Here is a 51688-nt window from a genome sequence, read left to right on the forward strand (position 1 = left end):
GAGATGTACAAACTATGGCACAAGGGGACAACGAGTGGACTATAGGATATCGGTAATTTAGATTAAGACAATGAGAGACCTAGGATGAACGTCGTCAATATAACTATGTGTTCAGCACTTTTGAAATGTGCAGCGACAGAATTTTGAACATGGGCCATTCTTACAGTATTCTCCCTGTACACCAAGTCATAACTGCATATAAGCAGACAATGAAAGCTCTTACAATATTTGATGATTACATTTCTCTAAAACAGGCTATAGTCTACATGTGCACCACCAAGTCAGAGCAGTAGGCTAAGTTATGAGAGGGGAAAGGGACAACATTATTAGGGTGAGGCACATGGGCTACTAACAGCTTACTACACAACATACACTTAGTATTACTTTCTTATCTACAGTATACACATCTCCCTGGCATATTACATCATTTATAGAGCAGCAGTCAATACATTGTTGGACTCACCTTGTTGTGTTGTGCTCACTTGAACAGGAAGGTGTAGCGGCGGTTTGGCATCAAAGTCTGTCATTCTCTGGATTTATGGTTCTTTCAAGACAACTGGGAACTCGGAAAAAACAAGGTTGAATCATGACGTCAGAATTGGAGACAACTTACGACATCTGCCTCTGATTGAGAACCATTCCAGGCCAAACACATAAATATTTCATAGAAAAAATAACATAGACTACCCACCCCAACTCACGCCCTGACCAAACTAACACAAAGACATAATAAAGGAACTAAGGTCAGAACATGACACTCCCTGGCATATTACATCATTTATAGAGAAGCTTCCAACCACTCAGGAGTCATGCTGAATAACAGGCTAGTGATGACTGCTAGCTTGGTAGCTATGATTTTGAAAATACATTACCAACCCCTACGCTCCGTATTTCTCGCTGGCTGCCCCACCACCACAGAAAGCACTAAGCTGGGCTGAAACACCTGCATTTATGAGCTGCCTTCCTCAAGAAAGCAAAAAAGAGAAGGTATGCAGCTTTATTAACTCAATGATTTTTTTAAAAGTAGACATTGTTTGCAAACTGATATGTGACACTTATTAATGCCAAAATAACATGCAAAACAGGCAACATATATATATATATTGTTGTTAAACACATGGGGCTCAAAACGGGTGTGGCTCGCCTTTCCTGCCCAACAAAAATGGTGGCTCGCCACTTGACAACACTATAATCAAAGATGATTCTATGATGAATACATTATTATTAAAAGATGAGCTCAACGTTTTTATTGGTGGATCAAAATTGAATGATTTAATCATACAGTGTTTTACAGTGGTGAAGTTAGCTTTATATTAAAGATTCAGACTTTGCTCTTCAAACCTCTTCAACGGAACATCAAGGCTTCCCTAAAAGCAAGGTTGACAGTACCTAGTGGTTAGAGTTTGGGTCCAATCCAGCAGGTATCCTAGTGGTTGGAGTGTTGGGTCAGTAACCAGCAGGTATCCTAGTTGGTTAGAGTGTTGGGTCAGTAACCAGCAGGACTCCTAGTGGTTAGAGTGTTGGGTCAGTAACCGAAAGGTTGCTAGATAGAATCCCCGAGCTGACAAGGTAAAAATCTGTCATTCTTCCCCCTGAACACGGCAGTTAACCTACTGTTCTAGCTAGTTGATGTAAATAAGAATTTGTTCTTAACTGAATTGCCTAGTTCAATGAAGGTTAAATATAAAATATATATATATTAATGTAATATTCTAAATCAGCTGATGATAGTGAATAAGTTAAACCCCTTGTTTTTACCATTCGGTGTCATATTCACTTTTTGGAGGTGAAATGTAGCTAAAAATGTGCCATCCTCTGTTCAGAGGGTTAAGGAACCGTCTTAAAACTGCATCGAATACAATTGCCTGTAAATGAAAAATATCAATACCTTCACATGACATGTCATAGCAGATCTCAAACAAATTTGACACTGTTAAGAGACCTCTTTTCTGGAATGCAATTAGTTACATTATTTTAAACTTCTATAAAATCTACTAAAAGTAAAACAAGTTACTTTACATAAAAATACTTTTAAAAAACAATATCTTCCACCCCATTAGACTTTCATGAAAACAACCAACCAAACATACCTACCACATTGGTTCAGGGACGTCATGCCTCCAATCAACAGTAATTTGTGTTGTATTTGTTGACTTTGGATACTTTTTTACCAAACATTAATTAAATTTGCATGAATAATACTTTAAAATGTCAATAGATTCCACCCCATGTGACATTCATGAGTTAAACTAACTGTGATTGGTTCAGAGACCTCATCCCTGTAATCAATAGCAATTGCTTTTGTATTTCTAGACTTTGGTGATATTCTACCAACTTAAATTGACTTTACAGTAAAGATACTTTCTTAAAACGTCAATAGCTTCCACCCCATATTACTTTAATGAATACAAACAACTGTCATTGGTTCAGAACCACATCCCACTAATAAATATAAATAACTTTTTGTATTTTTTTAAAACTCTTTATATTTTTAATGAATTTGAATGGACTTTACCTGAAAAATGCTTCCTAAAACTTCAGTAGGTTCTTCCCTAAAACTTCAGTAGGTTCCACTTTTATGAATACAACAAACTGATATTGGTTCACAGACCTCTTCCTCCAATCCACGGTAATTACGTTTGGACTTTTGGACATTACAAATGAAGTCAAATTGAAAACATTATTGGTGTTGTTGAATTAGGTTTTCATAATAGCAAGCTAGGACTGATGGTTTGGTTATCTAAACTAGCAAGTATGTTTGTTTGGTTACCAAGGCAACTACTGTAGCTATCTAGTAAACCTAGCTACTTGAACACATTTCTACCGACAAATGTGTTAAATTATAGCCATGGTAAAAAGGGATAATCAACTCAGGGCTTTATGGTTCTCTGGAAAATAATGCAAGTCCATGGAAGGTCAGTTCCACAGTGTTCATTATTTACCATAGAACTCATAGTATTTCGTTGATTATCCCTTACATCATTTATGAGCTGGATTTGCCTTTCTTTGCAACAGTAAAGCTCATAATAATGTTTGGAATCTTTGATGTGGTTGATACCCCATCCATTGACTTCATTCCAGACATGATTATGAGTTGTCTTCCCCTCAGCAGCCTCCACTGCTTTGCAATTAGCTAGTTTGTTTTCCGTTGTTAGCATTTAGCTAACAGCATCTATGTGAATTTGCTATCAGTTTGTGCTAATTTGTTAGCATTCTGGAAATAGAGGGCAATAGGTTTTTCTTGTGTTTTTAGCACCCACTCATGTGCTATGCCAGTAATACTGTAAATCCCGGTATGAGAGAAGGATGGTATGACAATATGAACATCTGGATACCGCCCAACCCTAATCACCACAACTACCACACCTACCTACCACAACTACCACACCTACTTATCCCAACTACCACACCTACTTATCCCAACTACCACATCTACCTACCACAACTACCACCCCTATGTACTACAATCATCAAACCTACTAAAACTAACACACCTACCATCACCACAACTACAAAACCTACCATCACCACACCTACAAACCTACCCACCACAACTACCTATCTACCATCAACACACCTACAATCCACCAACACCACAACATCACATCTACTATCATCAAACTTACCACACCTACCAAACCTACCCAAACTAACACCTATAATCACCACACCTACCACCTACCTTCACCAAACCATCGATCACCACACCTATCACACCTACCATAACCACAGCTACCTCATGTACCATCACCACACCCACCAAACCTACCTACCTACCATACCATACCCACAACTACCTACCTACCATCACCCTAACACACCTACCATCACCATACCTACCACACCTACCATCACCACACCTACCATCACCACATACCATCATCACAACCATCACCACCATACCATAATTAACACACCTACCATCAGACCTACCATCATCCATCTACCATAACCACACCTACCATCACCACACCTACCATCACTACACTTACCATCATCACATCTACCATAACCACACCTACCATACCTACCTTCACAACACCTACCATCACCATACCTACAACCATCCACTTACCATTTCACCAACCATCCCCACACCTATCATACCTACCATCCCTAACATCACCACACCTACCATCCCTACCACCACCACATCTACCATTGTAAATGTGGATAGGTATGCTCCCTTCATTCAATGATGACGGTATTGTAGAAGGTAGATACAGGAGTAGCCTATAGTCCACAATAATAACGTCATTGAATGTACTATAGTATCATTTATTGAATTGATGAATGAAATTGTAAATAGGCTCCTTCATTCAGTGAAACTGGATGTCTTTCTATCTCTGGGAGTATGGTAATGAAAGCTTTTCAGCTGTTGAACTATGGCAATGTCCAACAAATGTCTAAATCTTTCTTTCTTTTAGTCAACAAGTGATGAGCCAGAGCAACCAATCAACGTCACTGCAGCTGTTCTACCCACCACCCCCACTGCTCTTCCTCCACCACCAACCTCATCCTCTTCTCCTGTTCAACTCATTTGTCGCCCCACTAGAAAGGACTGTACATACAGTTGAAGTCGGAAGTTCACATACACTTAGGTTGGAGTCATTAAAACTCATTTTTAGGAGCAATGAAGAGCTAATCTACCAGCCCTGGTTAGAGCAATGAAGAGCTAATCTACCAGCCCTGGTTAGAGTAATGAAGAGCTAATCTACCAGCCCTGTTTAGAACAATGAAGAGCTAATCTGCCAGCCCTGGTTAGAGCAATGAAGAGCTAATCTACCAGCCCTGGTTAGAGCAATGAAGAGTAATCTACCAGCCCTGGTTAGAGCAATGAAGCTAATCTACCAGCCCTGGTTAGAGCAATGAAGCTAATCTACCAGCCCTGGTTAGAGCAATGAAGAGCTAATCTACCAGCCCTGTTTAGGAGCAATGAAGAGCTAATCTACCAGCCCTGTTTAGGAGCAATGAAGAGCTAATCTACCAGCCCTGGTTAGAGCAATGAAGAGCTAATCTACCAGCCCTGGTTAGAGCAATGAAGAGCTAATCTACCAGCCCTGTTTAGGAGCAATGAAGAGCTAATCTACCAGCCCTGGTTAGGAGCAATGAAGAGCTAATCTACCAGCCCTGTTTAGAGCAATCTACCAGCCCTGGTTAGAGCAATGAAGAGCTAATCTACCAGCCAGGGATGGACCATATAACCAGACAGTAGCTAAGTGTGATAGGACCAGGGATTGACCATATAACCAGACAGTACTAAGTGTGATAGGACCAGGGATTGACCATATAAGACAGTACTCTAAGTGTGATAGGAGGGATTGACCATATAACCGGACAGTACTCTAAGTGTGATAGGACCAGGGATTGACCATATAACTGGACAGTACTCTAAGTGTGACAGGACCAGGGATTGACCATATAACTGGACAGTACTCTAAGTGTGACAGGACCAGGGATTGACCATATAACTGGACAGTACTCTAAGTGTGATAGGACCAGGGATTGACCATATAACCGGACAGTACTCTAAGTGTGACAGGACCAGGGATTGACCATATAACTGGACAGTACTCTAAGTGTGATAGGACCAGGGATTGACCATATAACCGGACAGTACTCTAAGTGTGATAGGACCAGGGATTGACCATATAACCGGACAGTACTCTAAGTGTGATAGGACCAGGGATTGACCATATAACCGGACAGTACTCTAAGTGTGATAGGACCAGGGATTGACCATATAACTGGACAGTACTCTAAGTGTGATAGGACCAGGGATTGACCATATAACTGGACAGTACTCTAAGTGTGATAGGACCAGGGATTGACCATATAACCGGACAGTACTCTAAGTGTGATAGGACCAGGGATTGACCATATAACCGGACACTGCTCAGTACATTTGTTAGCTCATTACATTCTGATGCTGCACTATACATTGTAGAATAATCAGCATACATGACCACTCTTGATTTGTTCATTACTGAAGGTAAATCATGAGTAAAGATTGAGTAGAGAAGTGGTCCTCAGTGGTACTGTGGCTTCGTCGAGTTCCAGCTCTCAACAGACAGCAGGAATGCTATATAACATATATATAACATTGTAAAACACTTCCGGGTTGGAGCGAGCGGTCGCATCTGCACTCGGTCCGCAGGTAGTATTACATTTCATTACATTTCATTATAGTACAACGGTTTGATTTGTCTAATCTTAGCAATTTTTCTTCTTAGCTAGCTACATAGCCGTCTTTGTATCATAGATAATTGCGTAATTATCGTATTTCGTCGTCCTGACGCAGTCTACACCGCCCTGCAGCTAGCTAGCTAGCTAACGTCTACCGTTAGCTAGTCCACCGTCTACCGATTAGCAGCACAACTTACACTCAACTGAACGACTTGATTAGTGTAGTGTTAGCTAGCTACATAGTTGTCTTTGCTGTCTTCGTATCCAAGATAATTGTGTAGTTTAGAGTGTGTAGTTTTAGAGTGATTATCTTAATTTACCGAGGTTAGCTAGCCAGCTATTCGTCGTCCTTAACGTAACAGAACTTCCGCACTCAACAATCCGGTCGCATTTCGCTTCGCTCCACAGGTAGTATCACATTTTTCATTTCATTACAGTACAACGGCTTGATTTGTTTGATCGTAGCTAGCTACATAGCTAGCTACATAGCCGTCTTTGTATCAAAGATAATTGTGTAGTCTTGAGCGATTTCCTAGGTTAGCTAGCCAGCTATTGTCGTTCTTTTAACGCAACGTAACGTAAATCAACACTGCTAGCTAGCCAGCTAGCCCCGAATAGCAGCACAGTAGCACAGTAGAAACCATTACACTCAACGGAACGACTTGATTAGTGTAGTGTCAACAACGCAGACACTGCCAGCTAGCCTACATAGTCAACAACGCAGCCTCTGCCAGCTAGCCTACTTCAGCAGTACTGTATCATTTTAATCATTTTAGTCAATAAGATTCTTGCTACGTAAGCTTAACTTTCTGAACACTCGAGACGTGTAGTCCACTTGTCATTCAATCTCCTTTGCATTAGCGTAGCCTCTTGTGTAGCCTGTCAACTATGTGTCTGTCTATCCCTGTTCTCTCCTCTCTGCACAGACCATACAAACGCTCCACACCGCGTGGCCGCGGCCACCTAATCTGGTGGTCCCAGCGCGCACGACCCACGTGGAGTTCCAGGTCTCCGGTAGCCTCTGGAACTGCCGATCTGCGGCCAACAAGGCAGAGTTCATCTCAGCCTATGCCTCCCTCCAGTCCCTCGACTTCTTGGCACTGACGGAAACATGGGTCACCACAGACAACACTGCTACTCCTACTGCTCTCTCTTCGTCTGCCCACGTGTTCTCGCACACCCCGAGAGCTTCTGGTCAGCGGGGTGGTGGCACCGGGATCCTCATCTCTCCCAAGTGGTCATTCTCTCTTTCTCCCCTTACCCATCTGTCTATCGCCTCCTTTGAATTCCATGCTGTCACAGTTACCAGCCCTTTCAAGCTTAACATCCTTATCATTTATCGCCCTCCAGGTTCCCTCGGAGAGTTCATCAATGAGCTTGATGCCTTGATAAGCTCCTTTCCTGAGGACGGCTCACCTCTCACAGTTCTGGGCGACTTTAACCTCCCCACGTCTACCTTTGACTCATTCCTCTCTGCCTCCTTCTTTCCACTCCTCTCCTCTTTTGACCTCACCCTCTCACCTTCCCCCTACTCACAAGGCAGGAAATACGCTCGACCTCATCTTTACTAGATGCTGTTCTTCCACTAACCTCATTGCAACTCCCCTCCAAGTCTCCGACCACTACCTTGTATCCTTCTCCCTCTCGCTCTCATCCAACACTTCCCACACTGCCCCTACTCGGATGGTATCGCGCCGTCCCAACCTTCGCTCTCTCTCCCCGCTACTCTCTCCTCTTCCATCCTATCATCTCTTCCCTCTGCTCAAACCTTCTCCAACCTATCTCCTGATTCTGCCTCCTCAACCCTCCTCTCCTCCCTTTCTGCATCCTTTGACTCTCTATGTCCCCTATCCTCCAGGCCGGCTCGGTCCTCCCCTCCCGCTCCGTGGCTTAACGACTCATTGCGAGCTCACAGAACAGGGCTCCGGGCAGCCGAGCGGAAATGGAGGAAAACTCCGCCTCCCTGCGGACCTGACATCCTTTCACTCCCTCCTCTCTACATTTTCCTCTTCTCTCTCTGCTGCTAAAGCCACTTTCTACCACTCTAAATTCCAAGCATCTGCCTCTAACCCTAGGAAGCTCTTTGCAACCTTCTCCTCCCTCCTGAATCCTCCCCCCCCCCCCCCCCCCTCCTCCCTCTCTGCAGATGACTTCGTCAACCATTTTGAAAAGAAGGTCGACGACATCCGATCCTCACACTGCCCTACCCTGTGCTCTGACCTCTTTCTCCCCCCCTCTCTCCAGATGAAATCTCGCGTCTTGTGACGGCCGGCCGCCCAACAACCTGCCCGCTTGACCCTATCCCCTCCTCTCTTCTCCAGACCATTTCCGGAGACCTTCTCCCCTACCTCACCTCGCTCATCAACTCATCCCTGACCGCTGGCTACGTCCCTTCCGTCTTCAAGAGAGCGAGAGTTGCACCCCTTCTGAAAAAACCTACACTCGATCCCTCCGATGTCAACAACTACAGACCAGTATCCCTTCTTTCTTTTCTCTCCAAAACTCTTGAACGTGCCGTCCTTGGCCAGCTCTCCCGCTATCTCTCTCAGAATGACCTTCTTGATCCAAATCAGTCAGGTTTCAAGACTAGTCATTCAACTGAGACTGCTCTTCTCTGTATCACGGAGGCGCTCCGCACTGCTAAAGCTAACTCTCTCTCCTCTGCTCTCATCCTTCTAGACCTATCGGCTGCCTTCGATACTGTGAACCATCAGATCCTCCTCTCCACCCTCTCCGAGTTGGGCATCTCCGGCGCGGCCCACGCTTGGATTGCGTCCTACCTGACAGGTCGCTCCTACCAGGTGGCGTGGCGAGAATCCGTCTCCACACCACGTGCTCTCACCACTGGTGTCCCCCAGGGCTCTGTTCTAGGCCCTCTCCTATTCTCGCTATACACCAAGTCACTTGGCTCTGTCATAACCTCACATGGTCTCTCCTATCATTGCTATGCAGACGACACACAATTAATCTTCTCCTTTCCCCCTTCTGATGATCAGGTGGCGAATCGCATCTCTGCATGTCTGGCAGACATATCAGTGTGGATGACGGATCACCACCTCAAGCTGAACCTCGGCAAGACGGAGCTGCTCTTCCTCCCGGGGAAGGACTGCCCGTTCCATGATCTCGCCATCACGGTTGACAACTCCATTGTGTCCTCCTCCCAGAGCGCTAAGAACCTTGGCGTGATCCTGGACAACACCCTGTCGTTCTCAACTAACATCAAGGCGGTGGCCCGTTCCTGTAGGTTCATGCTCTACAACATCCGCAGAGTACGACCCTGCCTCACACAGGAAGCGGCGCAGGTCCTAATCCAAGCACTCGTCATCTCCCGTCTGGATTACTGCAACTCGCTGTTGGCTGGGCTCCCTGCCTGTGCCATTAAACCCCTACAACTCATCCAGAACGCCGCAGCCCGTCTGGTGTTCAACCTTCCCAAGTTCTCTCACGTCACCCCGCTCCTCCGCTCTCTCCACTGGCTTCCAGTTGAAGCTCGCATCCGCTACAAGACCATGGTGCTTGCCTACGGAGCTGTGAGGGGAACGGCACCTCAGTACCTCCAGGCTCTGATCAGGCCCTACACCCAAACAAGGGCACTGCGTTCATCCACCTCTGGCCTGCTCGCCTCCCTACCACTGAGGAAGTACAGTTCCCGCTCAGCCCAGTCAAAACTGTTCGCTGCTCTGGCCCCCCAATGGTGGAACAAACTCCCTCACGACGCCAGGACAGCGGAGTCAATCACCACCTTCCGGAGACACCTGAAACCCCACCTCTTTAAGGAATACCTAGGATAGGATAAAGTAATCCCTCTCACCCCCCTTAAAAGATTTAGATGCACTACTGTTCCACTGGATGTCATAAGGTGAATGCACCAATTTGTAAGTCGCTCTGGATAAGAGCGTCTGCTAAATGACTTAAATGTAAATGTAAAAATACATTTTTAAACATTCTTTACCCCATCTTAAATCTCTTGCTTGTTTTTTTAGGTACTGTTCCTTCATCCTCTCCCTCTCCTCTTTAAGTTTCTGATGAGTCCGTTTATTAAGCAGGGACTGCTCTCTCCACTGCAATCCTCCATCTTATTCCTTCTCTCCTCTGTCTTCAGGAGCTCCTTCCTCTCTCTCTCTGCCCGGGTCATGGTTAGCCTTATGGGTCCAGGGATGACTGGAAGGGGAGAAGAAGTAGAGTTCTCATTCAACTTAGTGGATCTGGTATCAATTTAAATGTAATGGACACAGGGAATTAGGAATAGAAAACCCAGTTGGATCTCAATGATTATTTACTTTTCCCCCCCTTCTTTTTACAATTGAGCAAGACATGGAATTTGTCAATAAAGTGCAATAAGTCCCTTCCCGAATTGACCTGACCCAAAATTTAACATGAGTCTCAAATGGCACCTATTCTTTGTATAGTGCCAGGGCCGGCCCTAGGCATATGCGATAGCTTAGGGCTTCGTGGCAACTTGGGGCCCCCTGACCCCCCAAAAAACTTTTGTGGTGGAATTACAGACCTGGCACGCAAGGCACACAGGGCACGTGCCCAGGGGCCTTGACCTGCAGTGGGCTTCCATTGATCTTGTTAGTCACTCTCATTCAGATAGCATCTTAGCGTCATGGCAAAATGTGTAAAATGACACGCTACCCAAACCGGACACAATGCGTGCGCGAGCATTGCAAAATAAATGTACACATACATGTTATTCAATCATTGCATCCACACTGTTCGCATGTGCGTTTCCAAGCACGAAAATAGAAGTTGCTTCTATTTGTTACCGTGAACGCGATGCAAGTCCTGCCTCTCCCATCTCCTCATTGGTTATACCCACGTGGGTGATTGAAAGATGAACTGAAGTCGGTCGGTTGTGGTAATACACCTTATTATGAAAGTTACATGCCAATCGCCATATAAAGTCCAAAGAAGAAACGATTCAGTTGACCATTATATGTAGGGATTCATTTTCAGAGAAGAGGCCCATTTCAGGTAAAATAACAACTCAACGTTTATATCCCTGGACAAATTAGCTAGCAACTGCAAGTTAGCTAGCTAATTTGCCAAAAATGTTTAATAGTTTTCGACCTGTCCCCAAATGAATATAATTGGTTCAGTTTGTTTTGATATTTCAACCTGCGTGTCGTGATTGCGTTTGGTGTGGGTGGACAAAATCAATTTGCGCATGCGGACACGTTTCGGAATGGTGTCAGATTCAAACTGCCAACATTTTCTGTCAACCCCATGGCAAAATGTGTAGAATTGAAGGAAATTAGGTTTAAAACAGCTAATTCTTCTCTCCACCCCATGGGAAAATGTGTATAATTGAAGGAAATTAGGTTTAAAACAGATAATTCTTCTCTCCACCCCATGGGAAAATGTGTAGAATTGAAGGAAATTAGGTTTAAAACAGCTAATTCTTCTCTCCACCCCATGGGAAAATGTGTAGAATTGAAGGAAATTAGGTTTAAAACAGCTAATTCTTCTCTCCACCCCATGGGAAAATGTGTAGAATTGCAGCAAACTTGTTTAAAAACCGCAACATGTTCTCTACGCCCCGTTGCAAAGTGTAGATTTGGAGGAAATGAAGTCAAAAACCTGAACAAAATGTTTCTTAGCGCCTCAAAAGGCTATGATGCACTACTTTAGACCAGGGTCATTGAGATCCAGTTGAGGTTTTCATTCTAAATTCCCTGTGTACATTACATTTAAGTTGATACCAGATCAGCTTGACCATTTTGGACAGTAGTTTTATATTGAAACAATGATGCAACATGATGACTGGTGTGGAACTTATGTGTGTAGAGGAGACTACAGAGGATGATGTCATAAGTAGAGGGAAAACAGGTCTTACCCTATGTGGACGATCTTATAGCCCTCCTCAGCCTCTCTCTGATACGTTCTCTCTATCTTTCTGAGGTTCCTCTTCTCCCACTTCTTGTTTACCCAGCCCACAGCTCTCCTTCGGATACTTTTATCAGGTGGGAGAATGTCCTCCTTGTCATCGTCCTTCTCCTCCTCCTCTTCAGTGTCCTCTAACTCACCCCTCTTCTCTCAAGGATCTCCCTTCTTTCCTCTTCTGCCATCTCATCTCTTTTCGTTGCCTCTATTATCTTCTCTCTCTCTCTGATTGAAGCAAAATGAAATTCCCAATGCAATTTGTGTGATATTACAACAATGGTTGTCTCTGATGTTTATGCTTGTAGAAATGACTCCTACAAATGATGCTTCACTAATGCAACTATTTACAACCTGCACAGATACAGTTATCAACAACAACAACAGTAATGACGTTAATAAGGAAGTGGATATTCAACCGGCAGAAGAAAGGCATAGGGGTTGAGATAAATGAAGGTTAGGTTCAGGACCTAGGGTTGGGTTAAGGTAAAGGTTAGGTATAGTTTCAGTGAGGTTAAGGTAAGGGTTAAGGAAAGGAATAAAAGTTAACATTGGGTTAGCATACTGCTGTCAGCCACTATTCATTTTCAGCTGGGTAAATGTTATGCAGGTGAGTGAGGACCCAAAAGCGATTTAACAGAAACAGAGTCTTTTAATGTCCAAACAGGAAAACATAAATCCTCAATCTTTACAGGAGATGTCCAAACAGGAAAACATAAATCCTCTATCTTTACAGGAGAGTCCCCCTTCTAGTAGTAGAGGAGAATAGCAGGGCTAGCGGCAACAGACTGCTGGTCCCTCCGGGTAGGCACGGGCCGTAGAGGACAGAGACACCTGCTCACACGCAGCATCTGATGAAGAGGCAGATTACGACAGGACGGGACAAGGGCAAAGCAAACAAGAATCCGACAAGGACAGAAGCAGAAACAGAGAGAGAAATAGAGACTTAATCAGAGGGCAAAAGAGGAGACAGGTGTGAGAGAGTAAACGAGGTCGTTAGGAGAATGGGGAACAGCTGGGAGCAGGAACGGAACGATAGAGAGAGAGAGATAGTAACCTAATACGACCAGCAGGGGGAAACGAAGAAGAGAAAGCACAGGGACAAGACATAACATGACAGTACCCCCACTCACCGAGCGCCTCCTGGCGCACTCGAGGAGGAAACCTGGCGGCAACGGAGGAAATCATCGATCAGCGAACGGTCCAGCACGTCCCGAGATGGAACCCAACTCCTTTCCTCAGGACCGTAACCCTCCCAATCCACTAGGTACTGATGACCACGGCCCCGAGGACGCATGTCCATAATCTTCCGGACCCTGTAGATAGGTGCGCCCTCGACAAGGGGGGGGAGACGAACGGGGCGCGAAGAAAAGGCTTGACACAGGAGACATGGAAGACCGGGTGGACGCGACGAAGATGTCGCGGAAGAAGAAGTCGCACTGCGACAGGATTAACGACCTGAGAAATACGGAACGGACCAATGAACCGCGGGGTCAACTTGCGAGAAGCTGTCATAAGGGGAAGGTTACGAGTGGAGAGCCATACTCTCTGACCGCGACAATACCTAGGACTCTTAGTCCTACGCTTATTAGCGGCTCTCACAGTCTGCGCCCTATAACGGCAAAGTGCAGACCTGACCCTCTTCCAGGTGCGCTCACAACGTTGGACAAAAAGCCTGAGCGGAGGGGACGCTGGACTCGGCGAGCTGGGGAACAGAGGAGGCTGCTACTCTTCTGCCCAAGATTCTGCCCAGGGAGCTGTTCTGCCCAAGACGCAGGGGAAAGGAAAGACTGCGTAAGATGCGACCAATCGTCTGATTGGCCCGTTCTGCTTGACCGTTAGACTGGGGGTGAAAACCGGAAGAGAGACTGACGGAAGCCCCAATCAAACGGCAAAACTCCCTCCAAAATTGAGGCGTGAATTGCGGACCCCTGTCCGAAACGGCGTCTGACGGAAGGCCATGAATTCTGAAAACATTCTCAATGATGATTTGTGCCGTCTCTTTAGCAGAAGGAAGCTTAGCGAGGGGAATAAAATGAGCCGCCTTAGAGAACCTATCGACAACCGTTAGAATAACAGTCTTCCCCGCTGACGAAGGAAGACCGGTAATAAAGTCTAAGGCGATGTGAGACCACGGTCGAGAGGGAATGAAGCGGTCTGAGACGGCCAGCAGGAGGAGAGTTACCGGACTTAGTCTGCGCGCAGTCCGAACAAGCAGCCACGAAACGACGCGTGTCACGCTCCTGAGTGGGCCACCAGAAACGCTGGCGAATAGAAGCAAGCGTACCCCGAACGCCGGGATGGCCGGCTAACTTGGCAGAGTGAGCCCACTGAAGAACGGCCAGACGAATAGGAACGGGAACGAAAAGAAGGTTCCTAGGACAAGCTCGCGGCGACGGAGTGTGAGTGAGTGCTTGCTTTACCTGCCTCTCAATTCCCCAGACAGTCAACCCGACAACACGCCCCTCAGGGAGAATCCCCTCGGGGTCGGTGGAGGCTACTGAAGAACTGAAGAGACGGGACAAAGCATCAGGCTTGGTGTTCTTTGAGCCCGGACGATAAGAAATAACGAACTCGAAACGAGCGAAAAACAGCGCCCAACGAGCCTGACGCGCATTAAGTCGTTTGGCAGAACGGATGTACTCAAGGTTCTTATGGTCTGTCCAAAGCGACAAAAGGAACGGTCGCCCCCTCCAACCACTGTCGCCATTCGCCTAGGGCTAAGCGGATGGCGAGCAGTTCGCGGTTTCCCACATCATAGTTACGTTCCGACGGCGACAGGCGATGAGAAAAATACGCGCAAGGATGGACCTTATCGTCAGAATGGGAGCGCTGGGACAGAATGGCTCCCACGCCCACCTCTGACGCGTCAACCTCGACAATGAACTGTCTAGAGACGTCAGGTGTAACAAGGATAGGAGCGGATGTAAAACGCTTCTTGAGGAGATCAAAAGCTCCCTGGGCGGAAACGGACCACTTAAAGCACGTCTTGACAGAAGTAAGGGCTGTGAGAGGAGCTGCCACCTGACCGAAATTACGAATGAAACGACGATAGAAATTGCGAAACCGAGAAAGCGCTGCAGCTCGACACGTGACTTAGGGACGGGCCAATCACTGACAGCTTGGACCTTAGCGGAATCCATCTGAATGCCTTCAGCGGAAATAACAGAACCGAGAAATGTGACGGAGGAGACATGAAAAGCGCACTTCTCAGCCTTCACATAAAGACAATTCTCTAAAAGGCGCTGGAGAACACGTGCGTGCTGAACATGAATCTGGAGTGACGGTGAAAAAATCAGGATATCGTCAAGGTAAACGAAAACAAAGATGTTCAGCATGTCTCTCAGTACATCATTCACTAATGCCTGAAAGACAGCTGGAGCGTTAGCGAGACCGAACGGCAGAACCCGGTATTCAAAGTGCCCTAACGGAGTGTTAAACGCCGTTTTCCACTCGTCCCCCTCCTGATGCGCACGAGATGGTAAGCGTTACGAAGGTCCAACTTAGTGAAAAACCTGGCTCCCTGCAGGATCTCGAAGGCTGAAGACATAAGGGGAAGCGGATAACGATTCTTAACCGTTATGTCATTCAGCCCTCGATAATCCACGCAGGGGCGCAGGGTCCCGTCCTTTTTCTTAACAAAAAAAAAACCCCGCTCCGGCGGGAGAGGAGGAAGGGACTACGGTACCGGCGTCGAGAGCCTTACGTTCGGGAGCCGACAGAGAGTATAGTCTACCCCGGGGGGGAGTGGTACCCGGAAGGAGATCTATACTACAATCATACGACCGGTGAGGAGGAAGGGAGGTGGCCCTGGACCGACTGAAGACCGTGCGCAGATCATGATATTCCTCCGGCACCCCTGTCAAATCACCAGGCTCCTCCTGTGAAGAGGGGGCAGAAGAAACAGGAGGGATAGCAGACATTAAACATTTCACATGACAAGAGAAGTTCCAGGAGAGGATAGAATTACTAGACCAATTAATAGAAGGATTATGACACACTAGCCAGGGATGGCCCAAAACAACAGGTGTAAAAGGTGAACGAAAAATCAAAAAAAGAAATGGTTTCGCTATGATTACCAGAGACAGTGAGGGTTAAAGGTAGCGTTTCACGCTGAATCCTGGGGAGAGGACTACCATCCAAGGCGAACATGGCCGTGGGCTCCCTAACTGTCTGAGAGGAATGTCATGTTCCCGAGCCCAGGCTTCGTCCATAAAACAGCCCTCCGCCCCAGAGTCTATCAAGGCACTGCAGGAAGCTGCCGAACCGGTCCAGCGTAGATGGACCGACAAGGTAGTACAGGATCTTGAAGGAGAGACCTGAGTAGTAGCGCTCACCAGTAGCCCTCCGCTTACTGATGAGCTCTGGCTTTTACTGGACATGAAATGACAAAATGACCAGCGGAACCGCAATAGAGACAGAGGCGGTTGGTGATTCTCCGTTCCCTCTCCTTAGTCGAGATGCGAATACCCCCCAGCTGCATGGGCTCAGAACCTGAGCCAGTGGAGGAAGATGGTAGTGATGCGGAGAGGGGGGAAACGGATAACGCGAGCTCTCTTCCACGAGCTCGGTGACGAAGATCTACCCGTCGTTCTATACGAATAGCGAGTTCAATCAAAGAATCCACGCTGGAAGGAACCTCCCGGGAGAGAATCTCATCCTTTACCTCCGCGTGGAGACCCTCCAGAAAACGAGCGAGCAACGCCGGCTCGTTCCAGTCACTGGAGGCAGCAAGAGTGCGAAACTCTATAGAGTAGTCCGTTATGGATTGATTACCTTGACATAGGGAAGACAGAGCCCTGGAAGCTTCTTTCCCAAAAACTGAACGATCAAAAACCCGTATCATCTCCTCCTTAAAGTTCTGATACTGGTTAGTACACTCAGCCCTTGCCTCCCAGATTGCCGTGCCCCACTCACGAGCCCGTCCAGTAAGGAGAGATATGACGTAGGCGATACGAGCTGTACCCCTGGAGTACGTGTTGGGCTGGAGAGAGAACACAATATCACACTGGGTGAGGAACGAGCGGCATTCAGTGGGCTCCCCAGAGTAACACGGTGGGTTATTAATTCTGGGCTCCGAGAGACTCGGAAGCCCTGGAAGTAGCCAGTGGATCGAGGCGGAGATTGTGAATATGTTTCGAGAGGTCGGAGACTTGGGCGGCCAGGGTCTCAGCGGCATGTCGAGCAGCAGACAATTCCTGCTCGTGTCTGCCTAGCATCGCTCCCTGGATCTCGACGGCTGAGTAGAGAGGATCCGAAGTCGCTGGGTCCATTCTTGGTCGGATTCTTCTGTTATGCAGGTGAGTGAGGACCCAAAAGCGATTCAACAGAAACAGAGTCTTTTAATGTCCAAACAGGGAAAACATAAATCCTCAATCTTTACAGGAGATGTCCAAACAGGGAAAACATAAATCCTCTATCTTTACAGGAGAGTCCCCCTTCTAGTAGTAGAGGAGAATAGCAGGGCTAGCGGCAACAGACTGCTGGTCCCTCCGGGTAGGCGCGGGCCGTAGAGGACAGAGACACCTGCTCACACGCAGCATCTGATGAAGAGGCAGATTACGACAGGACGGGACAAGGGCAAAGCAAACAAGAATCCGACAAGGACAGAAGCAGAAACAGAGAGAGAAATAGAGACTTAATCAGAGGGCAAAAGAGGAGACAGGTGTGAGAGAGTAAATGAGGTCGTTAGGAGAATGGGGAACAGCTGGGAGCAGGAACGGAACGATAGAGAGAGATAGTAACCTAATACGACCAGCAGGGGGAAACGAAGAGAAGAGAAAGCACAGGGACAAGACATAACATGACAGTAAATATACACTGCCTTTTAATAATAACAATGACATGTCTTACGTGGGCCAGTTGTAGGTCCACCATCAGTAGATCCAGCAGTTGTTTGAGTCTGTGGATCTCCTGCAGTTTTCTCTGGTACTCCATTGCTTCTGTGGCTCTCTCTGCTTCTCTCTGTCTCTCTGCTTCTCTCTGTCTCTCTGCCTCCCTCTGTCTCTCTGCCTCCCTCTGTCTCTCTGCTTCTCTCCCTCTCTCTGCCTCTCTCTGGCTCTCTCTGGCTCTCTGCCTCTCTCTGGCTCTCTGCCTCCCTCTGGCTCTCTGCCTCCCTCTGGCTCTCTGCCTCCCTCAGTCTCAGGATCTCAGCCTTCCACTCTTTCATTATACCCCTTTCTACTCTTCTTCTCCTCCTTTCATCTTTTAAAAGGGCTCTGAGATGGTATGTCTCAGACTGTAATTGTTCAATGATCTTGTCCTTCTCCGTTCCACCATTCCTCTTCTTCTTTTCCTCCTCCCAGAGGCACACTTGAAGTCTGTCCATCTCCTTCTTCTGATTTCGGGTCGTTTGATCCTTCCCCCTCAACTCAAGCATGTGGGCTTCCTTCTCTGTACAGGTCTTCTTCTCTTCTCTCAGGAAGTGAACCTCCATCTCTGCCTGCTTGTAGCTGGGAGCAAAGGAATGTCAACACATTATTTAGGAAGTGAACTCAGACAATTTACTTCAATATTACAATAATAATTCAACATCTACTCAATTAAACATCCTTTAATCACACAACTCACATAACTGTGACTTACAGTATGTGAATGTGATGGGTTGACTGTCCATCATGGCCAGAGGTGGGTAATGTGTAGCTCTGGTCCAGGGCGTTACGTACAGCTTGCAGACACTGAGCCTTCCTTCAGCAAGCCGCACATAATGCCCTGGACCAGAGCTAGGTTATGTGATGAATGACTTACAGACTGTTCCATATGATAGGAGGGGTAAGAAGACAGTCCCAGTAGGAGACGGAGATCGTCCAGAAGAATAACAACTCATGTACAAAAACACTGCAACACAAACAAGTTACAACGTGAAATCGCCTCTATCCCATTCAGCCTCTATCAAATTCAGACCGTAGAGGACAAAACTACATCTCCCATAATGCAGCACCAGTGGGCAGCTAACCGTCTGCATCACAGAAAGGCATGCTAGCTAGCAACAGCAGGACTTTTAGCACTCTGTAAACTATATTAATAACAATAAAACTCTGAAAGTTACATGTTTCAATAGTCTCACACTCCCTTATAACAATATCTACAGCATTAACATTGGGATGTTTTATTTATTTCACGTTATGGACTTCTACAAAGGAGTAATCTGCAACACATACCTTTCTCTCAGTGTTTTCTCAGACTGAGGAGAACGGGAGCTACGGGTTGTACCAGGGTGTTGACGCAAGCACCCAGATGAAATAAAATACATTTAATGAAACAAAACCTCAAGATGTTAACATCATTCAGCTATTGTAGTTCCGTACCTAACATAAACAGTAGCGCAACAATTGAAAATAGACACCAAAAGTAAATTTCCTGGCGATCATAGCGATCTGACTCCCCCCCTGCTGTCTGAACTTGGAATATTCCTGTTCGCGGGCTTGGGCCACTGACCCCCAACCTGGTTGTTCTGTTCTGCCTTGTTTACTATTCTAATCATTTGAAGTTTGATGGAATGACCTTTTCAACTCTACTACATTTATATGTAGATTATATTTGGGTTTTATATTTCATATTTGATTGATGATTAGGCCTATGACTTTTGATTCCTCTTTGGCTACCTTGCACCATATTGTCATCTCTCTTGCTATATCTTAAACTTTATGCCCTTAGATAAATTACAACATCATTATCTAAAGGGGGTGAATCCTCACTGCAGAAATAATAAATAGTGGGGAGAGAGTTGTGATTGTATGTTTGTTTGTACAGTTATGGCTGTAATGTTATTATTTTGTGTTCTCACTAAACACCCACATTTGTATTTGTGTGGGAAATGTTTGTAGGCTATGGTTGCTGTTTGTATTTCATTGAACTTTAGGCCCATACAAAGACAAATCACACAACATAGAATTCCAAATAACCTTAGGCAAAAATACACGAAATAAAAGTCAAGTGAAAATAGTTATAAATGTCTTTATCAATTATGAGTAGCTAAACATTATCGACCTTTGGACACTGGTGCGCAGAGAACCCCTAGCTGTCAATCAAGCAGGCGCGGTGAACGGATTATGACGCAACAATACAGCTCCAGAACAGAGAAAGTTCATGCCAAAGTTATTATTCGGTTCCACACTAAAACTGAGGTTTGACACGTGTGATTTGAGGTGAGTCAAATATTTACAAAACATTAACCATCCGCTTCGTTATTTCTGTTGCTATCAATCACTCCATCTGTATCTACTCTTCTGTCTGTCGGACTATCTGAATTGTCTGTGTGCTGTCTAGCCAGCATATGCCAGAAAGGTTCTTTCACATAGGCTCATATTCACAAAGTCTCATAGAAGGAGTGCTGATCAATAATCAGTTTGGTCTTTTAAATGAAACTGAATACGTTTTGATGGACAGGAGGAGACCTGATCCTAGATCAGCACTCCTACCCTGAAACACTTTGTGAACACAATCCAGGTGTACTGTGATTATGAAGTTGTGATGAGCTATTATTATATTAGTTGTGCTGATGCATGATGGGTTGTAGGCTAGAGCTTGAGGACTCAACTCTGAAGACTGTTTCTGAATTCACTGACCTGGTGAGTAAATGTTGTGTACAATGGCACCATCTAGTGACAGAAACATAGAAACACACATTGTTGCTGAACGAAAGCATCTCTTTATTTTCCAGAAATAAAACTTGTAGACCTTTCCTGCAGTCTCTGAGGAGATGGACAGCTCTTCTTCTTCTGGACGATCTCCGTCTCCTACTGGGACTGTCTTCTTACCCCCTCCTATCATATGGAACAGTCTGTAAGTCATTCAACACATAACCTAGCTCTGGTCCAGGGCATTATGTATGGCTTGCTGAAGGAAGGCTCAGTGTCTGCAAGCTGTACGTAACGCCCTGGACCAGAGCTACACATTACCCACCTCTGGCCATCATGGACAGTCAACTCATCACATTCACGTATTGTAAGTCACAGTTGTGTGATTTGTGTTATTAAAGACAGTTAAATTGAGCAGAAGTTGAATTATTATTTTAATATTGTAGTAAATTGTCTGAGTTCACTTCCTAAATAATGTGTTGACATTCCTTTGATCCCAGCTACAAGCAGGCAGAGATGGAGGTTCACTTCCCGAGAGAAGAGAAGAAGACCTATACAGAGAAGGAAGCCCACATGCTTGAGTTGATGGGGAAGGATCGAACGATCCGAAATCAGAAGAAGGAGATGGACAGACTTCAAGTGTGCCTCTGGGAGGAGGAAAAGAAGAAGAGGAATGGTGGAACGGAGAAGGACAAGATCATTGAACAATTACAGTCTGAGACAGACCATCTCCGAGCCCTTTTAAAAGATGAAAGGAGGAGAAGAAGAGTAGAAAGGGGTATAATGAAAGAGTGGAAGGCTGAGATCCTGAGACTGAGGGAGGCAGAGAGCCAGAGGGAGGCAGAGAGCCAGAGGGAGGCAGAGAGCCAGAGAGAGGCAGAGAAGCAGAGAGACAGAGAGAAGCAGAGAGACAGAGAGAAGCAGAGAGACAGAGAGAAGCAGAGAGACAGAGAGAAGCAGAGAGACAGAGAGAAGCAGAGAGACAGAGGGAGGCAGAGAGAGAGAGGGAAGCAGAGAGACAGAGGGAGGCAGAGAGACAGAGGGAGGCAGAGAGACAGAGAGAAGCAGAGAGAGCCACAGAAGCAATGGAGTACCAGAGAAAACTGCAGGAGATCCACAGACTCAAACAACTGCTGGATCTACTGATGGTGGACCTACAACTGGCCCACGTAAGACATGTCATTGTTATTATTAAAAGGCAGTGTATATTTACCCAGCTGAAAATGAATAGTGGCTGACAGCGGTATGCTAACCCAATGTTAACTTTTATTCCTTTCCTTAACCCTTACCTTAACCTCACTGAAACTATACCTAACCTTTACCTTAACCCAACCCTAGGTCCTGAACCTAACCTTCATTTATCTCAACCCCTATGCCTTTCTTCTGCCGGTTGAATATCCACTTCCTTATTAACGTCATTACTGTTGTTGTTGTTGATAACTGTATCTGTGCAGGTTGTAAATAGTTGCATTAGTGAAGCATCATTTGTAGGAGTCATTTCTACAAGCATAAACATCAGAGGCCACATTGTTGTAACATCACACAAATTGTAACAGGAATTTCTCAAACCCCTAACTGAATGGGCAAGAAGGTTGTGTGTTTGTATTTGTACACATTTTGGACATAATTGATTCCATAAAATGTCTCATAATTTTTTTCAAACCATGTCAATACATTAATTGACAATGAATTGTCCAGATGAATTGATCAACATGACCCTGCTATTGATGTTGTCCAGTGTTTGATTCAATTACCTAGCTCTAGGTTGTATTTCTGTGTATCATTCTCTGCAAATCCTTTGAAAGTATGTCTTGGTAATAGATTATCACTAATTTTACCTTTTAAAATGAAGCAAGAGATTGAGAGATTGAGGCTATGGCAGAAAGTCATGGAGGATCAGCGACCAAGACTGGCCTGGAACCACAAACCTATTGAAACAGGAAGAGAGATTGAAAGAGAGAGAGAAAGGAGATGGAAAGTGAGAGAAAAGCAGAATTGGAAAGACAAGAAATGAAGAAGAAAGTGGAACAGGCAGAAGAAACGATAAAAGCGTTAGAACGAGAGATTGAGAGATTGAAAGAGATTGAGAAGGAAATCATATTGGAAAAGAAAGAGACATGCGTATTGCAGAGAATGAGAAAGTCAAACTGGTTAACGAAAAGGTAAAAGAGTTAGAGAGAGAGGTTGAGAGACTGAAAGAAGATATGACAACAAAAGAGATTCAATACAAAATCAAATTTGAAAGAGCGAAAGAAGCGTTTAGAAGACAGAATGAGAGAGTGAAACAGGTTAACCAAAATGTACTAGTGTTAGACAGAGAGGTTGTGAGAATGAAAGAAGAGATTAGATTGAAAGACGAGACTGAACCAGAGAGAACATTTGATAGAGACAGAGAGAGAGAAAATGATTGGAGACGAAGTGAAGAGGAGATGAAAAATAGAGTGGAGAGAGAGATGGAGATTGCCCTCATCAATGACAAAAAGACGTCTGAATTGGAGGAAGTCTTCAAGAAAATCAAGGAACAGCAGATAGAATTAGAAAATATGGAAACAGACAAATATAAATGGAAACAGAACCAAATGGACATGGAGGAGAAGATGGAGGGTGAGCACAACAAACAGAAAGAGGTAGAAAGAAAGAGAATGGAGAAAATACCAAAACAGAGACAAGAAGAAGATGAGAAGAAGAAGGAGATGAGAGAGAAGAAGAAGAGGAGAGACGCAAACAGAAGCACATAGAGATGGAAGAGGAAGAAAGAGAGAGGGAGAAAGAGAGACAGAGAGAGATCAAAAGGAAGAGAATGGAGAAGAGACAGAAAATTATGGAAAGAGAAGAAGAGAGACAGAGAGAGATTGAAAGAGAGATTGAAGAACAAAGATGTAAACAGAAGCAAATAGAGATGGAAGAGGTAGAACGAGAAAGGGAGAAAGAGAGACAGAGAGAGATCAAAAGGAAGAGAATGGAGAAGAGACAGAAAATTATGGAAAGAGAAGAAGAGAGACAGAGAGAGATTGAAAGAGAGATTGAAGAAGAAAGATGTAAACAGAAGCAAATAGAGATGGAAGAGCTAGAACGAGAAAGGGAGAAAGAGAGACAGAGAGAGATCAAAAGGAAGAGAATGGAAAAGAGACAAAAACATATCGAAAGAGAAGAAGAGAGACAGAGAGAGATTGAAAGAGAGCACGAAGAAGAAAGATGTAAACAGAAGCAAATAGAGATGGAAGAGGAAGAACGAGAGAGGGAGAAAGGGAGACAGAAAGAGATTGAAAGAGAGAATGAAGAACTATTTGAACAGAAGCAAAAAGAGATGGAAGAGGAAGAACGAGAGAGGGAGAAAGAGAGACAGAGAGAGATCAAAGGAAAGAGAATGGAGAAGAGACAGAAAAACATGGAAAGAGAAGTGAGACAGAAAGAGATTGAAAGAGAGAATGATGAAGAAATATGTAAACAGAAGCAAAATGAGATGAAAGAGGAAGTACAAGAGAAGGAGAAAAAACAGAGAGAGATGAAAGATAATGGAGACAAAAACATATCGGAGGAGAAGAAGAGAGACAGAAAGAGATTGAAAGAGAGAATGAAGAACAACTATTTAAACAGAAGCAAATAGAGATGGAAGAGGAAGAACGAGAAGAAGAGAGACAGAGAGCGAGATCGAAGAGAAAGAGAAAGAGAGACAGAGAGAGATGGGAGAGAAAGAAAGACGACAACAACAAGAGGAGAGAAAGATAATGTTTGAGAGAGATCAAGAAGAAGAAAATATATGGAAACAGAAGCAAATTGACATGGAGAAGGAGGAAAGAGGGGGAAAACAAGAGACAGAGAGAGATAGAAGAGATAGAAGAGATACACAGACGACAACAACAAGAGGAGAGACAGAAACAAAAGGAGAAGGAGAAAGAAAGGGAGAAAGACAATGAGAATCAGAGAGAGATGGAATTAAAAGATCAGCAACAGAAAGAGATGGAGAAAGAAAAGATGATTATGAGAGAAAGGGAGGAAGCAGGAAGAAGAAAGGAGGGGCAGAAAAATATTTTTGGGGAAATTGAGGGACAGAATGAACTGGAGATAGAACAGGAGAGAGAGATGGAAGAAAAGCAGGAAGTGATTAAGGAAGCAGAGGAAGAGTACAGGGAAAGAGAAGAGAGAGGAGGAAAGGAAGTAAGCATGAAGAAACATGTAGTAGTTAATGTTAAAGCAAAAGCACGGGAAGTCTTCAATAGGCGTAAAGAGAGGAGGTTAGAAGTGTTGAAGGGGAAAGAGAACACATAGAAAGAGGACAACAAATCAGGAGGGAGAAGGAGGAAAGACGGCTGGAGATGGAAAGAAAACAGGAGAGGGCAAGACAACAAGAGGAGCAGGATAGAAAACAAGAGATTGAAATTGCTAGACAGAAAGAAATGTTGAGACTAAGAGAGGAGGAGAGGCAGAGAGAGGAGGAGAGAGAGGAGCAGAGAAAGAAAGCCATTAAATGCCATTTATCTTTAATCAGAGAGAGAGAAAATATAATAGAGGCAAAAAAAAAAGAAAGGAGATGGTGGAAGAGGAAAGAAGGGAGATCCTTGAGTACAAGAGGGGTGAGTTAGAGGAGGAGGAGAAGGAAGATGACAAGGAGGACATTCTCCCACCTGATAAAAGTATCAGAAGGAGAGCTGTGGGCTGGGTGAATAAAACATGGGAGAAGAGGAACCTCAGAAAGATAGAGAGAACGTATCAGAGAGAGGCTGAGGAGGGCCATAAGATCGTCCACATAGGTAAGACCTGTTTTCCCTCTACTTATGACATCATCCTCTTTAGTCTCCTCTACACACATAAGTTCCACACCAGTCATCATGTTGCATCATTGTTTCAATATAAAACTACTGTCCAAAGAATATGTTAGCTGACATGGCTCATTGAGTGACTGACTGACATAACAAGAAAAATACTGCTGATAACAACCACGTTTTTAAATGGTACCTTGTGTCATCTACTAGTCTAACTCTCAAGACTAAGTAAAGAACCAGAAAGAGTTCCTAAAAAACACACACAAAAACGTGTTTTGGGGGGATCCGGGGGCTACTAGTGGCCATGGGGCCCTAAGCGATCACATATGCCCTGGCACTATACAAAGAATAGGTGCCATTCTGGACTCATGTTCAACTTAGGGCCAGGACAATTCGGGATGGGAATTATTGCACTTTATTGACACATTCCATGCCTTGCTCAACTGAAAAGAGTAAAGAATCATTGAGATCCAATTGTGTTTTCTATTCTTCATTCCCTGTGTCCATTACATTTAAGTTGATACCAGATCCACTAAGTTGAATGTAAACTCTACTTCTTCTCCCCTCCCAGCCATCCCTGGACACACAAGGCTAACATCCACCATGACCCGGGCAGAGAGAGAGAGGGAGAAGAGGAAGGAGCTGCTGAAGGCTGAGGAGAGAAGGAAGAAGATGGAGGATTTCAACAAGCAGTGGAGAGAGCGGTCCCTGCTTAAAAAACACACTCATCAACAACTGAAGGAGGAGAGGGAGAGGATGAAGGAAAACTACCTGGATCAGATGAATCTGGAGGCTGATGCTCAAATCAACACCCGGTGTCTAACCACCCAACACAGCCACGATTACAACCACGGTCAGGAGTTGCCCTGGTGGGCCACAGGCCAACAAGTAAGCCAAGAGCCCACTGGATCTGCTGATGGCCACCAGGAAAGGCCAAGGAGGCAACAGGCATGGGCAGACAACCAGGAGGGGAGTTCAGAGAACCAGCAGGAGGGGCCAGAGAACCATCAGGGGGGGCCAGACAGCCAGCAGCTAGAAGCTCCAGAAGAGGCTGAAACATCAGAGCCAATCTCCAACACAAAGACAAAGAAAAAGCCAAGCATCTGGAAGAAAATTAGGATTGGGTAAAGAATGTTTAAACATCTATTCATGTTTTACACTGTTAATATACATGTCATCACTTTAAAAAGTGACATTATCCAAATGTGAGGGTTTAGTGTACATGCAACACACATGTAAATATATAGATACTTACCTGTCTCTGTGATGTCTTACAGCATTCCTGACGTGCTGTCTGCCTAGAGCTGGAACTCAATGAAGCCACAGTTCCACTGAGGTTACGTTGGTAATTAAAAGTGTCGCCCAATAATTCCTCCTCCTCTTTAAGTCATCGAGCCACATTTCCTCCTCAAAACATTATAGTCTCCTCAAGCCAGCAAGTATCCTCTTTATCAGGCAACAAACCATCGAAGGTCAGTGACCCTCCTCCCAAGAACAGAGACTCTCATCTGTATCCTAGTTAAATTCATCTCTGCTTACCACCTCTACAGTCCTAGAAAATATCCCAAAAATGGAAATGGTTTAAACAGAAGTCCTCCCCTCAGACCAGTGGCTCCACAGACCAGAGTTTCTCATCTTTATTCAAGTTGAATGCAACTCTGATCATTTCCACCACCTCTCCTGTTAAGGGGAGGTGCTGAAAAGGAGGTCTGGGAGGAGGTCTGCAGGTAGCCTGGACCGGACCGGTAGCAGCTAAGTTGCTGGCTCCATCCCCGGGCAGAGCTGCTCAAGTCAGGCCAGTGATGTTTGATGATGTCATTTTTGTTAGCAAAGTTTTATTCTTTAATAAAATCATTTAGTAAAAAAGCAATATTGTTGTTACGGTGTGGATTGTTTTGTTATTTATTAGAATTGAAACATGCAGTAGTCATGGTAGATGTTAGACTTTCAATGAGACACCTAACATTCCATCAGTTTGATACAATGTGTGACATGTTATATTAGAGAGGAGTCCTCTATACACATCTATTTTAGACCATAGGAGAAATATCAGATTGAAATAGCTTCTCTAAGAGTCTGAGGAGAGAGCAACAGTAGACGCATCGTTAGCTCTCCCACCTCCAGTTCAGTACTCGGGTCATTCCACCAATTGAGTACCTTTTGGGGAGTGTAACTTTATATTTCACCTAATTCTAACATTCTGTCATAAAGAGCACATGTTCAACTTAATAAAAAACATGTTTTCCCATCTCAACAGTAACAAATACATACTATAGCAAGTGCCTATTAAGGGCCAAATAAAGTGACAGGGTTGACTGTAACAGAGTTGACTATTTCATCTAGAATCAACCATAGATCCCCATGTGACAGGGGGAATGGAATGCAAGCTTACCAAACACATGTAAATAGTTTAAACATTTCTAGACTGTCTATCTATAGGTAACAGGGTTGGTGTGTTATAATTCACCCACCCAGTGGTGATTGCAGCATGTACATCTTGGTGGGGAAAACAAATGTGGTTTCTACTGACACTTGTGATGTACAAACTATGGCACAAGGGGACAACGAGTGGACTATAGGATATCTGTCATTTAGATTAAGACAATGAGAGACCTAGGATGAACGTCGTCAATATAACTATGTGTTCAGCACTTTTGAAATGTGCAGCGACAGAATTTTGAACATGGGCCATTCTTACAGTATTCTCCCTGTACACCAAGTCATAACTGCATATAAGCAGACAATGAAAGCTCTTACAATATTTGATGATTACATTTCTCTAAAACAGGCTATAGTCTACATGTGCACCACCAAGTCAGAGCAGTAGGCTAAGTTATGAGAAGGGAAAGGGACAACATTATTAGGGTGAGGCACATGGGCTACTAACAGCTTACTACACAACATACACTTAGTATTACTTTCTTATCTACAGTATACACATCTCCCTGGCATATTACATCATTTATAGAGCAGCAGTCAATACATTGTTGGACTCACCTTGTTGTGTTGTGCTCACTTGAACAGGAAGGTGTAGCGGCGGTTTGGCATCAAAGTCTGTCATTCTCTGGATTTATGGTTCTTTCAAGACAACTGGATAAGGCAGTTAACCTACTGTTCCTAGGTAGTTGTTGTAAATAAGAATTAGTTCTTAACTGACTGAACTAGTTAAATAAATAAAAAACAAATAAATGTAATATTCTAAATCAGCTGATGATAGTGAATAAGTTAAACCCCTTGTTTTACCATTCGGTGTCATTCACTTTTTGGAGGTGAAATGTAGCTAAAAATGTGCCATCCTCTGTTCAGAGGGTTAAGGAACCGTCTTAAAACTGCATCGCATACAATTGCCTGTAAATGGAAAATATCAATACCTTCTCAACGACATGACATAGAGATCTCAAACAAATTTGACACTGATAAGAGACCTCTTTTCTGGAATGCAATTAGTTACATTTTATTTTACTTCTCTAAAATCTACAAAATGTAAAATAAATCACTTTACATAAAAGTACTTCAAAAAAACATCAATATCTTCCCCTCCATATAACTTTCATGAATACAATCAACTGATATTGGTTCAGGGACCTCATCCCTCCAATCAACAGTAATTTGTGTTGTATTTGTTGACTTTGGATACTTTTTACAAACGTTAATTAAATTTGCATGAATAATACTTTAAAATGTCAATAGATTCCACCCATTTGACATTCATGAGTTAAACTAACTGTGATTGGTTCAGGGACCTCATCCCTCCAATCAATATCAATTGCTTTTGTATTTCTTGACTTTGGTGATATTCTACCAACTTAAATTGACTTTACAGTAAAGATACTTTCTTAAAACGTCAATAGCTTCCACCCCATATTACTTTAATGAATACGAACAACTGTCATTGGTTCAGGAACCACATCCCACTAATAAACTTACTTTCAATTTTTATTAAATTAATTTGAATTGACTTTACCTGAAAAATGCTTCCCTAAAACTTCAGATATTGGTTCACAGACCTCTTCCCTCCAATCCATGGTAATTACGTTTGGACTTTTGGACATTACAAATGAAGTCAAATTGAAAACATTATTGGTGTTGTTGAATTAGGTTTTCATAATAGCAAGCTAGGACTGATGGTTTGGTTATCTAAACTAGCAAGTATGTTTGTTTGGTTACCAAGGCAACTACTGTAGCTATCTAGTAAACTTGCTAGCTACTTGAACACATTTCTACCGGCAAATGTGTTAAATTATAGCCATGGTATAAAAGGGATAATCAACTCAGGGCTTTATGGTTCTCTGGAAAATAATGCAAGTCCATGGAAGGTCAGTTCCACAGTGTTCATTATTTACCATAGAACTCATAGTCCCTCGTTGATTATCCCTTACATCACTTTATGAGCTGGATTTGCCTTTCTTTGCAACAGTGGAAGCTCATAATAATGTCTGGAATCTTTGATGTGGTTGATACCACTCCATTGACTTCATTCCAGACATGATTATGAGTTGTCTTCCCCTCAGCAGCCTCCACTGCTTTGCAATTAGCTAGTTTGTTTTCCGTTGTTAGCATTTAGCTAACAGCGTCTATGTGAATTTGCTATCAGTTTGTGCTAATTTGTTAGCATTCTGGAAATAGAGGGCAATAGGTTTTTCTTGTGTTTTTAGCACCCACTCATGTGCTATGCCAGTAATACTGTTAATCCCGGTATGAGAGAAGGATGGTATGACAATATGAACATCTGGATACCGCCCAACCCTAATCACCACAACTACCACAACTACCACCCCTATGTACCACAACCACCACACCAACCTACCAAAACTAACACACCTACCACACCTATCATCACCACAACTACAAAACCTACCATCACCAAACCTACCTAACACAACCACCACACATATGTACCACAACTACCCCACCTACCAAACACAACTACCAAACCTACCTACCACAACTACCACATCGACCTACCACAACTATCCTACCCACCATCAACACACCTACAATCCACCAACACCACAACTACCACACCTACCTACCACAACTACCACACCTACCTACCACAACTACCACCCCAACTACCACAACTACTTATCCCAACTACCACACCTACTTATCCCAACTACCACATCTACCTACCACAACTACCACCCCTATGTACCACAACCACCACACCAACCTACTAAAACTAACACACCTACCATCACCACAACTACAAAACCTACCATCACCACACCTACCAAACCTACCCACCACAACTACCCTACCTACCATCAACACACCTACAATCCACCAACACCACATCTACTATCATCAAACTTACCACACCTAACAAACCTACCCAAACTACCACACCTATAATCACCATACCTACCCTATCTATCATCACCAAACCTACCAAACTTACCTACCATCACCACTTCTCTCACACCTACATCACAAAACCTAACACACCTACCATACCTACCTTCACCAAACCATCCATCACCACACCTATCACACCTACCATAACCACAGCTACCTCATGTACCATCACCACACCCACCAAACCTACCTACCTACCTACCACAACTACCATACCATACCTACCTACCACAACTATCACACCTACCATCACCATACCTACCATTACACCTACCATCACCACACCCACCATACCTACCATCCATACACCTACCATCATACATACCATCACCACAAAAACCATACCATAATTACTTCACCACACCTACCATCAGACCTACCATCATCACATCTACCATAACCACACCTACCTTCACAACACATACCGTCACCACACCTACCATCACTACACTTACCATCATCACATCTACCATAACCACACCTACCTTCACAACACCTACCATCACCACACCTACAACCACTCCACTTACCATTACACCAACCATCCCCACACCTATCATACCTACCATCCCCACACCTACCATCCCCACACCTACCATCCCCACACCTAACATCACCACACCTACCATCCCTACCACCACCACATCTACCATTGTAAATGTGGATAGGTATGCTGCTTCATTCAATGATGACGGTATTGTAGAAGGTAGATACAGGAGTAGCCTATAGTCCACAATAATAACGTCATTGAATGTACTATAGTATCATTTATTGAATTGATGAATGAAATTGTAAATAGGCTCCTTCATTCAGTGAATACTGGATGTCTTTCTATCTCTGGGAGTATGTTAATGAAGGCTTTTCAGCTGTTGAACTATGGCAATGTCCAACAAATGTCTAAATCTTTCTTTCTTTTAGTCAACAAGTGATGAGCCAGAGCAACCAATCAACGTCACTGCAGCTGTTCTACCCACCACCCCCACTGCTCTTCCTCCACCACCAACCTCATCCTCTTCTCCTGTTCAACTCATTTGTCGCCCCACTAGAAAGGACTGTACATACAGTTGAAGTCGGAAGTTTACATACACTTAGGTTGGAGTCATTAAACGTTATGAACTGAGAGAAAACAGGACTTACCTTTGTTGATGATCTTATAGCCCTCCTCAGCCTCTCTCTGATATGTTCTCTATCTTTTTGAGGTTCCTCTTCTCCCACTTCTTAGGCCACAGCTCTCCTTCGGATACTTTTATAGGGTGGAACAAGGTCTATGGTCTAAAATAGATGTGTATAGTTGACTCCTCTGTAATAGAACATGTCATTTGTCATATTTAGTAGGATCCCCATTAGCTAACGCCGTAACTCCAGCTGATCTTCCTGGGGTCCAACACCAATTAACAAGACATTACAAACATTCACAAATCAAGACTTCAAACATTCAACAAGTAGACAGTACAGACAATTAAAACACGTGACAGGAAACACATTTAACATTCAGTTGATACTTTCTATTTCCTGTCCAGTCATATGGTCTATTGCATTAGATGTTCTTTCTACTTCCTGTCCAGTCATATGGTCTATTGCATTAGATGTTCTTTCTACTTCCTGTCCAGTCATATGGTCTATTGCATTAGATGTTCTTTCTACTTCCTGTCCAGTCATATGGTCTATTGCATTAGATGTTATTTTCTTTTCTTCTTGAAGGGGTGTTTACTTTTTGCCTGAGAAATATGGATTGGTAAAGAGTTCCATTCAGCTATGGCTCTTTATAAAACTGTTGATTTAAGGCAATTTGTCCTTGGCTTGGGTTGTCTTAGCTGCCCTGGTTTGGTGGTTGTGTGTGTTGCTAGTATATACTAACTGGCCTAAAAAATACGTAATGAAAAAAAAAAAAAAACATTCCTAAAATAATCAGAAGACTGGATAGTAATTTGTTTTCAACGTGAGGCCATGAGAGATTCTGATGCATTTGGATAATATTCATACGGTCAGATAATCTGGTTAGAGCAATGAAGAGCTAATCTACCAGCCCTGTTTAGAGCAATGAAGAGCTAATCTACCAGCCCTGTTTAGAGCAATGAAGAGCTAATCTACCAGCCCTGTTTAGAGCAATGAAGAGCTAATCTACCAGCCCTGTTTAGGAGCAATGAAGAGCTAATCTACCAGCCCTGTTTAGGAGCAATGAAGAGCTAATCTACCAGCCCTGTTTAGGAGCAATGAAGAGCTAATCTACCAGCCCTGGTTAGAGCAATGAAGAGCTAATCTACCAGCCCTGTTTAGGAGCAATGAAGAGCTAATCTACCAGCCCTGTTTAGGAGCAATGAAGAGCTAATCTACCAGCCCTGGTTAGAGCAATGAAGAGCTAATCTACCAGCCCTGGTTAGAGCAATGAAGAGCTAATCTACCAGCCCTGGTTAGAGCAATGAAGAGCTAATCTACCAGCCCTGGTTAGAGCAATGAAGAGCTAATCTACCAGCCCTGGTTAGAGCAATGAAGAGCTAATCTACCAGCCCTGGTTAGGAGCAATGAAGAGCTAATCTACCAGCCCTGGTTAGAGCAATGAAGAGCTAATCTACAAGCCCTGGTTAGAGCAATGAAGAGCTAATCTACCAGCCCTGGTTAGAGCAATGAAGAGCTAATCTACCAGCCCTGGTTAGAACAATGAAGAGCTAATCTACCAGCCCTGTTTTGAGCCATTTTGAGCTTTTTTTCTTTCTTTGCTGCAGATGACCATATAACTGGACACTACTCTAAGTGTGATAGGACCAGGGATTGACCATATAACCAGACAGTACTCTAAGTGTGATAGAACCAGGGATTGACCATATAACTGGACACTACTCTAAGTGTGATAGGACCAGGGATTGACCATATAACCAGACAGTACTCTAAGTGTGATAGAACCAGGGATTGACCATATAATTGGACACTACTCTAAGTGTGATAGGACCAGGGATTGACCATATAACCAGACAGTACTCTAAGTGTGATAGAACCAGGGATTGACTATATAACCGGACAGTACTCTAAGTGTGATAGGACCAGGGATTGACCATATAACCGGACAGTACTCTAAGTGTGATAGGACCAGGGATTGACCATATAACCGGACAGTACTCTAAGTGTGATAGGACCAGGGATTGACCATATAACCGGACAGTACTCTAAGTGTTTGTTTGGTTACCAAGGCAACTACTGTAGCTATCTAGTAAACTTGCTAGCTACTTCAATGGATGTTGAACACATTTCTACCGTACTATGCCGGTAATACTGTAAATCCCGGTATGAGAGAAGGATGGTATGATAATATGAACATCTGGATACCGCCCAACCCTTATCACCACAACTAACTACCACACCTACCTACCAAAACTGCCACACCTACTTATCCCAACTACCACATCTACTTACCACAACTACCACACCTACGTACCACATCTATCAAACCTACCTACCACAACTACCACACCTACCTACCACAACTGCCACACCTACCTACTACAACTACCACACCTACCTACTATTGTGTTACATGTACTATGGTGTTAAATGCTGAGCTGTAGTCGATAAACTTACATAGGTATTCCTCTTGTCCAGATGGGTTAGGGCAGTGTGATTGCGATTGCCTACCACAACTACCACACCTACGTGCCCATTCTACCAAACCTACCTACCACTCCTACCTACCACTACTACCACACCTGCCTACCACAACTACCACTCAATGTACCACAACTACCCCACCTATCTACCAAAACTACCATACCCACCTACCACAACCACTACACCAACCTACCACAACTACCACATCGACCATCACCACAACTATCACATCTACAGTCACCACAACTAAAAAACCTACCATCAACAAACCTACCTAACAGAACTACCATAGATACCTACCACAACTACCTACCACAACTACCTACCACAACTACCACACTTACCTACCACAACTACCACCACTACCACACTTACCTAGCACAACTACCACACTTACCTGCACAACTACCTACTACAACTACCACATCTACCTACCACAACTTCCACACCTACCTACTATAACTACCACACATACCTATCACAACTACCACATCTACCTACCACAACTACCATACCTACGTAGCACATCTACCAAACCTACCTACCACAACTACCACGCATATGTACCACATCTACCAAACCTACCTACTACAACTACCACACCTACAAACCACAACTACCACACCTACTTACTACAACTACCACACCTACCTACCACAACTACCACACCTAACTACCACAACTACCACCCAATGTACAACAACTACCCCACCTACCTACCAAAACTACCATGCCTACCTACCACAACTACTACACTAACCTACCACAACTACCACATCGACCATCACCACAACTACCACATCTACCATCACCACAACTAAAACACCTACCATCAACAAACCACAACTACCAAAACCTACCTTCAACACACCTACCATCACCACACCTACCATACCTACCATCATCACACTTACAATCACTACATTTACCACACCTACCATCACCACACCTAACATAGCTACCATCACACACCTACCTTCCCTACCATCATTACACCTACCATCCCTACGATCACCACACCTACCAACACCACACCTACCACACCTACCATCATCACACTTACAATCACTACATTTACCACACCTACCATCACCACACCTAACAAAGCTACCATCACACACCTACCATCACCCACCTACCACACCTACCATCACCACACCTACCATCACCCCACCTACCACATCTACCATATAATCACATCTACCATAACCACACCTACCATACCTACCTTCAACACACCTACCATCACCACACCTACCATGCCTACCATTATCACACTTACAATCACTACATTTACCACACCTACCATCACCACACCTAAAATAGCTACCATCACCACACCTACCATCACCACACCTAACATACCTACCATCACACACCTACCATCCCTACCATCACCACATCTACCAAACCTACCATCCCCACACCTACCATACCTAACTTCACCACACCTACTATCCCTACCATCACCACACCTGCCAACACCACACCTACCAACACCACACCTACCATCACCACACCTACCATCACACACCTGCCATCACCACACCTACCATCACCACACCTACCTTCACCACACCTACCATCACCACACCTACCATCACCACACCTGCCATCACCACACCTACCATCACCACACCTACCATCACCACACCTACCATCACCACACCTGCCATCACCACACCTACCATCACCACACCTGCCATCACCACACCTACCATCACCACACCTAACATAGCTATCATCACACACCTACCTTCCCTACCATCATTACACCTACCATCCCTACGATCACCACACCTGCCAACACCACACCTACCACACCTACCATCATCACACTTACAATCACTACATTTACCACACCTACCATCACCACACCTAACAAAGCTACCATCACACACCTACCATCACCCCACCTACCACATCTACCATAATCACATCTACCATAACCACACCTACCATACCTACCTTCAACACACCTACCATCACCACACCTACCATGTCTACCATCATCACACTTACAATCACTACATTTACCACACCTACCATCACCACACCTAAAATAGCTACCATCACCACACCTACCATCACCACACCTAACATACCTACCATCACGCACCTACCATCCCTACCATCACCACATCTAACAAACCTACCATCCCCACACCTACATCCCCACACCTACCATACCTAACTTCACCACACCTACTATCCCTACCATCACCACACCTGCCAACACCACACCTACCAACACCACACCTACCATCACCACACCTTCCATCACCACACCTGCCATCACCACACCTACCATCACCACACCTACCTTCACCACACCTACCATCACCACACCTACCATCACCACACCTGCCATAACCACACCTGCCATCACCACACCTACCATCACCACACCTGCCATCACCACACCTACCACACCTACCATCACCACACCTGCCATCACCACACCTGCCATAACCACACCTTCCATCACCACACCTACCATCACCACACCTGCCATAACCACACCTTCCATCACCACACCTACCATCACCACACCTACCATCACCACACCTGCCATCACCACACCTGCCATCACCACACCTACCATCACCACACCTACCATCACCACACCTGCCATCACCACACCTGAGTAGAGTACCACATCACTGCCATCACCACACCTGAGTAGAGTACCACATCACTGCCATCACCACACCTGAGTAGAGTACCACATCACTGCCATCACCACACCTACCATCACCACACCTACCATCACCACACCTACCATCACCACACCTGCCATCACCACACCTACCATCACCACACCTACCATCACCACACCTACCATCACCACACCTTCCATCACCACACCTGCCATCACCACACCTACCATCACCACACCTACCTTCACCACACCTACCATCACCACACCTACCATCACCACACCTGCCATAACCACACCTGCCATCACCACACCTACCATCACCACACCTGCCATCACCACACCTACCACACCTACCATCACCACACCTGCCATCACCACACCTGCCATAACCACACCTTCCATCACCACACCTACCATCACCACACCTGCCATAACCACACCTTCCATCACCACACCTACCATCACCACACCTACCATCACCACACCTGCCATCACCACACCTGCCATCACCACACCTGCCATCACCACACCTACCATCACCACACCTACCTTCACCACACCTACCATCACCACACCTGCCATCACCACACCTACCATCACGACACCTACCATCACACCTGCCATCACCACACCTACCATCAACACACCTGCAATCACCACACCTACCATCACCACACCTACCTACCATCACCAACCCTGCCATCACCACACCTGCCATCACTACACCTACCATCACCACACCTACCTTCACCACACCTACCATCACCACACCTGCCATCACCACACCTACCATCACGACACCTACCATCACACCTGCCATCACCACCTACCATCACCACACCTGCCATCACCACACCTACCATCACCACACCTACCATCACCACACCTACCATCACCACACCTACCATCACCACACCTGCCATCACCACACCTGAGTAGAGTACCACATCACTGCCATCACCACACCTGGGTAGAGTACCACATCACTGCCATCACCAGACCTGGGTAGAGTACCACATCACTGCCATCACCAGACCTGGGTAGAGTACCACATCACTGCTTGCCTTTCTTTACACAGCAGCTTTAATGGGAAATACAACATTGACCAATAAAGTGTTCTGTTGACTTTTTGACTTTTAAAAGATTAAATACATCACTGTCTTTTGTTTTTGTTGTCTGTGAAAGTCATGCCAGTATAGTCTTGGAGTGCAGAGTGTTTTTGTAGTCTGTGAAAGCCATGCCAATATAGTCTTGGAGTGCAGAGTGTTTTTGTAGTCTGTGAAAGTCATGCCAGTATAGTCTTGGAGTGCAGAGTGTTTTTGTAGTCTGTGAAAGCCATGCCAGTATAGTCTTGGAGTGCAGAGTGTTTTTGTAGTCTGTGAAAGTCATGCCAGTATAGTCTTGGAGTGCAGAGTGTTTTTGTAGTCTGTGAAAGCCATGCCAGTATAGTCTTGGAGTGCAGAGTGTTTTTGTTGTCTGTGAAAGTAATGCCAGTAAGTGAGCATGACTTGAGTAAGTCTTGAGTAAGTCTAAAAGTGTTTGGTTTAAAATATACTTAAGTATCAAACGTAAATGTACAAGTATAAATAATTTTCAAATTCCTCTTATTAAGCAAAGCAGATGGACACATTTTCTACCTTTTAAAATTGTATTTACAGATAGCCACACTCAGACATCATTTACAAACGAAGTGTCTGTGTTTAGTGAGTCCGCCAGATCAGAGGCAGTAGGGATGACCAGGGATGTTCTCTTGATAAGTGTGTGAATTTGAATGAGGAGGACTTTCATGACATGATATCTCTCTCTCTCTCACTCACTCACTCACTCACTCACTCACTCACTCACTCACTCACTCACTCACTCACTCACACTCTCTCTCTCTCTCTCTCTCTCTCTCTCTCTCTCTCTCTCTCTCTCTCTCTCTCTCTCTCTCTCTCTCTCTCTCTAATGTGTCGTTTCAATAATACATGTGCTGCTGTGCTTTTGCCTGGTCGAATAACTAGAAGAGAATGAAAGAGTTGTTTTAGTACAGACCGTCTGCACTGGTTCTCTGTTAGTTGGCCACTAGATGGAGCTCTAGGCTCTCACTTTTTCAACCTTCTGCCTGCCAGGCGTTCAACTCACTGTCAAACAAACTTTTCATCGTTCTTCTGCCTGTGTCCTTCATTATTTACATTTGCAGTTTTTCTCTGTTTGCTCAGGCACCATCTTTGAAACTATAGGCTATTTTGGCAAAACTCTACACTCTAACCACAAAACCTTACACCAAAACAGCTAAATGTTATACATCTCTTGCAAAAACAAACAATTCTTTCAAAACTCTTCAAACTCTTAATTTGTTTTGTTTTGTTACGTCAATACAGTAGACACAAACCATTGTTTGAGTAAACCCACAAAGCACCAACCCCTCACTGATAGTATAAACGAAAAACACTTGTGGCTTTTGCTTTTTCCGCGTGCAGGGCATAGCAGTTTGCAATAAGGTTTTGTCAGACATGTAATAAACACATATACACACAGGTATCCACATGTGTAAAGTATGAATGTGTAAACAAAACACTCTATCAGTACAAATAAAACGTGTTGTCTCGACGACCGTGGACGGTATCGCTGGAGTGCCGTATCCAGGCCTGGCAATGACCCCTGGGAAAAAAAGCCTCCTCCATTGCCTGTAGAAAGGGGGTATGTCTTGGTGGGGCTGGCGATCATACACCATCCAACGCCATGCAGAGAAGAATAGGATTCAACAACGGAGAGTATGCGAGGGAAGATTGAGTGCGATGGAAAGTGGACCTGTGAACCATTTGCGGAACACAGCAGCCCGGTGGAAACTAACATTGTCCCAGATGATAACGTACCTGGGCTGCTCAGGGTCCCTGGTCATTAGGGATTAGTCTGTTGTGGAGGGGTGTCCAGAAATGTGATAATGTGTGCAGTGTTGTACGGGCCTTGGATTGCATGATGGTGAAGGACACCGTTTTGACTAAAAGCCGCACACATTGTTATGTTGCCACCACGTTGTCCCAGGACGTTGATGATGGCGCGGTGTCCGGTGATATTTCTGCCACGGCCCCTTGTTTTTGCAAGGTTGAAACCTGCCTCGTCCACATATATTAGCTCATGATGCACTGCATCTCATTCTAGCGCCATGACTCTCTGAAAGAGACAAGACCAAACAATGTAGCACAGTAGGAAAAGACAGGGATCAGTCACTACGATGTAGCACCATATACCTCCAGATCCACTACCAATGATAGGATAGTATAGCTTACCTGCACATATTCATATCTCAGTTGTTTTACAACGGTCTGAGTTTCTTTTGAAAAGGGACTCTGTACAGCTGCTTCATCCTAATTCTATTGTGTTTCAGTAGACAAGACATTGCAGTAAGACTCACTCTGTTTCAGTAGACAAGACAGTGCAGTGAGACTCACTCTGTTTCAGTAGACAAGACAGTGCAGAGAGACTCTCTCTGCAGACGTTTTGGAATATGGTGCTATCTGCCATTATGTGGTCCAGCAGCTCTCTGAGTCTGGGTGCTATCTGCCATTATGTGGTCCTGCAGCTCTCTGTGTCTGGGTGCTATCTGCCATTTTGTGGTCCTGCAGCTCTCTGAGTCTGGGTGCTATCTGCCATTATGTGGTCCTGTAGCTCTCTGAGTCTGGGTGCTATCTGCCATTATGTGGTCCAGCAGCTCTCTGAGTCTGGGTGCTATCTGCCATTATGTGGTCCTGTAGCTCTCTGAGTCTGGGTGCTATCTGCCATTATGTAGTCCTGTAGCTCTCTGAGTCTGGGTGCTATCTGCCATTATGTGGTCCTGTAGCTCTCTGAGTCTGGGTGCTATCTGCCATTATGTGGTCCTGCAGCTCTCTGAGTCTGGGTGCTATCTGCCATTATGTGGTCCTGCAGCTCTCTGAGTCTGGGTGCTATCTGCCAATATGTGGTCCAGCAGCTCTCTGAGTCTGATGCAGTTAATTGCAATGACCATATTTACAATGTGGTTCTCCTGCTCTGGGGTGAACAGTTCACCTCTTCCACCAGATACTGGTTTTCTTGCAGTTCTGTAAAAACATTTGAATGGTTTTAGTGATAGCTCCTTCTCATTATGAAGGTACAGTCCATATTACTGTAACATTAAGACTACAGCTCTTACAGTTACTTACCGGTTCTCATTTAGAAATGTCCTAATGATACCTGCAACAGTATAGCGGCTCAGATTTGGTTGAACCTATTGCCCAGCCTCCCTCATGCTCATCCCATGGTTGACAACATGGTCAACCACAGTTATTCTGATTTCATCCGTTATTCTATTCCTGACTCTCCTTCCTCTTCCTTATCCTCTCATTCTTTCCTGTCCTACTTCACCTCTTCCTCCTTCTCCCCCTCCTCCTCCTACTTCTTCACCTCCTCCTCTTCCTCTTCCTTCTCCTTGTCCTCCTCTAGTTCTCACCCCTCTTTACTCTCTGTCCCATATTGGCCTCCATTGTTGTCCAAACCGAATGTTTACCTGTGGCCTATATATAGTGCTGAAGCTCTGATTTGTAAGTGAACTCATTATCTGAAAGTGTTTTCACGTGTCAATGTGGAAAGGCAAATGGCAAAAGAGTGTAGCAATGTAAAAACCAATGTTTACAGTTTTGCTAGAAGTGTGTTATTAAATTGCAAACTGAGTGTAAAGCAGAGTTGTGCATTCAGTTTGGCACACTTGGTAAATGCATTGGCTACACGTGTTAATGGTTTCAGATATAGTGCTTCAAGAATCACTGTCAGTGTTTAACCAGGGCTAAGGGTCCCGCTAGTGGGACAACTTCCGGGGGAATATGGAGGGCGCGCAATTCAAATAATTAATCATAAATATCATGGATTTTAAACATTTATGTACATATAAGTGTCTTATATCGGCTGAAAGCTTAAATTCTTGTTAATCTAACTGCACTGTCCGATTTACAGTAGCAATTACAGTGAAAACATGCCATGTGATTGTTTGAGGACAACGCCCCACATCAGAATATTCTTCCACCGGCCCAGGTTTCATACATTCACATGGCTGCGCCCTCAGAGCATGCGCAGACCAGCTGGCTGGTGTGTTTACGGACATATTCAATCAATTCCTATCCCAGTCTGCTGTTCCCACATGCTTCAAGAGGGCCACCATTGTTCCTGTTCCCAAGAAAGCTAAGGTAACTGAGCTAAATTACTACCGCCCTGTAGCACTCACTTCCGTCATCATGAAGTGCTTTGAGAGACTAGTCAAGGACCATATCACCTCCACCCTACCTGACACCCTAGACCCACTCCAATTTGCTTACCGCCCAAATAGGTCCACAGACGATGCAATCTCAACCACACTGGACACTGCCCTAACCCATCTAGACAAGAGGAATATCTATGTGAGAATGCTGTTCATCGACTACAGCTCAGCATTTAACATCATAGTACCCTCCAAACTCGTCATCAAGCTCGAGACCCTGGGTCTCGACCCTGCCCTGTGCAACTGGGTACTGGACTTCCTGACGGGCCACCCCCAGGTGGTGAGGGTAGGTAACAACATCTTCACCCCGCTGATCCTCAACACTGGGGCCCCACAAGGGTGCGTTCTGAGCCCTCTCCTGTACTCCCTGTTCACCCACGATTGCGTGGCCACGCACGCCTCCAACTCAATCATCAAGTTTGCGGACGACACTACAGTGGTAGGCTTGATTACCAACAACGACGAGATGGCCTACAGGGAGAAGGTGAGGGCCCTCGGAGTGTGGTGTCAGGAAAATAACCTCACACTCAACGTCAACAAAACTAAGGAGATGATCGTGGACTTCAGGAAACAGCAGAGGGAGCACCCCCCTATCCACATCGATGGGACAGTAGTGGAGAGGGTAGTAAGTTTAAGTTCCTCGGCGTACACATCACAGACAAACTGAATTGGTCCACCCACACAGACAGCATCGTGAAGAAGGCGCAGCAGCGCCTCTTCAACCTCAGGAGGCTGAAGAAATTTGCCTTGTCGCCAAAAACACTCACAAACTTCTACAGATGCACAATCGAGAGCATCCTGTCGGGCTGTATCACCGCCTGGTACGGCAACTGCTCCGCCCACAACCGTAAGGCTCTCCAGAGGGTAGTGACGTCTGCACAACGCATCACCAGGGGCAAACTACCTGCCCTCCAGGACACCTACACCACCTGATGTCACAGGAAGGCCATAAAGATCATCAAGGACAACAACCACCGAGCCACTGCCTGTTCACCACACTATCATCCAGAAGGCGAGGTCAGTACAGGTGCATCAAAGCTGGGACCGAGAGACTGAAAAACAGCTTCTATCTCAAGGACATCAGACTGTTAAACAGCCATCACTAACATTGAGTGGCTGCTGCCAACACACTGACTCAACTCCAGCCACATTAATAATGGGAATTGATGGAAATTGATGTAAAATAGATCACTAGCCACTTTAAACAATGCTACTTAATATAATGTTTACATACCCTACATTATTCATCTCATATGTATATGCATATACTGTACTCTATCATCTACTGCATCTTTATGTAATACATGTATCACTAGCCACTTTAAACTATGCCACTTTGTTTACATACCCTACATTACTCATCTCATATGTATATACTGTACTCAATACCATCTACTGTATCTTGCCTATGCCGTTCTGTACCATCAATCATTCATATATCTTTATGTACATATTCTTCATCCCTTTAAACTTGTGTGTATAAGTTAGTAGTTTTGGAATTGTTAGGTTAGATTACTCGTTGGTTATTACTGCATTGTCGGAACTAGAAGCACAAGCATTTCGCTACACTCACATTAACATCTGCTAACCATGTATATGTGACAAATAAATTGGATTTGATTTGATTTGAATTAGTGCTCCCGCTCACCTGATATACCATGCCAGGCGTTTATAATACTGATGTTAATTGGAGACGGAAGGGGTTAAGGTGTGGTCTTTACTCCCAAATTTCACTTCAATATAACTTCCAAATGAAGAGAGACAATGGGACATAAAATAATCTGGAGGAAAAAATGCAATTTTATGGACAACGGTGGATGGTTCTTAAAATAACCTTGGTGTTATGGGGCTCTTGAAAGAGCTGTTTCACTCCACTGCATACTGCCATGGGACTTCACCTGCTGGCGATGAGAAGTAGGTGGTCAGCTTCTCCCTCACCTGGAGTGCCTGTCTGGGGGCGTTGTTGGCACCTGCCCTGGTCACATCAGGAAGGTGACCATTTGGCGTGCCCATCTCCATCCGGAGCGGCTCCTGGAATGACCTCCGCAGGTAGTTGTGGAGAACACATGTGGCGATGCAGATGGGGGGAGGTCCCCGGTCTTCAGCCCCAGATAGTGATGCAGATGGGGACAGGTCCCAGGTCTTCAGCCCCAGGTAGTGATGCAGATGGGAACAAGTCCCAGGTCTTCAGCCCCAGGGAGTGATGCAGATGGGAAGGTCCCAGGTCTTCAGCCCAGGGAGTGGTGCAGATGGGAGCAGGTCCCAGGTCTTCAGCCCCAGGTAGTGATGGAGATGGGAACAGGTCCCAGGTCTTCAGCCCCAGGGAGTGATGAAGATGGGAACAGGTCCCAGGTAGTGATGCAGATGGGACAGGTCCCGGTTCTTCAGCCCCAGGGAGTGGTGCAGATGGGGAAAGGTCCCAGGTCTTCAGCCCCAGGGAGTGGTGCAGATGGGCACAGGTCCCAGGTCTTCAGTCCCGGGGAGTGGTGCAGGTGGGAACAGGTCCCAGGTCTTCAGCCCCAGGGAGTGGTGCAGATGGGCACAGGTCCCAGGTCTTCAGCCCCAGGGAGTGGTATAGGTGGGAACCGCCCCAGGGAGTGATGCAGATGGGTACAGGTCCCAGGTCTTCAGCTCCAGGGAGTGATGCAGATGGGTACAGGTCCCAGGTCTTCAGCTCCAGGGAGTGATGCAGATGGGAACAGGTCCCAGGTCTTCAGCTCCAGGGAGTGATGCAGATGGGTGCAGGTCCCAGGTCTTCAGCCCCAGGGAGTGATGCAGATGGGAACAGGTCCCAGGTCTTCAGCCCCAGGGAGTGGTGCAGATGGGCTCAGGTCCCAGGTCTTCAGCCCCAGGTAGTGGTGCAGATGGGGAGGGGTCCCAGGTCTTCAGCCCCAGGGGGTGATGCAGATGGGAACAAACCCAGGGAGTGATGCAGATGGGGACAGGTCCCAGGTAGTGATGCAGATGGGCTCAGGTCCCAGGTCTTCAGCCCCAGGTAGTGGTGCAGATGGAGAGGGGTCCCAGGTCTTCAGCCCAAGGGAGTGGTACAGGTGGGGACAGGTCCCAGGTCTTCAGCCCCAGGGAGTGGTGCAGGTGGGAACCGCCCCAGGGAGTGATGCAGATGGGCCCCGCCCCAGGGAGTGATGCAGATGGGCGCAGGTCCCAGGTCTTCAGCCCCAGGGGGTGATGCAGATGGGAACAAACCCAGGGAGTGATGCAGATGTGAACAGGTCCCAGGGAGTGGTGCAGGTGGGAACAGGTCCCAGGTCTTCAGCCCCAGGTAGTGATCAGAGCCCCAGGAGTGATGCAGATGGGCGCAGGTCCCAGGTCTTCAGCCCCAGGGGGTGATGCAGATGGGAACAAACCCAGGGAGTGATGCAGATGTGAACAGGTCCCAGGGAGTGGTGCAGGTGGGAACAGGTCCCAGGTCTTCAGCCCCAGGTAGTGATGCAGGTGGGAACAGGTCCCAGGTCTTCAGCCCCAGGGGGTGATGCAGATGGGACCAAACCCAGGGAGTGATGCAGATGGAAACAGGTCCCAGGTAGTGATGCAGATGGGAACAGGTCCCAGGTCTTCAGCCCCAGGTAGTGATGCAGATGGGACCAGGTCCCAGGTCTTCAGCCCCAGGGAGTGATGCAGATGGGAACAGGTCCCAGGTCTTCAGCCCCAGGTAGTGATGCAGGTGGGAACAGGTCCCAGGTCTTCAGCCCCAGGGAGTGATGCAGATGGGACAGGACCCAGGTCTTCAGCCCCAGGTAGTGATGCAGATGGGAACAAACCCAGGGAGTGATGCAGATGGGTACAGGTCCCAGGTATTGATGCAGATGGGGCCAGGTCCCAGGTCTTCAGCCCCAGGGAGTGGTGCAGATGGGAACAGGTCCCAGGTCTTCAGCCCCAGGTAGTGGTGCAGATGGGGTGGGTCCCAGGTCTTCAGCCCCAGGGGGTGATGCAGATGGGACCAGGTCCCAGGTCTTCAGCCCCAGGGAGTGATGCAGATGGGTGCAGGTCCCAGGTCTTCAGCCCCAGGGAGTGATGCAGATGGGACAGGTCCCAGGTCTTCAGCCCCAGGGAGTGATGCAGGTGGGAACAGCTCCCAGGTCTTCAGCCCCAGGTAGTGGTGCAGATGGGAACAGGTCCCAGGTCTTCAGCCCCAGGGAGTGATGCAGGTGAGAACAGGTCCCAGGTCTTCAGCCCCAGGGAGTGGTGCAGATGGGACAGGTCCCAGGTTTTCAGCCCCAGGTAGTGGTGCAGATGGGAACAGGTCCCAGGTCTTCAGCCCCAGGGTGTGGTGCAGGTGGGAACAGGTCCCAGGTCTTCAGCCCCAGGTAGTGATGCAGGTGGGAACAGGTCCCAGGTCTTCAGCCCCAGGGGGTGATGCAGATGGGAACAAACCCAGGGAGTGATGCAGATGGGAACAGGTCCCAGGTAGTGATGCAGATGGGTCCAGGTCCCAGGTCTTCAGCCCCAGGGAGTGGTGCAGATGGGCACAGGTCCCAGGTCTTCAGCCCCAGGTAGTGGTGCAGATGGGGAGGGGTCCCAGGTCTTCAGCCCCAGGGAGTGGTGCAGGTGGGGACAGGTCCCAGGTCTTCAGCCCCAGGGGGTGATGCAGATGGGAACAAACCCAGGGAGTGATGCAGATGGGAACAGGTCCCAGGTAGTGATGCAGATCGGGCCAGGTCCCAGGTCTTCAGTGAGTGGTGCAGATGGGCTCAGGTCCCAGGTCTTCAGCCCCAGGTAGTGGTGCAGATGGGAGGTCCCAGGTCTTCAGCCCCAGGGAGTGGTGCAGGTGGGGACAGGTCCCAGGTCTTCAGCCCCAGGGAGTGGTGCAGGTGGGGAACCGCCCCAGGGTGATGCAGATGGGCCCAGCCCCAGGGAGTGATGCAGATGGGCGCAGGTCCCAGGTCTTCAGCCCCAGGGGGTGATGCAGATGGGGACAAACCCAGGGAGTGATGCAGATGGGGACAGGTCCCAGGGAGTGGTGCAGGTGGGAACAGGTCCCAGGTCTTCAGCCCCAGGTAGTGATGCAGGTGGGAACAGGTCCCAGGTCTTCAGCCCCAGGTAGTGATGCAGGTGGGAACAGGTCCCAGGTCTTCAGCCCCAGGGGGTGATGCAGATGGGAACAAACCCAGGGAGTGATGCAGATGGGAACAGGTCCCAGGTAGTGATGCAGATGGGTCCAGGTCCCAGGTCTTCAACCCCAGGGAGTGGTGCAGATGGGCTCAGGTCCCAGGTCTTCAGCCCCAGGTAGTGGTGCAGAAGGGGTCCCAGGTCTTCAGCCCCAGGGAGTGGTGCAGGTGGGGACAGGTCCCAGGTCTTCAGCCCCAGGGGGTGATGCAGATGGGAACAAACCCAGGGAGTGATGCAGATGGGAACAGGTCCCAGGTAGTGATGCAGATCGGGCCAGGTCCCAGGTCTTCAGCCCCAGGGAGTGGTGCAGATGGGCTCAGGTCCCAGGTCTTCAGCCCCAGGTAGTGGTGCAGATGGGCACAGGTCCCAGGTCTTCAGCCCCAGGGAGTGGTGCAGGTGGGACAGGTCCCAGGTCTTCAGCCCCAGGGAGTGGTGCAGGTGGGAACCGCCCCAGGGAGTGATGCAGAGAGTGATACCCAGACAGGTCCCAGGTCTTCAGCCCCAGGGAGTGATGCAGATGGGGACAAACCCAGGGAGTGATGCAGATGGGGACAGGTCCCGGGAGTGGTGCCAGGTCCCAGGTCTTCAGCCCCAGGTAGTGATGCAGGTGGGAACAGGTCCCAGGTCTTCAGCCCCCAGATGGGACCAAACCCAGGGAGTGATGCAGATGGGAACAGGTCCCAGGTCTTCAGCCCCAGGGAGTGATGCAGATGGGACCAGGTCCCAGGTCTTCAGCCCCAGGTAGTGATGCAGATGGGGACAGGTCCCAGGTCTTCAGCCCCAGGGAGTGATGCAGGTGGGAACACGTCCCAGGTCTTCAGCCCCAGATAGTGATGCAGATGGGAACAGGTCCCAGGTCTTCAGCCCCAGGGAGTGATGCAGGTGGGAACAGCTCCCAGGTCTTCAGCCCCAGGTAGTGGTGCAGATGGGAACAGGTCCCAGGTCTTCAGCCCCAGGGAGTGATGCAGGTGAGAACAGGTCCCAGGTCTTCAGCCCCAGGGGAGTGGTGCAGGTGGGGGAGTGATGCAGATGCAGGTGATGGATGGGCGCAGGTCCCAGGTCTTCAGCCCCAGGGGGTGATGCAGATGGGAACAAACCCAGGGAGTGATGCAGATGTGAACAGGTCCCAGGGAGTGGTGCAGGTGGGAACAGGTCCCAGGTCTTCAGCCCCAGGTAGTGATGCAGATGGGCTCAGGTCCCAGGTCTTCAGCCCCAGGTAGTGGTGCAGATGGGGACAGGTCCCAGGTCTTCAGCCCCAGGGAGTGGTGCAGGTGGGGACAGGTCCCAGGTCTTCAGCCCCAGGGGGTGATGCAGATGGGAACAAACCCGGGGAGTGATGCAGATGGGAACAGGTCCCAGGTAGTGATGCAGATCGGGCCAGGTCCCAGGTCTTCAGCCCCAGGGAGTGGTGCAGATGGGCTCAGGTCCCAGGTCTTCAGCCCCAGGTAGTGGTGCAGATGGGCAGGTCCCAGGTCTTCAGCCCCAGGAGTGGGAGGTGGGGACAGGTCCCAGGTCTTCAGCCCCAGGGAGTGGTGCAGGTGGGAACCGCCCAGGGAGTGATGCAGATGGGTCCCAGGGAGTGGCAGATGGGCGCAGGTCCCAGGTCTTCAGCCCCAGGGGTGATGCAGATGGGGACAAACCCAGGGAGTGATGCAGATGGGGACAGGTCCCAGGGAGTGGTGCAGGTGGGAACAGGTCCCAGGTCTTCAGCCCCAGGTAGTGATGCAGGTGGGAACAGGTCCCAGGTCTTCAGCCCCAGGGGGTGATGCAGATGGGACCAAACCCAGGGAGTGATGCAGATGGGAACAGGTCCCAGGTCTTCAGCCCCAGGGAGTGATGCAGATGGGACCAGGTCCCAGGTCTTCAGCCCCAGGTAGTGATGCAGATGGGGACAGGTCCCAGGTCTTCAGCCCCAGGGAGTGATGCAGGTGGGAACACGTCCCAGGTCTTCAGCCCCAGATAGTGATGCAGATGGGAACAGGTCCCAGGTCTTCAGCCCCAGGGAGTGATGCAGGTGGGAACAGCTCCCAGGTCTTCAGCCCCAGGTAGTGGTGCAGATGGGAACAGGTCCCAGGTCTTCAGCCCCAGGGAGTGATGCAGGTGAGAACAGGTCCCAGGTCTTCAGCCCCAGGTAGTGGTGCAGATGGGAACAGGTCCCAGGTCTTCAGCCCCAGGGAGTGATGCAGGTGAGAACAGGTCCCAGGTCTTCAGCCCCAGGGAGTGGTGCAGATGGGACAGGTCCCAGGTTTTCAGCCCCAGGTAGTGGTGCAGATGGGAACAGGTCCCAGGTCTTCAGCCCCAGGGTGTGGTGCAGGTGGGAACAGGTCCCAGGTCTTCAGCCCCAGGTAGTGATGCAGGTGGGAACAGGTCCCAGGTCTTCAGCCCCAGGGGGTGATGCAGATGGGAACAAACCCAGGGAGTGATGCAGATGGGAACAGGTCCCAGGTAGTGATGCAGATGGGTCCAGGTCCCAGGTCTTCAGCCCCAGGGAGTGGTGCAGATGGGCACAGGTCCCAGGTCTTCAGCCCCAGGTAGTGGTGCAGATGGGGAGGGGTCCCAGGTCTTCAGCCCCAGGGAGTGGTGCAGGTGGGGACAGGTCCCAGGTCTTCAGCCCCAGGGGGTGATGCAGATGGGAACAAACCCAGGGAGTGATGCAGATGGGAACAGGTCCCAGGTAGTGATGCAGATCGGGCCAGGTCCCAGGTCTTCAGCCCCAGGGAGTGGTGCAGATGGGCTCAGGTCCCAGGTCTTCAGCCCCAGGTAGTGGTGCAGATGGGCACAGGTCCCAGGTCTTCAGCCCCAGGGAGTGGTGCAGGTGGGGACAGGTCCCAGGTCTTCAGCCCCAGGGAGTGGTGCAGGTGGGAACCGCCCCAGGGAGTGATGCAGATGGGCCCCGCCCCAGGGAGTGATGCAGATGGGCGCAGGTCCCAGGTCTTCAGCCCCAGGGGGTGATGCAGATGGGGACAAACCCAGGGAGTGATGCAGATGGGGACAGGTCCCAGGGAGTGGTGCAGGTGGGAACAGGTCCCAGGTCTTCAGCCCCAGGTAGTGATGCAGGTGGGAACAGGTCCCAGGTCTTCAGCCCCAGGTAGTGATGCAGGTGGGAACAGGTCCCAGGTCTTCAGCCCCAGGGGGTGATGCAGATGGGAACAAACCCAGGGAGTGATGCAGATGGGAACAGGTCCCAGGTAGTGATGCAGATGGGTCCAGGTCCCAGGTCTTCAGCCCCAGGGAGTGGTGCAGATGGGCTCAGGTCCCAGGTCTTCAGCCCCAGGTAGTGGTGCAGATGGGGAGGGGTCCCAGGTCTTCAGCCCCAGGGAGTGGTGCAGGTGGGGACAGGTCCCAGGTCTTCAGCCCCAGGGGGTAATGCAGATGGGACAAACCCAGGGAGTGATGCAGATGGGTACAGGTCCCAGGTAGTGATGCAGATCGGGCCAGGTCCCAGGTCTTCAGCCCCAGGGAGTGGTGCAGATGGGCTCAGGTCCCAGGTCTTCAGCCCCAGGTAGTGGTGCAGATGGGCACAGGTCCCAGGTCTTCAGCCCCAGGGAGTGGTGCAGGTGGGGACAGGTCCCAGGTCTTCAGCCCCAGGGAGTGGTGCAGGTGGGAACCGCCCCAGGGAGTGATGCAGATGGGCCCCGCCCCAGGGAGTGATGCAGATGGGCGCAGGTCCCAGGTCTTCAGCCCCAGGGGGTGATGCAGATGGGGACAAACCCAGGGAGTGATGCAGATGGGGACAGGTCCCAGGGAGTGGTGCAGGTGGGAACAGGTCCCAGGTCTTCAGCCCCAGGTAGTGATGCAGGTGGGAACAGGTCCCAGGTCTTCAGCCCCAGGGGGTGATGCAGATGGGACCAAACCCAGGGAGTGATGCAGATGGGAACAGGTCCCAGGTCTTCAGCCCCAGGGGGGTGATGCAGATGGGACCAGGTCCCAGGTCTTCAGCCCCAGGTAGTGATGCAGATGGGGACAGGTCCCAGGTCTTCAGCCCCAGGGAGTGATGCAGGTGGGAACACGTCCCAGGTCTTCAGCCCCAGATAGTGATGCAGATGGGAACAGGTCCCAGGTCTTCAGCCCCAGGGAGTGATGCAGGTGGGAACAGCTCCCAGGTCTTCAGCCCCAGGTAGTGGTGCAGATGGGAACAGGTCCCAGGTCTTCAGCCCCAGGGAGTGATGCAGGTGAGAACAGGTCCCAGGTCTTCAGCCCCAGGGAGTGGTGCAGGTGGGAACCGCCCCAGGGAGTGATGCAGATGGGCCCCGCCCCAGGGAGTGATGCAGATGGGAGC

The 51688-nt window shown here is 47.2% G+C and overlaps 1 long non-coding RNA gene across 2 annotated transcripts; it reads left to right on the forward strand.

The window, feature by feature from the left end:
• Window positions 1-20127: 20127 nt before the first annotated feature.
• LOC135565266 (uncharacterized) lies at window positions 20128-21985 on the forward strand. Of its 2 annotated transcripts, XR_010461451.1 has the most exons (4): window positions 20128-20216; window positions 20588-20639; window positions 20732-20853; window positions 21149-21985. It is a non-coding gene; the product is annotated as an uncharacterized LOC135565266 (long non-coding RNA). The 2 variants fall into 2 exon arrangements; XR_010461452.1 differs by lacking the exon at window positions 20588-20639 and having other exon boundaries at window positions 20131-20216.
• Window positions 21986-51688: the final 29703 nt, after the last annotated feature.

The sequence above is a fragment of the Oncorhynchus nerka genome, linkage group LG27 (assembly GCF_034236695.1).
Source record: "Oncorhynchus nerka isolate Pitt River linkage group LG27, Oner_Uvic_2.0, whole genome shotgun sequence".
In the NCBI taxonomy this organism is placed as follows: Eukaryota; Metazoa; Chordata; class Actinopteri; order Salmoniformes; family Salmonidae; genus Oncorhynchus; species Oncorhynchus nerka.